This window comes from Panicum virgatum, chromosome 3K, assembly GCF_016808335.1.
Source record: "Panicum virgatum strain AP13 chromosome 3K, P.virgatum_v5, whole genome shotgun sequence".
Classification (NCBI taxonomy): Eukaryota; Viridiplantae; Streptophyta; class Magnoliopsida; order Poales; family Poaceae; genus Panicum; species Panicum virgatum.
The window spans coordinates 10,567,019-10,618,725 of NC_053138.1; the positions used below are offsets into that span (position 1 = coordinate 10,567,019).

Below are 51,707 nucleotides of genomic sequence, written 5' to 3' on the forward strand. Positions count from 1 at the left end.
AAAACATTGTGAAAGCAGAGAATAACTAATACCCGGTAGTAGATCTATGACCTGGTAGTAAGAATAAAAAACAAATTATCCCTCTCCTCTCAAGCTCTCACCTGCCACTTGCGTATGGAGAATCAAAGATATACAAGACCCACCTTATTTACTGGTTGGTAAAGATACAGTGTGAAATTTTGAACAATTGTTACCTGCTTTTATTGAGTCCCACCTTACTTACTTGTCAGTATAAATACACTGCTGGTGCCCTTAGCTCAACTCGTAGCAACTATACGATATCAAAGGCACCAAGACACAAGTTAGTCGATCTGATGTGATATTATTTATATTGTGATTGTAATATCTAAAAGAGCATACAGAAAATAGTACGAAACGGCGAATAAATTAAATAAAAAATGTCTAAGTCACATTCTTATTTAGACATTATTTAGTTGCTTTCAAAATTTTAAAACTTTACAAGATTTCCCATCACATCGAATGTTTCAACGCATGCATAAAATATTAAATATAGCTAAATAAAATAACTAATTACATAGTTTGTCTATAATTTATGAGATGAATCTTTCGAGCCTAATTAACTCATGACGGGATAATAATTACCAAATATAAACGAAAGTGCTACGTCACTTTACATCCAAAAGTTTACACATCTAAATAGGCCTTAACTTTTGATAGGCAGAGCTGTAGCAAGAATCCTATACATCTTCCATAAGATTTTTTCTTCTCTAACTTCCTGTGTTTGAGATTCGTACAAACTATCTAGGCTGTTGGATCTTCTCAACTCTAACCTTCTTCCTTTTCCTACCTCCTTCCTCACCTGCCGCCGCCTTGATCTCTCTGCCTGCTGCCCCGCCCGTCGCTGCTGTCGCGCGCCGCTGCTGCGGCGCTCTGCTGGCGCGCTTTGCTGCCGCGCGGGGGCTGCTAGGCCCTGTCTTGCTCTGCCGCCGCCGCGGGGCGGGCCGCGCCACCCCCGGTGCTCTTCCCTACGCCGGCGCCGGAGAAGACAATTGAAAAAAAAATGTTGATCTAGTTTTTGCCAAATGTTGAATCTATTCTTTTCATATGTTGAAATAGTTCATAAAAATGTTGAAGATAGTTTGTAGAAATGTTGAATCTAATTTGAGTCTAGTGGGCTTTGTAGATAAATAAATTATTCATCTTGCGGAAGATATACAGGAGCCCTTGAGCTGTAGACCGAGAACCAAGGTATGCGATGTGTCAGTGTTGCAGCTAAGGAGAACCCGCTAGAGTGGCATCCAAGTAAGGACCATCCTTCGCCGCCAAAAATATCAGGGTGCTATCTGCAAAAAAACAGTCACCACTCACCGTTGTATACTGCACTCCTTCCATCCAGCGTTAGGGGCTGATTGGTTTGCTGCATGCAGCTCAACCAGGCCCGTCAGATGCAGGCTTCACAAGATTGGTTTACTGGTTCACCTGCTCAACCAGGCTGCGCGCATGCAAAAGATGCCTCTCGGCCAGGCTCCGGTGGTGCCAGCGTGAGCGCATGGGAAAGCGTGCAGACACAGAAAATCACTTTTGCGCTAGACATGCAAGTAACCAAACAGCATCTCAACTCGACCTTTATTCCTGCATACGCAAACCAATCAAGCGGCTGTGGTACCTGACGAGCCTGGCCACAGCAGGCCTGCACGCAGCATGCGAGCCAGGTTGTGCCCATCCACAAACCAATCAGCCCCTTAAGGGCTCGTTTGGTGCAGCCGGCTTCGTCTACTGTAGCTTTACTGTAGACTATTGTAGCGCGAAGCCGGGATTATCCAGCTTCGCCGGGTTCTCTCTCCCATCTAGGTAGCTGTAGTACCTCGATTTTCGTTTTTGCTTCATGCTACAGTAGAATACAGTGCTCTTCGCTGTAGCAAGAAGCTGAAGCCGCTGCAGGTGAAGCTGGGCCGAACGAGCCCTAAAAAGGAAGGAAACCACACACATGACACACCTCCCCCGCCCCCCGCCCCCTCCTCGCGTGGTCCGGGGCGGGCCCACCCCACCCGCGACGGCGAGCGCACAAGCCACCCGTACGAGTACGAGCCGCCGCCCACCCGCAGCCGTCCGACGCGGATCGGACGGACGCCGCGCCCGCCCCCTCCTCCGAGAGTCCTCTGCACAAAAGCAAGCGGCGGCGTGGCCGCATCCCGCACCCGGTAGAGCGCAGCCGCCCACTCTGTGGCCTGCGGCCCGGGATCCTGCGGGCCCAAACCGTCAGCGGGATCGGATCGCGAGGCGCGCCCCGCAGCGGGTTGCGGGTTTGACCGGGGCAACGGAGGAGAGAGGCTGGAGTGGAGGCGGTCAGGGTCAGCGCGCGCGGCGCGTGGAAAGGGCGGGCGCGATGACGTGTGCGGCGGCCGGGTTCCTGTCGTCGCCGACGTCACGCGGCAGAAGACAGTAGCCTCACGATTAATGCGATTGCGAGACAGAGGCTTGGAGATTTCCACTACTTTTCAAGGCCCGGCCCGCCAGTGGGAGGGGCCGCACAATCGCCGGCCGCTGAGGATGAGCGGCCCGCTCAGCTTTGCGGCCGTTGGGCGTTGCGTTGGCCTGGCGAGGAGGGCGGGATCCTTTGCGACTGAGCCCCATGACACCGAGAGAGCCCTGTTGGCTTGAGACGGTCGGCGCTCGCGGTCCAGCAGTGGTGCATTTGATCTACAACATGAGTACACGTGGTCATCAGGCTTTTGGCTCATCAAACTAGTAGCTACGCCTGCTAACGGGGTTGACCCCGCCCCAAATCCGCCCCTACCCATATTTCAAGAGCCCTAACTACCACCCGCCCCGACCCACCCCGTCGGCTCAATGCCCCAACCCGCCCCAACCCGAAGTCACGACAAAAGATGATATACGACTTACGCGCCGATCTACTATCATAGCGCCCCAACCCGTCCCAACCCGTCTGTGTCGTCAACCCAACCCGCCCCAACCCGTTTTATAGTGTCACCCGTTTCCACCCATCCAATAGTACCCGTATTAAAACCCACCCAAAAAATCCGTTAAACCCCGCCCCATTAGCAGGAGTACTAGTAGCATCTATGTTTACCTCTCCATGGAAAAAGAGATCTGTCTGACATCAGTAAGTTGATAGCCAGTGTAATCAAGTAAACATCTAGATGGCCTACAAGTCAACATCTGGGGCAAACAAATGCTAAAAAAGAAATGTAATAGAGGTCTGCCGCGTAAGACATATCACTGTGCATATTGTTCATCAAATTCGTTTTTCTCTCTCCTCTCTTTCACTCTCACCGACGCAACCGGAGCATATGGAGCTAGTTTTTATAGCTTCTCCGGATCCTAATCCTGCTCCGACTCCTACGCGCTAGCGCTACAATGCACAACAGTGCCTAGAGTCGGTGGGAGGCCAACCAAAGAAGCCCTAACAATATCGATTTCCTACTTGCACTTCACCGCTCGATCCATTCATGTCTGGTGCCAATGGGTAACCATTAAGTGCCCCTCCAACCCTCGCTAGTTCAAAATTTTGTATTAATTTTTTAAAATCATATCTCAATTTAAAAAATTAATACAAAATTTTGAACTAAAGAGGATTTGAGGTGCACCTAAGAATCACCCATTTGCACCCCTGTCTCCTACACTCTATAGCTCGATTGGTGGAGTCTCCTGGTGGGGAGCTCACCCGCCCAAGTTGAACCCGAACGTGCATACGCTTTACGCCTCTTACGAGGTCGGGGGCAATAGTGAGCCTCTCTTCCTAAAAACTCGACCGGTAGGTATGACGCCCCCGCTGTTTTTCATCAAGAGGAAATGACTTCAACTTCTCGGCCGAAAACCTCTCAAACGCTGGCTTCTCTGGTCAGCGAGGGGAATTTTTTTAACTTCAGCCTAAAATTCGTTCCCATTCCCGAACTCAGGACCTGGAGAGTGCTGCCGGAGACATCTAACCAAGTCAGATAGAGGCCCTTTCGCCGAGTCTCTCTCTCAAAAAATGAATTTCACCACTACAAAAACGATTTGTAGGAACGCCCCGAGTTTTTTTCAGGGACGGACCAAAATTTTACTCGTTGCTATAAATGGAACAAGGTTACTGTAGCATCCGACCCGCCCCTAGAAAAACATTTTTAGGGGCGGGTCGCGTCATTTTCAGGGGCGGTTCATGGTGTCATCCACCCCTAAAAAGATCATTTCTAGGGGCGGGTGACGCCATAAACTGCCCCTAAAAATGGTGGCATTTGTAGGGGCGGGTCATGGCTTCATCTGTTCCTACAAATGCATTTTTAGGTGTAGCTGATGGCATGACCCTAAAAATCATTTTTGCAGTAGTGTTTGCATTGTGTTGGTATCCTACCTCTGATCACCTTCTTACTCGGAGTTCTACTAGGGAGAGAAGGATTCTCTAGCTATTTGTTACGTGCCTATTCCGTTGATTTAGGTCTGCAACAAAGCCAATCCCCATTACCATGCTCGTTGCTTAGCTTGGCCACTTATGCTGTAATTCCTTCTTCACCTCCGTAACCACCTTCTCACCTGGCGCTCTCTACGAGGAAGAAGAGAAAAGTAGAGATATTCCATTTTCTATTTTTATTATTCCAATATCATATATTTGTATTTTCATATCTACTTGAAGTTTAAGGGCATCTCCAGCAGTTTGGCAAATCGAGTTGCCATCTTTGATTTTTGGCAAAAATATTAAAAATACTCCTCCAATAGTTTGGCAAAAGACTTGGCAATTTTTGGCAACTTGGGAAAAACCAGCCTCCAGCGCGTAAATATACGCGCGCCGCGCGGTTGGCATCGTGGTTTCTAGTCAGGTGGGAGGGTGAAAAAAGAAATAAATAACAGAGAAGAGTTTCTGATTTAAGTTTTCAAGAGGTGGAAGGGCATAAATATAATTTTGTTTCTCTCTCAGGGTTTCTGATGTAAGTTAGATCTGGATTTGGCAAGTGAATTATGCCAAACTGTTGGAGATAAGCTCTTTTTTTACTTGGCATATCTTTTTAGAAGTTGGCAAAACACAAAATATGCCAAGTAAAATATGACAAACTCTTGGAGATGCTCTAACGTCCACAAGTTGCGCTTCTCAGTTGGATGTCTCCCTTTTTGCTTTTAGCGGCATAAAAGAAAAAAATAGTATTTTTGTTTATTCACACGTTTCTCTCCCTCCTCTCTATAAAAAAATGGGTGTTGTGCCCTAAAACAAATTGCCACAAAGTATATCGATCAACTCTCACGATTGCCCGCCTCACAAATATTTTTGCCTTATATTCTATATCTGAAGTTGAAATAATTCATTTTAATTGTTATTAGCCCATATAAAAAATTGTCCTAGCTTGCAACCTCACCACTTGGTGCTACGTGGTGAATAGTGATAAACACTACCCGATGCCACCGTATCACCTGTTATGATGGTAATAACCAAACCACTAATGACACTCAACATGTTGATTTAAAATAAAAAAGAAGCCGGCCATCCTCTTCCCCAAATGCGCAAAGCCACAACGAAGTCATTTTCAAACGCAAAAGTTTCCAAAATTCGAAACAAAGCAACACCTTATTCCTTCCCGGAATTCTTATCCTTTGTTTCTTTGTTTGCAAGTTGGGAAAACTTCGACAACTCCATTTTGCAGCCAACTTTTCTCACTCTTAAAGCACTTTTTCTATCACCAGCGAACCTATTTTGGAGAGCGAGAAAAAGAAATAAAAAAGTGAAACCAGCCAGCCAGGCAGGCCAAGCCACCCCAACTCTCTTCCTCCTCCTCCTCCTCCCCCAATTCCCATTCCCAATTCGCCCTCCGCAAATCCGGCGCCCGCATTCCCCAGCCCCCCGCAGATCTGGGATCCGCCGCCGCCGGATCCCCCACCGCCCGCGGCGCCTCGGGACTCGGGTGATCCCGCCACCCAGTCGCCAAGTTGGCGCCCCAGCGGAGGTCGCAGCGCCTCGCCGGCGGCGGCGCGGGCTCCGGCGCCGCCGCCGCTTCATCCGCGCAGCCGCCAGGGGCCGCGGGTCAAGCCGGGATGGGTGATTCAGGTGACGCCGTCATGGCGCGGTGGCTGCAGTCCGCGGGGCTGCAGCACCTCGCGGCGTCCTCCGCCGCCGGTGGCAGCGGCGGCGACTACCGCGGTGGCATGGCTGGACTTGGGGGCGCCGGCGCTGGAAGCATGCTGCCCAGCCTTCTCATGCAGGTGAGGTTCCCGTCTCTCTCGGGAGAAAATGCGTGATCTATCTGTTAGAATGTGAATCGCGTCTTTGGTGCGCTCTAATGCCGTGCCGTGTGGTCGGGATCAGAGTGCCGTCGAGATGACGCCTTGGAATCTCACGATTCGCTCTAGTGTTTGTTGCTTTGCTTCGAATTGATCGGGTTCAGCTTGGTTTGGTCTAGAATTTGTTTGTGTTGTCCGGCTACTTCAGCATGATTAGAATCTACTCTTTTAAGCGTTTGCTAGGACTTTTCAAGGCTGATTAATCCAGAATGGTGTTGAGCTGTAAGGCAATCACTTGCTACAGCGAGGGCCTGCACACTCACGAGATTTTTACATTAATTTATGGACAAACCCACATTCTTGAATTGGGAGCTAGCTTCAAATCTTTTATTTTATTCCATTCGATTGTAGACAAATGCTTATTTTGTTCCAGCTTTCAGTTATGCAAGTATGCATCACAGAGTCTTCTGTAGTTCTAAACGGAAGAGTGGAAAAGCCATCATTAAAATGGAATCGAGGAATTAATCTATCTTTGTTCTTTATGGTTCATTCAGGTGGCAGTTTCCATTTCTTTTGGAATGCCTTTGAGATCATACTCCTATTGGGAAATAATGTGAGAAATAATAAGAGATGATCTCTCGATTCATGTGTCTATGTTTGTTATATTAGAAATAGGATGTACCATTTTTTTTTGTCTCCGGTTCAGATAAAAGGAAGTTTGTACTGACTGAAGCAAGAAATGTTCATGGAACTATTGCAGAGAACCATGTATGCTCACATCATATAGCATAAGCTTTGTTAGAAGTTGGGAAACTCTTCTAACTTGAATGTAGTATTGTTGTTGTAATGTGAATGAGCGCCAAGTATAAACTAGAAATTAAATTCAAACTCATATACACATATCTGAAGACTGAAGTGCCTCATTTAGTCCTTGTTTTGCCACATGTGATATAACAAAACAAATTCTTTTTCTTTTTACTAATGCCGTTTGCTTCAAGTATTGTATGCCACTACATAAAAGTATTATGCTTTTCCTAGTGATAGGATAGTTACATATGTATATAGTCAATATACTCTCTTTGACATGCCATTGCATAGCTGATGGTTACAATTACTATTACTGTTTGATAGGGTTATGGGCCACAATCAATTGAAGAAAAGCAGAGACTTTATACGCTTCTGAGAAGCCTAAATTTTAATGGAGAGTCAGCACCCGGATCAATGTCTGAGCCCTACACACCAACGTCTCAGAGCTTTGGTGGTGGAAACCCTGTAGAGGGTTTGTATTCACCCGAACTTAGAGGTGACCTTGGAGCTGGCCTTCTAGACCTTCACGCTATGGATGACACTGAGCTGCTGTCTGAGGTATATGCCATGAAAATATGTGTGATTGCATGATCTATGTGCAAAAATAGCGTCTCATATTGATTCATCAGTGTGAACTCTCCTCATTCAGTCTATTCTAAGCTTATTATGTTTGGCAGGATGTAGCATCAGAACCATTCGAGCCTTCGCCCTTTATGCCAAAGGAAATTGATGATGATGAGGAGGATCTGACATCAGGGAGCCAGCAAGTCCCAGTAGATAATTATGGTTTGGTGACCAGTGAAAAAGAGAGCACAGCTAGAGAAAATAATGTAGCAAAGATTAAAGTAGTGGTACGTAATTTTACGTTCAAGTCATTCATATGTTTGTGCCAACTGGTTAATCTTGTAATGCCTGACTTAGTTCATCACATGCTCAGGTAAGGAAGAGGCCTTTGAACAGAAAGGAACTATCTCGAAAGGAAGAAGATATCATAACTGTGCATGATTCATCATTTTTGACAGTTTATGAGCCTAAGCTAAAGGTATATCTGTGGATCATCTTCAGGAAATTTTATGTGCTCATATAAAACTACAACCACTTAAATGTTTTATCCTAGCTCATGTTGTTTGCTAACATATTCTCTCTACTGAAGGTGGACTTAACAGCTTATGTAGAGAAGCATGAGTTTTGTTTTGATGCTGTCCTGGATGAACATGTTTCGAATGATGAGGTATTGCTCTTTCTCTTGTCGGTCCAAGCTGCTGTTCTTGATTATTCTGTGGCACCCGGCACCATGTAGTTACGTAAACGGACAATTTGGATTAAGACACCAAAATTTCAACGACCATCCTGTTAATTTGTCCATGGATGATAATTTGAATTTCACTGAGAAGATGACAGGAAGGGCCAATAAATTTGAAGGATGGATTCCTTTGTTCAAACTGGCAAAGTAGTAGCACCAGTTGTGTTTAACCTAACTACAGTTTCTTTTTTGTATCAGTTAGGATTGCACTAGTGTACCTTTCACTTATCCTTAATCCATGGATATAGATAAGAGAAAAATCATAATGAGCTAGTCATAAGAAATGGCCAAACCATCCTGAAGCTGAGTGATTCTTTATTCACTAATGTTGAATTAGGCAACATGCCTTCATTCCTCAGGTCTGCTTCTCTCCAAAGTGCTCTCTCCTATGCATGTTGTTGTGCCTCATAAACAACATTTTTCTTTCTTAAATCTGAAGCATTCTAGCCCCTGTAGTTCTCTGGTATGCTTCAACTTGATGCCCAAGTATGCTTCTTGATTGATGAATGGCTTATCTGGTTAAGTCACTTGCCTCACAACCAATTTGTAATACCTGTACGAATGCCTGCCCTTCCCATTATAACCACCAAATCTAATTAATTGTGAACAAATACTTGTTACTGCATTCTTCTCATCTAACTGTATAAGGGTAACGATTTGATTCTAAATTTATGGCCCTAGTTTTTGGGCTGCAGGGTTTTAGTCCATAGTATCAATTTTCTTATTGACATTTGATGTTTCTCCATTATTGTACATAGTGTATATTATCAACAATCATCATTGAATTTTTACTGTCTACCTTATGGGATGAACAGGTGTACCGTGAAACAGTGGAACCCATAATTCCAATTATATTTCAGAGAACGAAAGCAACATGTTTTGCTTATGGCCAAACAGGTTAGTTCTTACAGGCATATAGCAAGCTTATCTTATGCATTATATTTTTTACTCATAAGTGAATTGTGGTTTCTGATAGTTTCTGCTGATCATGTCAATATCATATTGCGATCTTTTTCTGTCATTAGTATACTGTAATTTTTCTTAAGTCTTGTTTACCTTAATGCTCTATATGATTTACACAAATAACTTATCATGAGCTCTAAGTTTAGTCATGAGCTCTAAGTTTAGTCACTGATCTTTAAATAATGCCCCTTTGTTGATTATTACATCTCATATTGTAAATTGAAACATCTTTAGTTGCAATTCATTTGCTTTTCAAGATCAAGATTGTTTCTACCTTCTCTTGTATGTCTTATGAACAGGCAGTGGCAAGACGTACACAATGCAGCCTTTGCCTCTCAGAGCTGCGCAAGACATGGTTCGTCTTTTACATCAACCTGTCTATCGGAATCAGAATTTTAAGTTGTGGCTTAGCTATTTCGAAATATATGGTGGGAAGCTCTTTGATCTTCTATCAGACAGAAGGTTGGTTATTGCATTTCTTTTTATATGATCACGTGATACTTAATACTGTTCTTTTATTGTTTTTATGTATCAGAGTGTCAAGATGTCACATTATATTTATTTCCCTTTCTTTTCCGGGTTGGGTATGGGTGAACTTGTGGATGTCTGTGCTTGTTGATCTTGAACTGATGATCTCTGGTGGGAGTGTTGAAGCATGTACTCTACCATATTCTTCATCAAAACATAATCTGTTGTCTCCTTCAGCCTTTTTTTGTTTGACTGTGAAGTCCATGTTTTGGATAGGTCAAAACGTTGCTTTTATGCTTTTGTTGTAAAAGGGCATTTTTGTAGGTTTACAAAGCATCATTAAAGTTCTCTTTGTTGTAACCCACATTTTTCATCAATTAATGAAAGGGATTTTTCATGTCTGAAATAACAGCACTACCTTCTGAGATTATAGAAGTTAACTTATGACCACATCTGTTTGAAATCTGGGCCTATGAATCAGTTTTGGGATGCCATACCCAAATTATTTTACTTGAACTGAAAATTCTTATCCTTTCTTTTGTAGGCACCTACTGATGAGGGAAGATGGCAAGAAACAAGTTTGCATTGTTGGCCTGCAGGAATTTGAGGTCTCTGATGTCCAGATTGTCAAGGAATATATTGAGCGAGGAAATGCAGCAAGGAGCACAGGGTCAACGGGGGCAAATGAAGAATCATCAAGGTCACATGCTATTCTGCAACTGGCTGTGAAGAAGCACACCATTGTCAAAGATACCAGGAGACAGAGAGACCGCGATGCTAATGAAGCTAAAAACACAAAGGCTGTGGGAAAAATATCGTTTATTGATCTTGCTGGTAGTGAGCGTGGTGCTGATACTACAGACAATGATAGGCAGACAAGGTGTTGCTTATGTTTCTGTAGATTTGCACCTTTTTGTTGATATATCAAGTTCCTTTGCTATCTGATTTTACTGTCACTTATTTTAACCATCAACTTGTTATCATATCAGGATTGAGGGAGCAGAGATAAATAAGAGTCTGCTAGCTCTGAAAGAATGCATTCGAGCTCTTGATAATGATCAGATACACATTCCTTTTAGAGGAAGCAAGCTTACTGAGGTTCTTCGTGACTCATTTGTTGGTAACTCTAGGACAGTGATGATTTCTTGCATCTCACCAAATGCAGGTTCATGTGAGCACACACTGAATACCTTGAGATATGCTGATAGGTACTTACTTCATTATATCCAAGTGATATGCGCCATTTGATTATTACGAAATGGTTCTTGTCTTTAATTCGGTAACTTTATAATTATAAATAACAGGGTCAAAAGTCTTTCAAAGAGTGGAAACACACGAAAAGAACAGTCTACAGGGCCAACTAATACTTCTAGTAGGGAGTCTTCTTCAGCTCCATCATATCCATTGCCTGCTGAAGCTGAAGAATTTCCTAATCAGAATCAAGAGAAGAGACCTGCTGCTACCCATAGGAAGGTCACTGAAACTTTTACATCCATCCCTTCTGTGGAGCCAGATAGAAATTCCTTTGGTATGATTCCAAGTTATTCTAATAGAGGGAGAGAAGAAAATGGTGCAGCATCTGGTTTCAATGATAGGGAGAGGTATGATTTGAAGTCCAGCCAAACTGGTTACACTAGTAAGGCACAGAATTCAGCAAACACCCAAGAGGAGGAGAAAGTTACAAAAGTCTCTCCTCCTCGAAGAAAGGCATCTAGAGAAGACAAATCTGATAAGCAGAGCAACTATGCAAAAAAGGATAATGGGTCTGAGACAGGTCGGGCTGGGTATAAAATGCAGCAGGCAAAGCAACCACAACAGCAGCAAAGGCCACCATCTGCTTCAGCTTCCTCTAGGCAGTCTGAGAAGGAAAGTTCTTGTGATGATGTGGAAATTGATGCAATTCTTGAGGTAACAAAAATTCATGAGTACTGTTGGGTTATTTGATCTTGGATCAAGCTGTGGCGCTAAACTTTCTTTTGTATGTTAGGAAGAGGAGGCTCTCATTGCAGCTCACAGGAAAGAAATCGAGAATACAATGGAGATCGTGCGTGAAGTAAGTCTAATTTCATCTACTAAATAAATAATACCAGTCTAGTTCTTAGATGCATAGCTATATTGGTCTAAAAAAAGATGCATAACTATAGGCTAAGCTGTCTTGTGATATACTGTTTAGGTCATGATATTATGATGTGGATTTATTGCTGTTGGTGTAGCCGTAGGACAAAATGTTAGCTCATTTAGTACATATAAGTTCATTGATCCCATGGAGAGAGAGAGAGAGAGAGGCCCTGTTTGGCAGGGCTCCATGAGCGGCTCCAAAGCCGGCTCCGACCGGAGCCCTGCCAAATGGGTGCTTCACCCTCGGCTTCAGCTCTGGAGCCCCGGAATTCGCGCTCTCTGGAGCACTTTGGGCGAGGCGGAGCCAACAAAACGTGGCTCCGTCCGCCTCCATGGAGTCGCTTGCCCCCCCTCCCCAATCTCGTGGCGGCGGGTGCAGGGGCCGGCGGGAGCTCGTGGGGGGGGGGGGGGCGGCGGGAGGTGGCGCGGGTGGTAGTAGGAGGAGGCGAAGGCGTCCGGTGGGAGCTTGTGCCGGCGGCCGGCGGGAGCATGGGCGGCGGCAGGGGGAGGAGCCGTGGGCGGCGACCGGCACCGGGAGCTCGCGGCGGCGGCCGCCGGTCGGAGCTCGCGGTTGGTGGGAGGAGGCGCGGGCGGAGGCCGATGGGGCCGCGGGTGCAGGGGAGGTGGGGGTGAATGGATAAGGAGGGGAGAAAAAAAAAGAAAAGGAAGAGAAAAAGGAAAGGAAAAAAAGGAAAAAGTAAAGGAAAAATATAGGAAAGGGCAATTTAGACATTTTATAGTCTCAATCCAACGGGTGAAGCTGTTTTGCCAAACGTTTTTCAAAACGGCTCCAACTACGCTAGATAAGCCGCTCCACCCGAGGAGCCGGAGCACTGCCAAACAGGCCCAGAGAGCGAGAGAGCTAGAGAGTTCTTGCAATGTTATTTTTTTTATCGATGGTCTAGTATTTTTTTTTTACACAACTCTGGGGGGGGGGTGTTCCCCACACTGTATTTTTCTTTTATATAAGAAACACAAAATGATGAGTGTTATTGAGTACATTTCAGCTTTCCAGTTTGTTCTTTTTTGTAAGGTGTCTGGTTGAAAATACAGCACTTGCAATGTTATTAGTTTTCACCACGTTGCTGAAACATGTGCATTATTTATCTCAGGAGATGAACCTTTTGGCAGAAGTTGATCAACCAGGTAGTCTTATTGACAATTATGTCACACAGCTGAGCTTTCTGCTCTCACGCAAGGCTGCGGGCCTGGTCAGCCTCCAAGCACGCTTGGCACGTTTCCAGCACCGCCTCAAAGAGCAAGAGATCCTTAGCCGCAAGAAACCTTCCAGATAATATGATCATCAATGGCTCTGGCATTTTTCCTGGTCATTCGTTTACTTGGATGTCAACTGTGGTCGACTAGTGGTTTTTCTCCCGTGGGCTCTGGTATTGCTGGATCAAAGCAAGGTGATGAAAGAAGACGGCTTAGGTTGGGCTGGGGTCGGACCATGCTCCTGGTTGATATCATCTGGACACTTTGGGTTTGTCAGGGTTGATGACCAGTTTGGCAGCAGTCCTTTTTACAGTGGGCCCTGCTTGGGCGTGTTTTTTTGGCCGGATGCATGGCTTGCCTTCTTTGCCTTTTGCTCCTTTTCCCATTTTGTATGAGAAACTGTAACTGTTGTTTGCAGATATCAGTGGGCCGGTTTTTGCCGTGTGGTGTTTGTGGAAAACAGATACACTGTTTTTGTATATTCATCACTGATATTATTTTCGTCGAGAAAGGAAAGGGTGTGTGTATGGTGAAGAACATGAAATTACTTGATCTCCATATGATACAGCTAACATGTTCTGTATCACCCGTACAGTGTTCTCCTAGACATGATCGAAAATTTTCTCAAGATCAACTCATTTCTCTCCAGCTCCAGGTAGAAATCAAGTTGACACTTGCTGTTTCCTCACAAACCTGATTCCAAGCCCCATATATACAGTTGTACACACAACCAGAGCTACACTCGGCTTGAATTAAGAGCAGGTAGCAACACATGAAAATCACCGTGTTCGGCAGGCTGGAGCTGGAGTGGTGTGAGAGAAAAATATTGTTACTTGGCTGGAGCTGGAGTGGTGTGAGAGTGAAATACTGTAGGGCTGGAGACCAGCCGAACACGGTTAATGTGTCCATTCAGACCATTTGAATCCATCTCTCTTTCATACCTGCTCAACTTCCACGGAGTCTGGATGGTTCATGCTAAAACTGCAGCTGGCTTCAAAACTACCGTGATTGAGTTGTACTACTAAGGATCTCAGTGTGCAAGAAACAATTCAATCAAGTACAGGTTATTCAAATGTATTGAAACCCTACGAAACTCGTATGTTCCAAATGTGACTGGAAATTACAAATGGTCTGATAAAAAAATAAATTTCAATTTGCAGAATATTTTTTTAGGGATTGCAAATTATGGACCACGATTTTTTATTTTGACACGGTGGACCTCGAATTGTACGAATACGACCTTCGACGTTTCATCCCACAGAAACATACACCCACAAACGGCACAATAGGAAATGACAAAACAGTTGGAGAAAGATCCGGCTCGTCGATCAGAGGCCGTCCGTCCGGGAGCCAACGGCTGATCCTCCTTCACGCGGTTTTGAACACTTCAGCTCCAACGATTTGTTCGGTTCGTCGACGACAACCTCCATTTCCACCCCCACCTTTCTCTCTCTCTCTCTCTCTCTCTCTCCTCCGCCACGCGCCGCCGCCGTCGCCGAGCAGGAAGGGGGGGCCGCGGGAAGATGATGATGACGCGGGCCCCGATGGGGCCGATGGAGGGCGCGGCGGTGGACGAGGTGGTGCGGCGGCTCGTGGAGGGCGGCCGCGGCGGGCGCCAGGTGCAGCTGTCGGAGGCGGAGATCCGGCAGCTCTGCGTCGAGGGCAAGCGGGTGCTCCTCTCCCAGCCCAACCTGCTCCGAATCCATGCCCCCGTCAAGATCTGCGGTAATCGGTCGTCGCGCGCTCTGTCTGTCTCGGCGTTTGCCGCCTAATTCCTTTCCCTTCTCGTTTGGGATGCCCGCCTGATTCCTCCGTCCCTCGGCGTCGCGGTTTCCCCGATGAATTGGATGGGGAAGGGTGATTTCGGTCGTGCTATTTTTGGTTTCAAATGGAAATGTTGAATCGTAGTGGGGAATTGGGTCCAGGATTAGCGCGGTGCTCAATCAGAGGATTAAACTGTCGTTTGGATAGCTGGTTAGTGCTGGGTTTGGGTTTGGGTTTGGCTGTCTGCATTCCATACGTGTCCCGTCTGCAAGCTTGAGGGCATGAGAATGAATGATGGAATCATCAATCATGGACAAGTTGCCAGGAGTAATGATTTGTGGTTTGGTAGGAGTGTAGGCCACGAGAAATGCAATCGAGTGGCCGTGCCCTTCTCTGTTCTATCTGGTTAGGGTGATGTTTTGTCCATATTACTCCATGAAGAACTTTCTTTGCCAAAACACAATTCTAGCAAATAACATTACCAGCCACTTATGTGCTACCTGCTTTATTACTGATCGTTTAATGATGTATCCACTGAGAGTCAGTGTGAGTTTCAGTGAGGTGAACTCACCTGTGCCGGCTGTGCGGTTGAGAATTATGTTGGCGTAGGGGTGTAGAGCTCCTTTCTAGTGCGTTTATTCTATAAACTCATTTATATCTTTATATGCAATGCTTCCGCCTATTAACTGTGGGGTTTCTGCAGGTGATATTCATGGCCAGTTTGTGGACCTTCTGAGACTGTTTGATTTGGGTGGCTATCCTCCAACTTCAACTTATGTATTCCTAGGAGATTATGTCGATAGAGGCAAACAGAGCTTGGAAACTATATGCTTGCTGCTGGCATACAAAATCAGGTACCCGGAAAAGATTTTCCTGTTGAGAGGGAACCATGAAGATGCGAAAATCAACAGAGTATATGGTTTCTACGATGAGTGCAAGAGGAGGTTCAATGTCCGGCTGTGGAAGATATTCTCGGATTGCTTCAACTGCCTGCCTATTGCAGCAGTCATTGATGACAAGATACTGTGCATGCATGGTGGTCTCTCACCTGAATTGACTAGTTTGGACCAGATAAAGGATATCGAGAGGCCAGCTGAGATTCCTGATTATGGTCTCCTCTGTGATTTGCTTTGGTCTGATCCTAGCCCAGATGGAGAAGGATGGGGGGAGAGTGACAGAGGTGTTTCATGTACGTTTGGTGCAGATAAGCTTGTAGAGTTTTTAGAGAAGAATGATCTCGATCTTATTTGCCGAGCTCATCAGGTTTGTGAAAGCTTGTCGTCTGTATGTTTTCTCACATGTTTTTGTTCTTTGTGATCTTTACCTGACACTGCTAGCATATACATAATCAATGGCCCTAGGTGGTTGAAGATGGCTATGAGTTCTTCGCACAACGGCGATTAGTGACAATCTTCTCTGCTCCGAATTATTGTGGAGAATTCGATAATGTGGGTGCTCTATTGAGCATAGATGAGAGCCTAATGTGTTCATTTCAGATCCTGAAGCCAACTGATACGGGTCCACCACATGCTAGAAAACAAATTCCCAATAAGGTAAATCAGCTGCCTTCACATAGGATTATTATTCTGCTATAAATTTATGAATTGACTCACTGGAGACAAATGTTTATTATACCGTTACCATGTTAGCTAGAGGTCTAGAACCCATGCTTCCCTTAATGACGTAATGAAAGAACATTTGAGGTTCCAGCAATTAGCTGATGTAAAAAAAATTTAAATTCCTAAGAAGGATGATGTGGGCTAGATCTTCTGTTTTTTTTTATTCTAAAAATTCTTCCATAAAGAATCAATTCACTCAGCAAAAGTTTTCATGAAAGGTTAATAGCTTAGTGTACAAAACTTATAATGGTTAATAACTACATTTGACACTATGACCCTACTGATGCTTAGTGATATTCGTAAGGAAAGCTTAGGTATGATTTCCCTTCTACCAACAATTATTAATGATGTTTTCTGCCAATACTTTGAATAAGGATGGAGATGTAATTGTTACAAGATTTCCTTTAATGAATCTTTTTATGGGATAACCAGTTTCAATTTCTTTTTCCTGAGATAGCCAATTCCATCTCTTCCACCTCATGACACATCCTTTGATGACAATGTTTGTATGTCACATACTCACATCCAATTAGCAACATTAGGGTTTCTTGTCTAGCTGTGGGCTTATGGAAAAAACTTTCTGCATAGTATCCTGGTTCACTTGTGTCTCAGCAGTTTCGTGTAGTCAGAGAACGATAGGGGTTAGTAGGTTACTGTTGAGTACCCATCAAAGACCTGATGGATCTAGGACTACAGGAGTATAGTTTACTTCGTTCTAGTTTCCTTGGGGCTATACTAACATCAGTAGAATAGTAGAGTTTGCATACATTATATCCCTTCTGAAATTTTCTATGTAGATCAGTTAACAAGTGACCATCAAATAGCTACGTGTGAACCACCCAAAGGTGGAAATAACAATTTGACTCCCCATATACTGATTAAACTATCATGGCAACAAAAGAAGCACTTTATGATACTAGTACTTGTTTATGTTGAAACCAAACTGTACTTTCTGTCTTTCGGTCAGACGCATGAGTTGAAGGCAAGCTAACTGATTACATCATTCTGTCTTCCACTTTACAGCCAGCCAGAGGTTGAAGCATTTTATCAGCAGTACTTTCGGTCCCATCATCGTCAGTCAGCTCAAAGGGGGTGATCTATTGTTTGGATAGTTGGATCCACCAGGGCATGGCATTAGACATCCATCAGCCAATCCCCTTGAACCATCCTTTATCTGTGTCTTGAGTGGCAGCTTGGCTGTAAAGGATATTATGTACAGCATTAGGTTGGATTCATCACCATATGTTCTTGTTCTTGTCCTGCCAGCACAGAACCTCATTGGCAGCATGACATCCAGTAGATGTTGGTAGTCTTTATTTTTTTTAGCTATGTCATGCATTTTTTTTTGCACCCTTTGTGACTTGATGTATGGTAATATTATCTTTACAATATGTAGTTGTTGGAGGAAAAAAGTCTGCACAATTGTTATTTCCATCTAGGCATCTGCAGAATCATTCTTTGTACCTTTCGTTCCATTGCGGACCCGGAAGCTGGAAATGCCATTTCCATGTCATGCAAGGGAAAGATTGTGGTTAGTTGGTTAGACTACGGCCTATTCGAGAAACATTTTAAAACACATATTTTGTTTGAAATGCTTGTTCGGTCTCCTGAAGAAAATTTCGGACCAAATATCAAGGTTCGTTGTGTGGTGATAGTTGCTCAAATTTGGAGCGTTCTATGCGAAGCTGTCATGTGACGGCACAAGTTGGTATATTTAGGTGACCCAAATCCAAAGGAGCATTTAATCTTTTATTTAATATAGGTGGGTGCGATTAGAAGGTTGTTTAACTAGTACTGTACTAGTTACTTATCCAAGTATAATTAACAACTATATTAGTTTTTTAGAGGATTTTAGTAATTAGTAGTCCAACATCCAACATTCCAACTTGAAGTGACAGTTTTTGTTTTTCGGTTTGGGGGGATGAAAAGTTGGCAATGCAATTCAGACCTCCGGCCCAACTCAGCACTCCCCCTAAAACGCCCACTGGGGGCCCAAATAAGATTAACCGCCACCAGAGCCCAACCCTCCTCCTCACAAAAAAAAGAGCAAAGCCCAACGCTGCAAAGAGGCGAGGTGGGAGAGAGAGAGAGAGTTCTCGAGCTCGGCGAGCGCCGCGCGAGGAGAGAGAAGTAAGATGAGCGGAGAGGCGCCGGCCGTCGGTGGCGGCGGAGGGGAAGCGAACGGCATCCCACCGAACGTCACCATCTACATCAACAATCTCAACGAGAAGATCAAGCTCGATGGTACCCTTCCTGCCCCTCCCTCCGTCCGCTAAACCCTAGGGATTTATCCCGAATTTTTCGTTAGTTTTTGCGCCTCCGTGCGGAAAATTGCATCTCTGCGGGTTGATTTTTGGCGACTGGCCCAAGGCGGCCGGCAATGGATATCGGGGTTTGCTACTATGGTGCTAAGTAGGAATAGGAGACGAGGATGGTTGGATTGCGTGGTCTTCCCTTTCCTCACTAGCATATGGGAATAGTTAAAACCTTCGAGGAGCTAGGAGTGTTGGTAACCCTTGTTTAGGCTTTCTTTATAGAGCAGCTGGGTTTGATAGCTGTGATGCGGTTTGGTGTTGGTCCATGTATATGTGAGTTTTGTGCCCAGCTAGTCTGAGCTATGGGATGGTCATGGACTGCTTCAGCATTTGTGTTGAAACTTTGAAGTGCGGATTTAGTGGTTTCCTGTTGAATTGTGTTGGGTAAGCAAGGGTGTACTTATTTTGCTGCTGAAGTTTTGGGCTTTGGTGGCTATAGCATGCACTGTTGTTATGCTCATATTCTTTTTTGATATACTTGATACTGGAATTGAAATTTCTGTTCAATTCGGAACCGAAGAAGAGCAGCAATTACATACATGTTGGTGTTTCTGTTCAACCTTAGCTTTATCCTATGTTTTGTTATAGTTGACAATTATTTCTGAAATCCTTGCAGAACTTAAAAAGTCCCTCAACGCTGTTTTTTCCCAGTTTGGGAAGATTCTTGATGTGCTTGCTTTCAAGACTCTGAAGCATAAAGGCCAAGCATGGGTTGTTTTCGAAGATGTTGCATCAGCAACTGAGGCTATAAAGAGGATGCAAGACTTTCCCTTCTACGACAAACCTATGGTGAGTTCATCACTGAAAGGTGCCTGCAAGCTTTCGTGTCCCTTAATTTGGGTTACTCTACAACTTTGCTGCTGTGTCATGCTGTGTTTGGCTTAGAGGGAATGTTTATTGGGTTTGTGAATCTCATGCTGAGAAAGAAGATATACTCGCCCTCACACTGTTTCTGCCAGTCTTAAGGTTGTAATTTTTAATTCTGTGTTTATCTGTGCAACCTCCAAGGCCTGTGACAAATAAACTAGTTTTTAAGGCATTGTTCTTTAATGGTTTTGCTCAACTGATTCTTCTTAGAAGATAATCCTAAAACCTATGCCTATGCTTGTGTTGGTTACACTTTTTAGCTCAATAATATGGTCCACAAATGTCTTTTCATCTGGTAACTTTATTGCATTTTGGATCCAAGAAACTATGTCAATTGCGTATTTTCTATTTGCTTTGCTCCTGAAATCTTGTTGTCTGAATTCAGAAAATTCAATATGCCAAGACCAAATCAGATATTGTATCAAAAGCTGATGGCACCTTTGTCCCTCGAGAAAGAAGGAAGAGGGTTGATGAAAAACGTAAGATGCTGGCCAACATGCCTTTTATATTACATATTTACATTCATTGTTTAACTGGTGTCCTGTCTGTTGGCTAACACGCCTTTTCATTTACATTAGTTGTTGTTTAACCAATGTGGTTGTGATCCATGTTTGCTTAGGTATCAATGTTTTTGCCCTTCCATGTACGTTGATGTTCACCTCTTATGTTGACCTGGAGATCAAGGATTTAAGTTTAATTGATCCGTCACATATGAAGACTTAACACTGAATAATTCAGTTGTACTTCATAAATACTAATAAAAATTATTCTGATGATGGATTTTCTTAACATATGAGTGTTTTGTAGGATAAATATGTGTCATGAGGTGTTAATATCCTTGTAACCTGTTTTCCTTAAGAATGTTGCTGTTCCTCTTTGTTGTGGGACAAATGATGTTGGCAGTTCAGTGTTAAAATTGTTAGAATAATCAAAATAATGAGGTATCAATATTTCTTGCGGTCTTTCTCCAGTGCAAAGCTTTGTCACATGATTACTGATAACAACTCTCAAGCTATTAAAAAAAATGTAAATACGAAATTTCCACCCAAATCAATGGATTACTTTTATACTAATAGGGTGATCAAATGGCTATTTGATTTCTTGTAATGAGTTGATTGAGTTCTGACAATTGCCCTTTTCTATTCCAACTTTACTCTGAACTTACAATTGCCGATGTGTATACTAGGATGTTATATACAATGCTAATACTAAATGAAATAGAAGTATTTGGGTCAATGAGGAGGCTTTCTTCCAACCTGAGAATCAGTTAAATGTTCTGTACACTAGACATTGCCTTACATACTCTTGAGATTTGAAAGACTGCTGCTGGGTGAACTTGTGCTAGATAAAGATATGGGTAATGGGTTTATGGAAACTTGGCTTGCCTTCCTCTATTCTTTTATGATAGCAAACCTCATTAGTTTTCTTATTTCTTTGCAGCTGAAAAGAAGCAGAAGCGCGAGCAGCACCATGATGCTAGTCAAATTGGCATGGGTGTACATGCCTACCCTGGTGTTTATGGGGCTCCTCAGGTGAGTACTTCAGAATAGGCTAGAGTCATATTTCTGCTTGTTGTGTTTTCTTGATTCGTGCAAGATGTTGTGCATGTGACATGTAAAAGTAGTTGCTTCTCTTTGGATGGTGAATGCTTGTGCTCAAAGCCCTGGCCCTCTATTGCACATGTTTGAGCATGGGTGCTAAGATCAACTCATCTCAGTGCCGTTTGTTCACATACAGTGTTTTACAGATTACTGCTCATAATTTAATACTATATGGCAAATAAATTTCCATGCCTGTGCATGATCCAGATTCTCATTGCATTGTGTTAGGCGAATTTGTCATGCAAAGTATTGAGTGATGATGTTATAGCTCTTTATGCATTGCATAATATTAGGGATATAAAGCCCAGCAGTTGGTGCAATTATCCTTATTCGTATGTAACTGTGTTCCTCCATTACTTGATATGATGTCCTCCGCTTACATGACTTATTTTTCTGTACCAGCTCACCCAGTTACCGGTAGCTGGAGGACAGAGAGTCATGATGCCAGAGATTATTGTACCAAACAACATCCTCTTCGTCCAAAATCTGCCACACGAGACAACCCCCATGATGCTGCAAATGCTCTTCTGCCAGTACCCTGGCTTCAAGGAGGTTCGGATGGTTGAGGCAAAGCCTGGGATCGCTTTTGTGGAGTATGGAGACGAGGCGCAGGCCACCGCTGCCATGACCCATCTTCAAGGCTTTAAGATTTCAAAAGAGAACCAGATGGTCATCACTTACGCGAAGAAGTAGCGAACTCGCAAGCTGTATTGACTTGATTGAAATGTTGTATCTGGAGTTTTGCGCAATTGGTAGATCCCCTTGGCTTGTTAGGTAGACTGCATCTTGGATATTCTGTTACTTGTATCGCTTAGTTGCGGTTATGTGCCACTTCAGCAACAGAGATGAAATGGAAACTGCCTTTTCTTGCTCATGCAATCAATGTAGCGACTGCTTCACTGAATCTGGTATTTGTTTAGAGAAGTAATATAATGCTCCCTAACATACTGCTGCCCATGGGGCACTCTAGTTCGCTTCCATGGAATTTCCAGTGACAGTATATCTGCCATAGAATGAAATGCATGTCTTCGTTACTGAATCTTGCATTCTCTTTCCTGAGCGCATCAGGATCTAATCACATTGCGGTTGAGATGTACACCTGACATCTCGACGTTTTATTAGGAAGTCTGGTATAATGAAGAGAACGAACAGTACGGCCTCATCCCTATCTGTCTGTATCTGTCTCTGTCTGTGCGTGCGTGTACAGAGTTGCATGACAACATTATTCTCGTCAAGTACAAATGCTGCCTAACCTGAAAGAATGTATTGGTGTAAATTGTGGTGAGATTGGAACAGGAGAGGTTCCAATTTCCCGGCACACTGTTCAGTTCCACGGCCTACCCAAAGCTAATCATCTGTTACTGTTAACAACGCTAGAATGCTTATAACAATCTATAATTTGTATGCAAACTCTCATGGAGGTGCAGTAGACTGCCCACAAAGTCGCAGATCTTTTCCACGATGCGCTGCTGGTCCATGGCCGATTTCCAGAGCTGGTGCTCCGGCGGGCGAGCACGCAGGTCGGAACGGATTCATGCGCGTCCAGGAAGCCGGGGATGAGCTGCAGAACTTGCACTGGTATATATCTCAAAGAAGATAAAAGAAAAATCTACAATTTTTTTGCTTCTTGGTGTTGGCTTTGTGGTAGCTTTGTCTGGCTAATCTTTTCCTGTTATTGATGGGAATAACGTGACATCTAGTCTCTTTTAACTTTGTTAGCGACTTGGTTTTTCATATACATCTTGTTTTTAGGGGGTTTCATATACATCTTTCTACTCGATCATTGCTTTGTTTGGAACTCTTGATTAAAGGCACTGTTTGTTGTCACCACGACGACTCTACTCGTGTGCTCCATTTCGCACTTCCTCCGGCTTGATTTGGCATGTCACCAGGGCTCCAAGCTGCGACAGCTTTGAAGAGTCGGGCTTTGGATCGTAATGTTGGCGTCTATGTCTAGTGCTTAATGCTAACTGTTTCGAGTGAATTACTACTTGCGCCTTGCACTTGATGGTGTTAGGAGTAGAGTCTTTTGCGTGTTTATCAGTAGAGCCTTTCTCCAATACTGTATTGACAATACACTCTCATATGCATCTCATGGGAGGGACTCTTATTCCATACAAGTGCGCTGTTATCAATAACAATAATAAGGTCGTCATACATATAATTAAGACACTGCTTGCTGCTTCTAAGTTCTAACAAACGAAAAGTTCACGACGGCTACAGCCTGTAATACACAAAAGCTGTATTTTATTATTTTTTGGAAGAAGTCCATTTTACACCCTCCAACTATCGCCGAAGTCCGAATTTTCCCCCTCAACTCCAAACCGGACATATCCAACCCCGAACTATCAAAAACCGTGCAAAATACCCCCTCGGCGGGGAGGACGGCGGTTTCGGCAGATGTGGCATGTGGGCCCTACTTGTCAGGGTCACACGTCATCCTCTCCTCCCTCCCTCCCTCCCTCCCTCCCTCTCCTCCGTGGAGCTCCCGAGACAGGGCGGCGCTCGCCGGGGAGGGGCTTCCAAGGGGCGCCGGGCACGGGGAAGGGGGGCTCCGGGGGCGCCGCTACATGGCGAGCTCGGGGCTGGGGTCGGCCGGGGCAGGGTCTCACCGGAGATGGGTGGACGGCGGTGCCTCCATGGAGCTAAAGGCCACACGAAGAGCCTCCGCATGAGCGCGTCGAGGTTCCGGCGCTACGATGGCGGGCGCGGGGCCTCCGGCAGGGACGATGCTCGCCACCCGTCGAGGATGGAGAGGAAGGGGGCGAGGCGCCGCCGGCCATCTGCGCCGCTCGCCACCAGCGCCGCTCGGCCACCCGTGCGGCCCGCCATGGCCACCCGCGCCGCCCGCCGTGGCCTCGCAGAGCTCGAGGCCGAGCCCGAGGCCGCGCGCCGGCCGAGCTCGAGGCCGTCGGAGGCCCGGGCCGCCGCGGCAGACCGGTCTGCATCGGTAGAGGCAGGGCCCCTTGCCCTTTGGCAGGAGGGGCTCGCGGCGGCGAGGTTCCCGAAGCAGAGGAGGGCTGGCGCCTGCCCAAGCCGCCGCCGCGACGCTAGAGCAGAGGAGGCATCGAGCAGGCCGCGCCGCGTGCCGGGTCACGCCGCCGGAGCCGCTGCTCTTCACCGGTGCAGATCAAGGCCGGGCTCGCGCAGATGGCGGAGATGGAGGTGCCGCCGGGGGGAAGCAGAGTGGAGAGGGAGGGAGGGTGAGAGAGAGAGAGGGCGGCGACGCGGCGCGGGTGGCGGCCGGGGCGAGGGCGGCAGCGGCCGGCGCGAGGGGGGAGAAGAGGACAGAGAGGGAAAAAGAAAAAAAGAAAAAAAATGATGTGTCACCCTGACAAGTGGGCCCCACATGCCACGTCAGCCGAAACCGCCGTCCTTCCTGCCGAGGGGGGTATTTTGCACGGTTTTTGATAGTTCGGGGTTGGATATGTCCGGTTTTGGAGTTGAGGGGGGAAATTCGGACTTCGGCGATAGTTGGAGGGTGTAAAATGGACTTCTTCCTTATTTTTTTAGGATTTTTCTCAACAAATCCGCATCACCAGTTGTAATGAATTGGCTCCCTGGTGACATTTAGAATACAACACCCGATTTCATTTATTTAGGATTTTCTCACAAATTAGATTTTTTTGGTATATTTATCTATGAGAAAATTTGTAGGCACTAAAATTCCTTGTGGCTTGAAAGACCTAAATGACGTAAGGGAGCCCACAAGAAGAGGGATTCGTACCTAAGCCCTTTGAAGTGCCGGTAGTTAACAACAATGGTAAAGTTTTCTTTGAATTCTTAGTACAAGAAATTGTTTCACACTTGTAGTCCACTGCTTTACCCCCACTCAACCAAACATTACTTTTTTCTTTGATCCCTACCTCCCATACGCGCAAGCGCAAGGTCTGTAGCACGTGCTATGGCCACAACACTTCTCATGTGAAGTTGTTGTAGCGACAACACTTCTCATGTGAAGTTGTTGTGATTCTCAATTCATGGGCCCACTTCCTTTTTCATGTGGGCCCATAGGAGAGGCGGAGTGAAGAAAGCTCTCTCTCTCATGTGTAGCCGCAAACTTTCTTTCCCCTCCCCCCTCCGCTCTCCCTCCCTCATGTTCCTCTCTTTTATGCACATATTTGAAGGGGATACCACATTAGGCTTATGAAGGATTGTGACTTAAACCAAGTAGCGCCGATGCTCTGGTGACTAGCTCTAGTTTCGCAACCATATCTCGCTCTTCCCCTCTTTTTTGTTTTCCCTCTCTCTAGATCTAGATCTAGATCCAGATCCAATCTGAGGCAGAAGAAATAAGGAAATCAAGCTAAATCAATGGCATCAGAGAATAAGGTATGGTTTTATTTATTCTCTATGTTTTGGATTTTTATCAAAGCTTTTTAAGTAGCCATGAATACGTAGCTCCGCCACTTCCATGTTGACCGTCATCACTCATCCCTACCACCACTCAACAATGGTGGCGGTGGAAGTGGTAGTGGCCAGCAATAACTTCAAGCGATGCTCGCACACGTTTCTTCCTCTTTTTCTCCCTTTCCCTCCCTTTTGTTCTTCCGGTTTCGATGTGTTGGTTTGCAAGATCTACTAGGGGCACACAAATTCATGAATGATTTGTGTATTGTGTTTGCACCGCAACTGTTGTAGGATGATGCAATAATATGATAAACTGTTAGTGCGCTTTGCATCGACATTGTGCGATACGCAGGTGAAAGAAAGCGAAGCTGTCCAATGAGATGTTGGATTTGCATGGCCTTGTAGATCCATAGAACAGAGGCGGATCCAGTAGGGGAGTAGGGGGGATGAGGGGGCTCCAGCCCCCCTACTGGGCCTACTGGCTGCAACCTCCATTAGAAGCAAGAGCGGAGCTAGGGAAGACAAAGAGGGGAGAAGAAAAAAATAGAGTTAGGAGGGGTGGAGAAGAGGAGGAAGAAGGCATCAACCCCCCTTAAATCTTTTGGTTAGATGCGCCACTGCTATAGAAGGCCTACATGTCTGGGACTTTGCTGCAGTAAGGTAGCGCGTGAAAGGCACATATGGATGTTTGCATAGCATCAATCTTCAAACCTTTGCCCACTTCAGGTCATCAGCATCAGTTGTATTTCGTTCGATGCCGAAGCAAGCGCGGGATTGGCTTGACCTCGACCTCAACCATCCTACAAGCTTGAGCACATCTGATACCAACTTGCATTGCTCTCTACCCAAGAAACAACTCCACTGCAACAAGCCATGGCAAATCAGCCACAAGAACCTCAACATCCCAACCTTCGTCAGCGCTCGGATATCTCTAACAATAACTGGTTCGTCCCTCCCTCTTCCTCTTCTCCATCCTTACCATTCCTTCTACAACCTAATTTTTAACTAGATGTCAGTGGTGTTTGTGTGCATGTAGGAGAGATTGGGCAAGTGGCTTGCCACAAGAAATGAGGGCGCTTATCGCGGAGCGCGCCATGGACACCGATGAGAAAGACCTGATCCGTTTCCGCGCTGTTTGCAGCGCATGGAGGGATAGCATTGGCGGCGAGAACAGAATCAACCGCAGCATCCACCCCCGCAGGTGGATCCTACTACTACCGGAGGACAGAGATGCTGCAACCCTCCGCAAGTTTGGCAACATCGCCACGGGTGAATGCATTCACCTCCAGGATCTCCATCAGCTCGCCGATCACAGTGTGGCCGAAGGGCCACATGCCAACCCAGAGGGCATGCTCGTCCTGCGAGACGACACCAGCTTCGTCATCAGGCTGTTCAACCCCCTCACTCGGCAGCTCACTGACCTCCCATCACTCAAGACGCTGCTGGCTGGAGGAGAAGGTGATGATGATCAGATGTCCGACGAGGAATTTGGGGAGCTTCATGAGGTGACAGCCGCGGGCTTCGTTGGTGGCTCGAATAACTCGAAGCTCGTCCTCTACTTCATGTACTGAATAGGATATCTATTAACTCAAAATTAAATAAAATATTTGAAGGAACTGATAGCCTCGCTGAATTCTCACTTCTAGAAAACTTGGTGTTCCCACTTCCCAGTGAAATTTCCAAGTACTTGTATTCACCTTCACACATGTATTTTTCATGCAATTGCTTATATAATAATGCCTTAGTACAGGCATGCCTACTCATCTTGTCGACATGTTTGGTTTTGCACTACGCAGGAGATCACTACAATGGAGGAAGAACTGAAGACCAAGTCCAAGCTTATTGCCAAGCACAAGAAGCTGATTGAAGGGTGGCGGAAAGAACTGAAGGAGCAGCTGGGGAAGCACATAACTGAGCTCGAAAGGGTGTGAGGAGTATGATGCTGCAGTTCACCTTGCAATGACCATGAATTGTGTCCATCAAGTAGACCACCCATCGTAACATGTTTTTAGGATGCTAACAATCAGTTGCCTTTTGGTTCTTTGTTGTGGAAGACAGAAACAAAGCCCCCTTATCAATGTTTGGTGATGTATTTACTTATGGACTATGAAGATGTATTGGGCATGTTTTCTTTTGTTGTCTTTGTGTGAAAGATGCATGAATAAAACTCTGTTGATTGCTTCGAAGTGTGCTAACACACACGATGAAAGTTGAAAACAATCTAATCGTGCAGTTTTTTTTTAGAAAAAAAGGAGGCTTCCAGGACTAATTGTAAGAAATTAAGAATACATGACTACAAAATATTGTTTCTATTACTTCACTTCTATCTGGACTCGCCATAATTTACATTGATATAAATTCTTTCATGCTATGCATTTTTGCAAACTATACCTGACTAATGTTAATGTGGAGAGGGCAGATGACTGCAAAAATAGTTACCAATTTATCTCACTTATTGAAACACATGGAAATCCATTTGGCCAGTACATTTAACAGGATTGCAGGCAATATGATCTCTCTCTCTAAACCACATTTTTTTTATATTGAAACCAGTCTCGAATATGCATGTTTTTCGTTTGAGACACTCTAGAACTTGTAGCCTACACTGACTCACTGAAGTTGCAGTTCATATCATGAAACCTGAAGCCTCATCAATCCAATTTTTTTTTATCGAAAAACCTCAAGCTTGCAGGACTCCAGACTTGCTACAATTTCCACTGGGTATACCAATCTCACGATCTACATATTTTAGATATGCTAAAGCTTGATTCATGAGCCACACAAACAAGGTTAATTGTATCATGTAAACACAGCACAGAAAGGGAAAATGCAAATGACAGTATGATGTACCAGATCATAGGAAACTCTTACATTGTAACTCATCACACATCACACATCACATCGCACCACTAATCAAGACAACATTATTCTTGAAATCACACAACTAATTCTAGCCGAGATCAATGAAGCTAAGCCTTAGATGTTTCCCTCCCATGGTTTTGCGAGAAAAGGGAGAGAAAAAGTCCCACTGAATAGGTCAAAGACCCAGCTAGCTCTGTCGCTGCAATCATCTCACTGGAAATGGAAACTAATGGGGGCAAGTTTCATAACCGAAATTGGTGACATAAGAGCCCAGCCATTTAGCAAAGCTTCGCGGTGGGGGTTGATAGTATTCGTATGTGTTGCTTAGGGCACACTGCTTTATGAAGTCTTTCTTGCAACCATAGCGGAAGTAGATGGTGTTAGCATCAAGTTCAGGGAAGTCCGCTGTCAATACCGATATTGCGCCTGCTGGGCCAACAACCACAGCACGGTCATTCAAGTGATAGGTAGGGATCATCAGCCCCTCACTGAAGTCAATTCGCCTCACTGCATACCAGAGGTGCCAGAAGCCCTGTGGATGGGGATGGAGTTCATTCCATATGACCAGCAGCTCCCCGCCATTGTCCACCAGCCTCATGGTGTCCAGGATGATGTTGCCCGGGCGGACTACCTGGGAGACAACCACCAGCTGTGGAGGGCTTGTTGATGCGTCCAGCCTCATCAGGTATAGTTTGCAAAAATGCATAGCATGAAAGAATTTATATCAATGTAAATTATGGCGAGTCCAGATAGAAGTGAAGTAATAGAAACAATATTTTGTAGTCATGTATTCTTAATTTCTTACAATTAGTCCTGGAAGCCTCCTTTTTTTCTAAAAAAAAACTGCACGATTAGATTGTTTTCAACTTTCATCGTGTGTGTTAGCACACTTCGAAGCAATCAACAGAGTTTTATTCATGCATCTTTCACACAAAGACAACAAAAGAAAACATGCCCAATACATCTTCATAGTCCATAAGTAAATACATCACCAAACATTGATAAGGGGGCTTTGTTTCTGTCTTCCACAACAAAGAACCAAAAGGCAACTGATTGTTAGCATCCTAAAAACATGTTACGATGGGTGGTCTACTTGATGGACACAATTCATGGTCATTGCAAGGTGAACTGCAGCATCATACTCCTCACACCCTTTCGAGCTCAGTTATGTGCTTCCCCAGCTGCTCCTTCAGTTCTTTCCGCCACCCTTCAATCAGCTTCTTGTGCTTGGCAATAAGCTTGGACTTGGTCTTCAGTTCTTCCTCCATTGTAGTGATCTCCTGCGTAGTGCAAAACCAAACATGTCGACAAGATGAGTAGGCATGCCTGTACTAAGGCATTATTATATAAGCAATTGCATGAAAAATACATGTGTGAAGGTGAATACAAGTACTTGGAAATTTCACTGGGAAGTGGGAACACCAAGTTTTCTAGAAGTGAGAATTCAGCGAGGCTATCAGTTCCTTCAAATATTTTATTTAATTTTGAGTTAATAGATATCCTATTCAGTACATAGGTTATATCAGAATACAGCAATATTATGGCATCATGAATTCGGTTCCAGATTTTCCTGGGTTACATACATATCTGACCAAAAAAAGGAAATGACGCCAGAATAGGATCAAAGATTCTTGTAATACTAATAAGTCTCACGCTGAGTGTCACAAACTACCTGTAGCAAGTAGAAATAGGTGATTTTTAAGTTATCTATTCCTAAGGATAGGCCAACTTCAAATGACTGGTTTTGAGTGTTGGCTCTCCCTCACCACACTCACTCACTCTTGCAGGTGGAGAAGAAGAAGGGGAGAGGAAGAAGAAGCTCTGGAAGAGCACACACGGCAGTGGAGCTGCTTAAAAACTAAGCTGCAGCTGCTCTCTCCTTTATACACAACCAAGTCAAGGTGAGTCATTTACAAGGTATGGCCTTACAGTGCTTTGCAGCTTCTAACACTACTTGTTACTGCTGCTGCTACTACTTGCTACTGCTGCCATGCTGCTACTAGCAGCTGCAACTATGCTCACTAGTCTTTGCCGCCCAAATTCAAGTGGCAGGCCACGGCAGGTCAAAAAGTAGAGCTACTACTACTATAATGAAAAAGAGAGCAAGCTAGAGCATGGTGATTATCTAACAAATCTTCCCCTAATCGCTTTGCTCTTGCTTGATTTCCTCAACTCCAATCTTGGTCCTCAACTCTGTGAGTCGAACGCGCCCAAGTGGCTTGGTGAGGATGTCACTGAGCTGTCGAGCAGTCTCGACATGCTTGATCTTGATCTGTCCACCATCGACGCAGTCACGGATGTAGTGGAACTTGGTGTCGATGTGCTTGCTCCGGTCGTGGTGGACGGGGTTCTTGGCAAGGGCAATGGCGGACTGGTTGTCCATCATCAGGAAGGGTGCCCGAGCGTCTTCTCCGGTGAGCTCTGCCAGCAGCCTTCCCAGCCAAACTCCCTGGCAACATGCCGTCGCCGCCGCAATGTACTCTGCCTCGCAAGTGCTTAGCGCGACGATCTTCTGCTTCGTCGATTGCCAGGAGATCGGGCACGCGCCAAGGAAGAAGAGCACGCCAGTCGTGCTCCGCCGTCCATCAACGTCGCCCGCCATGTCGCTGTCACTGAAACCGATCAGCTCCACCTCTCCCCTGCTCCTCCTTGGGTAGATGAGCCCGTAGCCGCGCGTCCCCGCCACATAGCGGAGCAGATGCTTGACCGCGGCGAGGTGATCCTCCCGCGGTTCCGCCATGAACCGGCTCACGTACCCTACGGCGAACCCAATGTCCGGCCGCGTGTGTGTGAGGTAGCGTAGCCCGCCGACGATGCTTCGGTAGCTCGTGGCGTCCACCAAGGGGGCAGTGCTGTCCTTTGACAGCTTGATCTTCTCCTCCATGGGCGTTTGGCACGCCCTGCACTCGCCCATCCCGCTCCGCTCCAGCAGCTTCTCGGCGTAGGAGCTCTGGCGGAGCGTGATGGCGTCCCTCCCCTGCTCCACCTCGATCCCAAGATAGTAGGTGAGCAGGCCGAGGTCAGACATGCGGAACATCGCCTTCATCTTCTTCTTGAACGCGTCGATGTCACGCTGCTCTGTGCCGGTGACGATGAGGTCGTCGACGTACACGCCGACGATTACCAGTCCGCCCTTCGACCGGTGCGTGTAGAGGGCGTGCTCGGTGACGCACTTGGTGTAGCCGAGCGTGGTGAGGCTGGCGTCGAGCTTGATGTTCCATGCGCGCGGCGCCTGACGCAGCCCGTACAAGGCCTTGCGCAGGCGGAGCACCCTGTGCTCCTCGCCGGTGACGACAAATCCCGGCGGCTGCTGCACGTACACTTCCTCGGCGAGTTCCCCGTTGAGGAACGCCGATTTCACGTCCAGATGATGGACCTCCCAGCTCCTTGACGCCGCCAGCGCCAGTAGTAGGCGCACAGACTCCATGCGCGCCACCGGCGCAAAGACTTCTTCGAAGTCGATGCCCTCGCGCTGCACGAATCCTTTGGCCACGAGCCGCGCCTTGTGCCGCACCACCTCGCCGCGCTCGTTCTTCTTCACCTTGAACACCCACTTCAATCCGATCGGCCGGCATCCGATCGGCGGGTCCACAAGTTCCCACGTGTGGTTCTCCTCCACCGCTGCCATCTCCTCCAGCATCGCCACCCGCCAGCAAGCCTCCTGCTCTGCTGTGGCGAAGCTCGGTGGCTCCTCTGCGCTGCCCAGGTGCAGCTCGAGATCGTCCAGCACCCGGGCCGCCTGCCCTGGTGGACTGGAATCACCGACGAGATCATCCACCGCGCGGAACCGGAGCGGCTCGCCGGAGTACTCCGCATCGACGTTCGAGGAGGCGCTCGGAGGTGGCGTGACGTAGTGGATCGGCGATGCTGAGCCTGGTGATGGTGCCGCAGGTGTGGCCGGCGACCCCGCAGGCAAATGCGGAGCCGGTTCCGCTTCCCCTGTTTCCGAAACAGGGGAGGCTGGAGCAGGGGAGCCGCCGCCTGGGCTCGTTGCCGCCGCACCTGAAGCAGGGGAGCCAACTCCTGAGCTCGTCGCTGCTTCCCCGTCAGCGTCCTCCCCGTCCTGGACCTCCACGTGCTCGATGATGAAGTCCCTCCAAGCTCCGCGCACTGCTTCCCCATCACCTTGCTCCTCCTCCCAACTCCAACACGCCGCCTCATCAAAAACCACGTCGCGGGACACCACCACGCGCCGTGCCTGCGGATCGTAGAGCCGGTACGCCTTGCTACCGCGCTCGTAACCCAGGAACACCATCGGGCTGCTCCGATCCTCCAACTTGGGGAGGTTGGGCCTCGTCTTCTTCACATGCCCGACACAGCCGAATGTCCTGAGGAAGGACACATCCGGCTTCCTCCCGTGCCATGCCTCAAACGGCGTCATGCCGTCCAAGCTCTTGGTGGGCGCGCGGTTCAGAATGAACACCGCCGTGCTCACCGCTTCGCCCCAGAACGCCGCCGGCATCCTCTTGGCCTTGAGCATGCTCCTCGCCATGCCGACGACCGTCTGGTTCCTCCTTTCCACGACGCCGTTCTGCTGCGGCGAGTACGGCGCCGTGAGATGGCGTTCCACGCCTTGTCCGGCGCAGTAGAGCCCGAATTCGATCGAAGTGAACTCGCCGCCGCGATCCGTCCGCAGCACGCGCAGCTTCTTCCCCGATTCTGTCTCCACCCGCGCCTGGAACTCCTTGATCGCCGCCGGCGCCTCATCCTTGCTTGACAGGAGGTGCAGCCACATGTAGCGGCTGCAGTCGTCCACCAGAAGCAGGAAGTAGCGCCGCCCGCCGTGCGTTGCTGGCGTGATTGGCCCGCAGAGGTCGCCGTGGACGAGCTCGAGGATGTCGCCGGCGCGGTAGCTCGCCTTCTTGGGGAAAGGCAGCCTCCTCTGCTTCCCAGCGAGGCAGCTGTCGCAGAGCTCGCCCGCGTGCTCGATCAGCGGCAGCCCTCTCACCATGCCTCGCCTCGCCATCCTGGCCAGAGCGTCAAAGCTCAGGTGGCCGTAGCGCGCGTGCCAGCGCCATGCGTCGTCGTCGCAGCGTGCCGCCAAGCACACCGGGCGCGCGATGCGCAGCGCCAGGGTGTAGAGGCGGTTCTTGCTCCGCGCGACCTTGGCGAGTAGCTTCCGCTCGCGATCTCTGATCCGGAGCACGCCTCCGTCAATCAGCACCTGGCAGCCTCGCTCGTCGAGCTGGCCAATGCTGATGATGTTGCTCCGGAGCTTGGGGATGAAGTACACGTTCGTGAGCGCCTTGTGCTCGCCGTCCTTGCACTGGAACACGACCGTGCCGCGCCCCTGGATGCCAACGCCGGAGTTGTCCCCGAACTTCACGGTGCCGACGACTCCGGTGTCGAGCTCGGAGAAGGCCGCGCGGTTGCCGGTCATGTGGTTGCTTGCGCCGGTGTCGAGGTACCACTGCTCCTCCGCCTCCTCTTCCGCCCGCCCGAGGTTGACCCGCGCGCGCGGTTCGTCGAGCTCGACGTGCCCGCCGCAGTCCTCTGCCTCGGTGTTGATGGCGCAGACCTGCGCCATGAGCAGCGCAGGCTCTTCCTCGTCATCCTGGGCGAGATGCGCCCTCTCCTGGCGCCTTGGCTCCTTGCAATTTCGGGCCCAGTGCCCGATTTTGCCGCAATTGTGGCACCGATCCTTGTCGCCGGCGCGATTGCCGCCGTCCTTGTCGGTCCCCTCAGCCTTCCGCCGCGATTTGCCGCGCCGCCTGCCGCGCGCACCGCTTCCGCCACCTCCGCGCGAAACAGAGGAGCCCTCCCCCTGCTTCCTCTCGCGCAGGCGCGCCGCCCACTGCTCCTCCGTGAGCAGTAGCTGGCCGCCGGCGGTCGTGCGGGCGGTTGCCTCCGCGCGATCTTCAACCGCCTTGAGCCGCCCGGTCACCTCCTCGATTGTGAGCGTGCTCATGTCGAGCAGCGTCTCAATCGAGAGCGCAATCTGCGCGAATCGCGGCGGCACGGCGCGGAGATACTTCGCCACCGCCTCCTCCTCGCCGATGGCGACGCCGACCTGCGCTAGCTGGCTCACCAGTGAGGTGAGCCGCAGCGCGAAGTCCTCGATGGCCTCTCCATCGCGGAACGCGATTGCCTCGTACTCCCGCCTGAGCTGCTGCGCCTTCGCCTTGCGCACGCGGTCGCCTCCCAGCCGCATCGTCTCCAAGCTCTCCCAGGCCTCCTTTGCGGAGTCCTTGGCGCCGAGCGGAACGACGTACTCTGTTGGCACCGACTTGAGGATGGCCTCCATGGCCGACTGGTCGTCTTCTTCGTCGGTGGTGCCCGCTGTCACCGCCGCCCACAGGCGCCTTGCCTTGAGCATCACCTTCATCAGCACCACCCACTCGGCGTAGTTCGTGCGGGTGAGCATGGGATACTGCGCGTTGCCGGCTTCCCGCACCGTCTTCTTCACGACGTACGTCGTCTGCCGACCACGCCGCTCCGGGGAACGCCCGCGCCCACGCTCACGATCCAGGGAAGCCATGGCCACCAAGCTCGAACACTTAAGCTCTGAATACCACTTGTTGGCTCTCCCTCACCACACTCACTCACTCTTGCAGGTGGAGAAGAAGAAGGGGAGAGGAAGAAGAAGCTCTGGAAGAGCACACACGGCAGTGGAGCTGCTTAAAAACTAAGCTGCAGCTGCTCTCTCCTTTATACACAACCAAGTCAAGGTGAGTCATTTACAAGGTATGGCCTTACAGTGCTTTGCAGCTTCTAACACTACTTGTTACTGCTGCTGCTACTACTTGCTACTGCTGCCATGCTGCTACTAGCAGCTGCAACTATGCTCACTAGTCTTTGCCGCCCAAATTCAAGTGGCAGGCCACGGCAGGTCAAAAAGTAGAGCTACTACTACTATAATGAAAAAGAGAGCAAGCTAGAGCATGGTGATTATCTAACATTGAGCTCATCAAACCATGTAAAATCTGAATACTACTACCAATGACAGTTTCCGATCAGCCTTAAATTCCCCAATCACCACGCCCAAATCTCACCCCCTTTCCAATAACCCATAGGATATGCAAGTCTTTACTCCACTCTCAATTAGACGAGGATGAAGTGAATGTACCTTCCGAAGCATCTCTTCTGCTGTTGGTTGGTCCTCGCGCTGCAGGCTGATGAAGTAAGACTGGAGCTTCTTGGCAGCCTCCATGAAGTCCCTGGCGTGCCTCTCAACATCAACTGTTGAAGACGGTACAAGCAGCAACATTCAGAAACTCCAGTTAGGTAGTATCGAATTAGAGGATGCAAATTTAACTCTTTAATAAGTTGATAACCATTCTACACTACTCAAGTTGAGAGTCCACAGAATGCAGTTATCTTGGTACTCCCCGATTGCAATGTGTTCTATACAGTTGATAGAAGCTTATAATCTCCTCGGCAATGAAAGCGACCAATCACATCACAATTGCTCGAAGGGCAAGAAGGATGCAATGTTTATCTGTAATAAAATAGCAAGAGCCGCCTATCCGTCTCGCAGGCAAAATAGCGAACACCTGGCGCGCGGCGGCGCCATGGACTAATCAAACACCACGATACTTGGCCGGCGGCGCAACCGAGCGGATCGAAGGTGAGGCGACAGCGAGGGGAGTAGGGGAAGGAAACGATGGGTCGGCGGGCCGTACTCTGGTGCGAGGACTGGAGGGAGCGGTCGACGGCCTGGAGCTCGCGCGCGGGGAGGCACGGCAGCAGCGCCGCCTCCAGCGCCGCCACGCACGCCAGCATGTCCTCGCGCCCGCCCGCCCCGGGAGTGGGCTGCGGCTGCTGATGCGGCGGCGGCGGCGTCTGCGCCGGCGACTGCGACGGCGGCGGCGGATCAGCCATGACGGAGAGGGGGAAGAGAGTAAAAACTTAACACTTGGTAGTTGATCTTTATTATTTTATTTATTTTTAATAAATCTTTGAAAAATTATATTAAATTACAGAAAAATCATAAAATAAAAAATCTAATTTTGTTGGACTCCACATGAGTACATCTACACAGGGAGCATATAATATGGTATAGTTTTGTACAAAATTTTTGATGTAGCTTTAGATCTAAATTTTTCTGTAATTAATTGGAATAATTTATATGTGCAACTTCTATGGTTCAATTGGGGTAAAATTTTTATGGTAAAAAAAATTATTGTATGCTTAACAGTAAAAATTTCATACTCATTGGATCAACTATAAATTAGTTATAGATTTAATAGATTTGGAGCATAGATTTAACGAGCATAAAACTAAATAAATCTATAACTAGATTATACATGGTCCAATGAGTATGAAATTTTTATTACAGTTCAAGCATACAATAATTTTCTTACCATAAAAATTTCACCCCAATTGGACCATAGAAGCTGCACATATAAATTATTCTAATTAATTATAGAAAAAAATATATATCTAAAGCTACATCAAAAATTTTATACAAAACTATACCATATTATATGCTCACTGTGTAGATCTACTCATGTAGAGTCCAACAAAATTAGATTTTTCATTTTTCTGTAATTTACTATGATTTTTAAAGATTTAGTGGAAATAAATAAAAAAATAAAATCGTGTTACTGTAGTAAAACCGACGTCCGAAACCGCCTGAGAGGTTATTTGACCGGTTTTAGTTGGAGAGGCGAAGCAGACTGCCACTAATAGTTTCATGAGGTTAAGTAGAGAGATGAGATCGGTTTGCGACCGATTCGTTTCGACTCCTCCTCCTCAGACAAGGAGACCACCGTTCGTTGGAGGACGGACGGCTAAGATTGATTCACAGCCAGCGAATACTGGGCCTGGGTGGCTCGAGCCAGACCAGGCTGAAGGAAGGGCCCAATTTGCTCAGGCCTTGGGGTACTGAGAGTCCGAAATGATTTTTCTTGTTTTTTTATACTATAATATAATTTTTCTTGTTGATTGCAGATAAATTTTTTGCCAACACAAACTCGACAAGTAATCAGTCACAGTTCTGGTGGTACTGGAAAAAAATGACCACGTTTTGACTTTTGAGAGACTTCTACAGTTCTACCCCACCCATTTCAAATTACAGTCGATACAGTTGCCAGAATTCAATCCGAACGGCCCAAGGCCCAAACCAACCGAATGGAACAGCAGCCCGAAATCTCCATTCCGTAGCACATGAAGGCCCACTTGTCAGCCCAAAAGCCCACGAACTCCAAAAACCCTAGCAGCTGCCCCTCCCCACTATAAAGCTCCTCCGCTGCGCCACCGCCACCCTCCTTCCCGAGCCGGAGGCGAACAAGGTAAGCGGCCGCCGCAGGAACCCTAGCGCCGCCGCAGCAGCAGCCATGGTGAGCCCCCTCTCCCTACTCCCCCCTGTCCAGAGGCTTTTACCCGCAGTGTTTCTTAGCCTGGTGTCGCGTCGTGTTGTGTCTTAGGGTATCGACCTTGTCGCCGGCGGGAGGAACAAGAAGACCAAGCGCACCGCGCCCAAGTCGGACGATGTCTACCTCAAGCTCCTCGTCAAGGTACACCACCACTCCTCTCCTCTAGCTATGTTGCCCTTGCGAGATGGCGATGTCGTGTTCGGCAGATCTGCCCGCTGTTGATTTCCGAAATGCTCCGTGACTTGTTGAGGTTAGCCTGATGTGGTGGTTAGTAAGCATATGAACTTCATTAGCTTGGGTGGTCAGACTCTAATGTATTGGCAGGGAAAGGATTCGTATTTTGTTCATTTCTGTTTGGTAGATGTACTTCGTTTTTGCCGGGTTGCGTTATGTGAAGCGTTCCATGACGTTTAGGTTTGTATGTATGCTGAGGTTTTGATTTGTGTATGTGTTATGCTGGAGTGCAGCTGTACCGTTTCTTGGTCAGGAGGACCAAGAGCAGTTTTAATGCCGTCATCCTCAAGAGGCTCTTCATGAGCAAGACCAACCGCCCTCCCATCTCCCTGCGCCGTCTAGCCAATTTCATGAAAGGGAAGGTATGCAGCTGACTGTCCCTTGAACACTGACTGTCATTCCAAAATGTAATGTAGCGCACAGTTATCTTTTTTGCACTTCCTTCTGTACTTTGTTAGGATATTTTTATGCATCTTGAATAACGGTCTATTATTCTAGCTGGGGACAATTTTAGTGTTAGCTTGGGTCATATCACGTGTATGGTGCTGAAATATTGTCTTTTATGAACAGGAGGAGAAGAACATTGCTGTGATTGTTGGTTCAGTCACAGATGACAAGAGGATCCAAGAGATTCCAGCAATGAAGGTTACCGCACTGAGGTTCACAGAGACAGCAAGGGCTAGGATTATCAATGCTGGTGGGGAGTGCCTCACATTTGACCAGCTTGCTCTCCGTGCTCCACTTGGCGAGAACACGGTATGCTTTCATAAATGTTAAGTTTTATCAATTTGGTATGCCCAACTTGGCACAAGTTCTGAACAAACGTTAGTTTCCACATTTTGGAAACCATTGTGGGACTCGTCGATCTAACAAACATGAAGTTTTTCAACAGATTTTGAGCTAGTTTCTTTGATTGTATTGATCCTTTTTTGTTCCCGGTGATGGTATAAATTAACCATGCTAATACTGATGTCCTTTGACGAGTACAATAATGTGCTGAGGGAACCATCTGTCCTTTTTTTTTTCTTTTTCTCACCTAGAGCAATAAGTTCTTGGTTCTTATTTTTGTTGCTGCTAGTTCAAATTTCGAGCAGCTGCATGTTTTCTTGAATGATGTTTGCAATGATGATAATCTTTTTACCCAGCTCATTATGAGACTTCCCTCTGTGGGTTGTCATGATATGTGCTTTTCCTTTTCATCTGAGCTCATTCAAGAATTTTTTTTTTATTCAGTTATATTTTTTTTGCATTGGCTTTTTTCTTACTAGTCATTTAGCTACCTCAGTCAAATAGGAATAGCTGGGGCTGTGATTACCTTGCTATGATGATAAAATTTCTAATCCCAGCTCGATGAGACTTCCCTTTGTGGGTTGTCTGGGATCAAAATATGACATTACTATCTGAGCAGGTTTATTGTTTTGTTTTGTTAGCGATCTTTTTAAAATTGTGATTTCTCTCTTGTACTGCAAATATTAGTTTAGCTTGATGTGTACCAGCTTGTTTCTTCAATGGTTTTTGCAATGACGATACTCTTTTACCCAGCTCATTATGAGACTACCCTCTGTGGGTTGTCATGATATGTGCTTTTCCTTTGTATCTGAGCTCATTTGACAATTTTAATTGTGAGCCCTTTGGTATCTTGTTTTTTCTTAACAAGCTTGTGCTCTTTCGCTTTACTATTTAGTTTCTGTACCACAGCTTGATTTGTCCAGCAGTGATGATAAGTATTCTAATCCCAGCTCTATGAGGCTTCCCTTTGTGGGTTGTCTGGGATCATAATGTTTCCTAGTATCTGAGCAAACATTGTGCTGTCAACTATAAGTTGTCTTGGAACTATAAAAATGTGCAATGCATCCAGTCTTGAACTGTAATATTACCGTTCACTGTAAAAAAAAAACTTCCTTCTACTAGATAAGCTGATCTTGTAAATGCTCGCCTTCTGTAGGTCCTTCTGAGGGGTCCCAAGAACGCCCGTGAGGCAGTGAGACACTTTGGCAAGGCTCCTGGTGTGCCACACAGCCACACCAAGCCGTATGTGCGCTCCAAGGGAAGGAAGTTCGAGAAGGCTCGTGGCAGAAGGAACAGCCGTGGGTTCAAGGTCTAAGCCGTTGGCCTTTGCCTGTGCATGTTGCCATTGTGCTGCGGTTCTGTTTGAGCAAGCGACAGTAATTAGTAATCACTTTCTACTGAGTAGTATCACAATTTGTTGTCCTGGTTTGAATTTTGAAACATATTTGAAGGATTCGTGGTGTTATCTGCTGGTTGAGCAAGACACAATGTTCTGTTGCATCTCTTATCAGAGCTTGAGATTCCTCTTCCATGGCCCTTTCAAGGTGCTGCTGGGCGTCTTAGTGCTGTGATTGTAAACGGTCAATGGTACTTTCATGGTCAGTTCTGTGGCATAAAGTCACAGGAGTTTACAAGCATGTGATTTCAGACGACTTGTACCGTGCATTGCTACCTATTGTGACCCCACTGGTTGAACGCTCTGTTCCGAATGTTACAATCGACGGCCTGTTTGGTAATGTGATTTTGGAATCCAGCAAGAACGAGAAATTTAAACTAACATTTGGCGCAAAATATTTGGAGAAAAAAAGAATAGGTAAATATGCGACACTTGTATCATAGTCAGGGATTTTTTTACCGACCGTTCCGTTAGAACCGCCGGTGCCCGGTTCCGGCTAACCGGTCCGGTTTGACTGGTTACCGGTAAAAACCGGTCAAACTCAAATTTGAATTCAAAACCGGTATTTATACCGGTTTCGAATGGCTAACCGGCCGGTTAGACCGGTTTACGGTCCGGTTTGATCGGTTACCGGTCGGTTTGAGTGGTAACCGGTCGGTTTGATCGGTAACTGACCAAATTCAATTTTTTTTCTTTTTTAGTTTAAATTCAAATGCCCGCAAAGTATACTAAATGAATGTTTGTATAATATGTTTTAGCCTAAATGAACCCTCCAACCCTCTTTTGTACTACTTTTACATTGTATTTGTATGCATGTTTTTTTGTTTAACTTCAAATGCTCGCAAAGTATACTAAATGAACGAATATTTGAAAAAATTTGACACCATTAGATTCGTCGCAACTTGAAGTATTTTTAAGAATTTTTTTGGGATTTTTTCATTTTTTGGAATTCAAATTTAAAATTTGAATTTGACCCGGTTTCTAACCGCCCAGAACCGGAACCGGGCCGGGCCGGTTAGACCGGTAACCGCGGTAACCGGTCCGGTTCCGAGCGGTTTTTTAACCCTGATCATAGTTTGACTGATATTTGTCTTTTGTGCTAGATTTTTCTATTGTACTATGTGTTTGGTACGGATAGAAAAGCTAGTAAGCTGGCTTCGTTTGTGGATACACCTCATTCAAGTTTCTTTCAGAGTTCAGTGTCACGCTTCTTTCAGAGTTGAGTCATTTGTCAGACCCATGTTTTTCGGCTCATGGCATGCTCATGATCCGTTAGAACTTCACTGTGGTTCACTTGTTTGCCTCATGTACAGATCAGCTTTTTTCTGCTTCTCTGTAAAAAGACTACTGCGCTACAGAACCCTTAAACCACGTGCAACAACACCCTCATTGAAACAGACGGGGTTCCCCAAAGACGAACCCGAACATCTGTATCGTCATGATAGTCCCTGGATCAGTAGCTATCACATACAGAACTCATTTCAATTGAATATCACAGACATAACTCATGTTTACAACATCACATGTGTTTATTTATTACATAATCCAAAGGATTGTAATACGAATATCAGAGTATAAGCCCCTTGGGCTAAAAGAAAACAAACAGAAAGCGGAAACGATATCTAGTCTTCTGGGCAAGCTTCATCTTCACGAATCCTCTCCACAGGCAGCTCGGAGTGTAGCTCGGGCCATCCTTCGCATCATCTTCCTTTGTCGTCCTGTCGACTCCTTTACTTGGATCCTGCATCTATCAGGCTATCCCCAAGGACGGGATAGGTTCACGTCACCATCCGTATGCAAGCTTTATGTGGATACAAACGGTATAAAGTAATGCCAAGGAATAGGCTATGTCTTCCTATGCAAGCAGTATATGTATAAGTCATCCAAAACACCTTTCAACACAGGCAGCTCCGGCAACCCGGACTCCCGGTCTCCTATCTTCCACTACAACTGTCTCAACCCTGTTTCAGTGCGGGAACTCCCTCTCCCCGCACCTCAGCTGCTATCCAAGCAGGAAAAGTGGTACTAGAGGGAGGTAGAAAAGTATATGTGGTTCTAACTACATTTGTGGGGCCAGATCCAGAGTTGTATATGACCGAGTACGCGGCTATACGTATAGTTTTCACCCTGCAGGGGTTGTACACTTGTACCCACTCGCCACGAATCCGGCCAGGAGCGACCCGACCTTCTCTGAGGCACCAGTCAACGAAACTAACGGCTACGGCACCATCCTACTCCCGGTCTGGGGCGCGTCCTCCCGCAGTAGGTCGCCCGGGGCTGTGAAGCTATCTAGAATGGAATCTCCATGGATCCTGCGATCGGGGGCTAAAGGGTCCTGCCCACTCCCCCTGACACTGAAACACTATCCTCCTGCAGTAATGGTGCCGCGCGTAGCTAGCTCGGGCTGGGTCCCCCCTCATAAAGGATAAGTGGTGTACACGTTTGACATAGGTTTGACATAGTTCCGTCACTAGAGCCACAAAGTCAAGTCCTTAATCCCGCAAGGACGAGCGTCTTCGTCCACAGTTTGCGTTCCGTAAACACGGTTCGCGATCGGCACCCATTACAGGTATCGCCACCTCAACTCCTCAACTCATGTTCCCGTGGGAATAGCCTCGCACCCGCCACAGGTGCTCGTCACCCATTACAGGTGCTCACAGGATCGTGCCCAACACACAATCCCCGGCTCTCGATCCGAAGATCAGAGAAAAGGGTCTGCTCGCCCCCGCTGCAACCTAATCACCAACTCCCATATATGTGGAGGCAACTTCCAGCAAGCAAGGACTATCATATCATATATTCACATACCCCAGATCTCACTCATAGTAGCAATAGCATGTAACAATCAAAGCTAAGTACGGGAAACAAGGAATACGGATAGTAAATGGTCATGCAAGCTCATCTCATCACTCAATTTGGGAGCGTAGCGTATCTAGCAAGCAATGCCTAATAGGTATTCAATCGCGAATGGGCGTGAACCTGATAGGTCTTCGTAGTCTTCCTGATCCTCCGGGCTTCTGGTCTCCGAGTACGTCCTTCGGGATCTCCTGGTCGTCTGGGGCGTCGATCAGCTCCTTCTCGTCCGGACCTAATCGTAATTACATATAAATACAGGGGCCAAAGTGCAAGAATGCACAAAACAGGCTCAAATAAGATCCAACTCACAACAAAACCTATTCTAACGCGTAGATCATGATTTTAGAAGATTTATGAAACTGGTTTTATATTTTTCGGAGCTCCGGTTGAATTACTACGATTTTTCTAAGATCAAAGCATTTTCTGGAATTAATAAATGATTATCAGAAAAGGAAAAACACAAAGGTGACACGTGGCAGCACCAGAGCGTGCCACGTGGCATGATGATGTCAGCACGACGTCACCATGACGTCACCTGGGGGTCAGCTCTGCTGACGGCAGCAGTGGGCCCTACTGACGTCAGCGTTGACCAAGTCAACATTGACCGTTGACTGGTCAACCGGGTCAGTGGGGTCCGCATGTCAGTGGGTCCCAAAGGTCAGCATCACACTAGAGACAGGCTAAACCAGAAAAAGAAAAAGGTTAGAGAGCTACTGGGCTCTAAACACAATTGGGCCGGCTCGGTGGCCCAACTCGACTCGGCTCAAGGAGGTGGGCCGGCTCAGGAAACGGCTCACAGGCCGGCTCGGTGCGGCTCAGAACAGAAGGGCCGGCTCGGGTATTCGGCTCAGCGGGCTGGGCCGACAGGGCACAAGCGGCCCATCGCCACTTCTCCTCCTCTTCTCTTCGCGGGCGGTTCTTGGGCCGACGGGGCACAGGCAGCCCATTTCTCCTCCCCTTTCTTCTTCTTTTCACTGGCGAGCCAGGCCCACATGGCAGTGCGTCCTTCTCCTCTTCTTGCTTCTCTCGCCTCCTCCGACGGGCTTGACAGGGGTGCGCGGTCAAGGACGGGGACTGTGCGGCGGCGAGGTGAAGGCGAGGCGCGGCCATGGCGGGGCTAGGGTCGCGGCGGCGGCCACGACGGCGCGTGCGCGGGGTTATGTGGCACGGCTCGCCGGCGAAGTCAAGGGGGTCAAGGTGGATGGCATGCTTGGCAGCGAGGCGGAGTAGGACAGGGCAAGGCTCGTCGGCACAGCGGCTTGGGCGACGCGAGGCAGGGCAAGGATGGTGGCGAGGAACACGGACAGTAAGGGTGAAGCTACGAGGTTCAGGCGGTGGCCAAAAGGGGCCTGGCGTGCACGCGCGCACCCAGTGCGGCGCGGCCACGGCAAGTCGTGGTGCGGGGCCAGGGCCAGCAGGGCGGCGGCCAGGCGGGGCTGTGAGGCTAGGCGAAGGATTCGGCCTTGCAACCGGTTTGGGCGCGCGCGCGCGGCGGCTAGCACTCCAGATCCGCGGCGGCGCTGGGTTGTAGGGCAGGGTAAGGTCACGGCGACGACGGGCTGCCGGGGTTCCAGAGGCGGTGCGTTGTGGATAGGGCACTCCGGAGGCAGCGGCGGCAGAGCGGAGAGGCTTCGACAGCGGCAGTGAGCAGCTGTGGCGGCTGTGATGTGGTCCAGCATCTTCTTCTCCCTGACTTGGTGGTGGTGCTCCTCCGGCGGCGTGTCGGTGGCGGCTCGTCGGTGAGGTACGGCGTGAGCAAGCAGGGGCCTAGGGTGGTTCGGTCAAGGCGGCCAAGGGCAAGGCCTAGGCCGGGTAACGGCGCGGCCTTGAGGGCAGCGCGTGCGAAGTAGGCCAGGCTGAGGTGTGCGTGTGCGTGCTCAGGGGTGTGTCGTGGCCGCGACGTCGTGGGCGCGGCGCAGCGTGTGACGCGGCCACGGCGTGATGGCGGCGGCGACGAGCATGAGCCAAGGCTTGGCCGGTGAGGTCTCGTGGCGTTGAGGGCCCCTGTGGGGCGCGTGGGTGGCGCGTGCGCGTGCACACACGGACCTCGGGTTCAGGCCCGTGGGACGACAGCACGACGTATAGGCACGCCGGCGGCCAAGGCTCGACAGCGGCGACGAGCACCGGGTGTTCGTGGTTCACAGGCAAAACAGGGCAGAGCAAGCACAGAAGGGTGAGGCGCGTCGGGAACGGCGGCGGCCTACCGGTGGGCTCGAGGGCGATGGGTGGCGATGCAGTGGCGAGTCGGAGCAGCGAGGTAGCGAGGCCGTGCAGGGAGAACCGCAACGGCGATGTGGTCGAACAGGCGCAGGCTTGGCGAAGGTCCTCTGCGGCGGTGCGTCCTCCTCCTCCTTGGCGACGTCGGCTCCGGACGCAGCGGCGGGTGCTCGGCGCGCTCCTTCTCCCCCTCTTCCTGGGGCTTGGCTCTTTCTTCTTCTCCTCTCCCTCTCTCCTCTGTTCTTGGCTCCTCTCCGCTTTCTTGCTGTGCCGGCGGCGGAAAGGAAAAGCACCCGAGGGCTCTAGGGTTCGGCTGCGGCTCGATTGGGGATTTATAGAGGGGCTCAAGGGTTGCGCGGGCTTGGGCGAGGCCGGACGGCCGGTGATTTTCGGCGTCCACGCCAGGACGCGTGGCTCGCATCCGGGGGTGCGGCGCTGGGGTTTGCGGGGCGGCCAAGGCAAGGGCGCGGCGCTGGTGGTCAAGGGTGACGCGAGCAGGGCAGCGCGGCTCGCGGCTGGCGGTTTCGCTCTGTTGTCGTGGAGTGGAGACGGCGTCCGCGCGTTGCACCAAAAAGCAGAGCAACACAGAGACGGGCGGCGTCTGCGTGGGGGAGAAAGGGGAACAGCGCCGACCGACAGGGCGGCCCCATGCGTCAGCGGCAGCAAGAGAGAAGGGCGCGGGTGGAGTTGGGCCGGCGCGTGCGAGCTGGGCCGGGCGAGGCTGGCGAGGCAGGCCGGGCGAGCGGGTTGGGTCGCGTGCGGCGCGTCTGCACGGGCAGGCCGGTGCGGGCTGGCAAGCTGGGCCGCGCGCGCGTGTTGGCGGGCCGGGGCGCTGGCAGGCCGACTCAGCCTTGGGCTGGTTGTGCCGCTGGGCTGGTTTGGTGGATCGGGCTGCTGTTTTGGTTTGGGCTGCCATCCTTTAAAGGGTCAGGTGGGTTTTGGGTTCAGGCCGGACTGGACTAGGGTTTGGACCGCGGTCTGGATCGGGTAGGGTTTGCCCGGGTTGGATCGGGGCTAGAACTTGTTAGAGGTTAGGGTTAGAGATGGTTAGCGGTTTGGATTTAATTTGAACGGTATAATTCAAATTAAATCCCACTCAAGGGTCAGGAGATGAAATTAAATTGAGGGGCACACCCCAATTTAATTTCTACACAAATTCACACAATAAGATAAATCCAATTCGAATTTGAATTAAACAAGGCAGAGCCAAATAAATCCAGTAACTCCAAATATTCCCACTCTAGCAATTAATATCCTTAATTCTATACAAAAATTTTAATTGCTAGGATTTTGGGGAGGCAGAAATCCTACTTAAGTTGGTAACTACAGCATTGCCACGAATTTTTTTTGAAATTCACATTTTTTTGACTTTATAACATTCCGGAAAAATCCGGGATGTTACACTCATGTCACAACTTACATAACACTGCGCTCCTTGCCCAAAATTTCGGACTCGCATGATCGCGCCTGCAGCTGTGGTAGTGCAGAAGCAGCAGCCTTGGCAAGAGCAGGATAGCTACGCAAAAGGGCGAACAATGTCTACCATGCCATCCGTACACCGACACTGCAAATGCAACTATGAATCATGATCACAAAATCGGGCTTCTGGCCTGCCTCCCGTTGGATGAGGTTTCCTCCATAGATTCGTGTCATACCATTGACTGGTAACAAAGCGGAAGAGTTGCCATGTCGTTGTTGGCTACCGATGATGTATCTGGACTTGCAGTTACTTGTCTTGGCTAGACAGGAGGTGCAATTCTTCGGAGATTTGCATTTGGTTTATCAGATAGGCCTAGCTTCACAAAGAAAGTTGTGGTACAGCCCTTTCCTGCACCTTCACTTTCAAGCCAGATGTTCCCTTGCATAAGAGCGACAAATCTGAAGGCACCAGAGAAAGCAATATATAATATATTAGCATCGGGAATCAAATGTTTTCGAGGCTAGAGAGCCCAAAACTATAATATATTAGCATTGGAGGTAAAATGTTCTCAAGCAGAAATGCATGACAAAAATCTAAGTGTACCTTCTGGAAAGGGCCAGCCCCAATCCATTGCCACCGTGTGATTTGATTGTAGCATTTTGTGGGTGTGCAAATTTTGTGAAGGTGTGAGGCATATCTTGTGGGCTAATTCCACATCCGGTGTCTTTTACCTGCAGCATTACATAGATCAGATTTTCTGTAGAAACTGCACAAAGTAAGAATAAAATTAGTGTTGTCGCATGCTTGATCATTGGTTTTCCTGCAGATAATAACCTAAACTCCTGTGAAAAATCTCTGATAATTAGGTCTTCCTTTTGAAATAGAACTGTTGTTCATCTATACGAAAGGCCAGTTTCTCCTCAAATATGATATTTATGGTATCATTGCATAAACATACTTAGACCTAAAATATAATGTCAAGGGCTACCAAGTGACTCCCATTACCCTCCTTTTTAATTCAGGCTAGCATGTTGCACAGTGAAAAGTAGAATCCCTACAGTGGCTAATTTATATGCAAGGGAACACAACTAAAAATGTGGTAGCCGGTAAGTAAAGGCCTACTACCACTGCAGTATTGCACTAGACACTAGTTAGCTGGGCATGAGAAATAGAAGATGTTCATACGGATTAAACCAACATTATTAACTGTTCATCAGCTAACCTGCACAGCCAAGTAAAAGGACCCATCGGATAGAACTGGATGGAAGTCGGGAGCATATGGGTCCCTCAAAGAATCTGGCCTTGCGATAGAAGCTGTAATTGAAATGTGACCCTCCTTTGTAAACTTAACAGAGTTCCCAGCAACATTTAGTATTGTTTGCATCAACCTCTTTTGGTCACCAACTGCGTAGGTAGGCAACTCCGGAGCCAAGTGAACCATTACCGATAATCTTTTGAAGGCTGCTACTGGCTTAATTAAATCAACCACCTACAACATTAATAAACAAGTTAACTGATTCCCCTGACCCCTTATGCATAACATAATAGTGAATTGTAAAGCATAGAACTGCAGAAAGGGCGCTTACATCTGTAAAGGTGGCATGCAGATTGAAAGGTGCAATTTCCAGCTCAAGACTTCCATCCCCAAGCTTGGAGATATCCAACACATCATTTGAAAGAGTTTCTAGAAGATTGCTACTTTTTAGTATAGTCTCAATCATCAGGCGCTGTTCTGCAGTAAGTTTTGTTTCTAAGAGGAGGGATGACAAAGAAATTATTGCTCGCATAGGAGTCCGCATTTCATGATTCATGACTGCAAGAAAATCATTCCGAGCACAAATAGCCATTTCTGCCTCTCGACGTGCTGCATTCAGAGCAATATTCTGCTCCATTAGCAGATCACGGGCTCGCATGGACTCTTCCAAAATGGCAGCATGGGATAGTGCAACCGCCACCTAAATGAGCAAATGATCTTACTGAGCTATGATATTTATAATGACAGAAGACATCACAAACAGTGCAAAATACTTCATAGAAAGGCTTGTCTGTATGCTAAGTGATAACAGATATGCTCTCATCAGCAAAACTTTCATATAGTAAGTGAAGTGAAAAAAGAAGAACTCATCAATGTCAATCAAGGGCACTCCGCACAAACAAAACAAAAGCAAGCAGGACGAAACATTCATTTCCAGAAGATTAAGCAACGTAACTACTAAAACCTTATAGGAGACGTATCACATCATCAGGAGTTAATCAACTCTAGAATAACACGGTTTCTGTTACAGCACTTGGTTGAATATGCCAGAAATATTTCTTTAGTAACAATGGAAAATGCCATTTAAAGCAAGTTAGCAACCAAAGTCCTAAACAATTCAGACCATAAACTGGAAAGTGCTGAAAAGCCATTAAAAGAGCATCAGTATTCTCAAATAGCATCTTATTGAGAAAGAAAAATATATAACTTCCAAGAAAATTTATTTTGGCTCCAAACTAAATTATTCAAGAGGTCAGCTTAATCACAAATCGTTCGACTAATGTTCTCTTCCTCTGTGGTTTTTTGTACAAAATGCAAGACTTTAATGGACAACCATACCAGATAAAAATGACATGTATACACAAATGCACAACAAAGATATAATTGATAACTACCTGGTCAGCAACGACTTCAACCAGCTCCAGTTCCTGTGGACGCCATTTTCGTGCACTGTCTGGAGGAAGCATCAATACCATCACTGCAAAGGCTTTTGTAGATAGCTCAGGCCAATCATTTATTTGGAAATTTGTAAGCTGCAGCAGTGGAACACGGACACCAACGACCTCTGGTGGCACATACCTGCTTGACCGAGTCTTTATTGAAGCCAATGGGGAATTATGTGAAATTCTCTCGGCGCGATTACTATTAAAAATTTTGGTAACAATAGGAAGATTAATAGGAACAACTGATCCAAGCGGAGCATTGTTATGGAGCGTATGTGAGAGCTGAAGACTTGTTCCAGAGCGGGATGGCATCCACAAGGCACATTCTGCTAAACCAAGAGTTCTTCCCATTTCAACAAGTGTAGTTCTCAGAATAGTGTGCCTGTCAAGTGTACTTCTTATCTCGTGTGTGAGCATGTGCACATGTCTTCCCATCTCCTCTTTTGTTTTTATTTTCCCCATCTCCCTATCAAGCTCCTCAGCTTTAGCCTTTAGGAACCGCTCCCTCAATTTGACACTCAACAAATCAGGAATGATATGAACTAGCATCAAAGCTGTTATGCATGATACAATTGCTGTCGCTACTTTTGCCACGGTTAATACCACAGCTATAGTCTTGGTATACGTGGTGAAAGTCCACATGTTTATCAAGTGGGTTGCCCCACAGAGAACGATGAAAGCACCAAACTGTATGAGCACCCATCGGTACGGGAAGAAAGCAGACTTCTGAACAAAGTATATGAGCTCCAAAGGGATTGAGAAGTACGCAAGTGCGATGAAGAAGTCAGATATGTACTGATACTTCATTAGGAGATCATCAGCCTGCCAAAGTGGCTCAATGCAATCACAACCATCCATCTGCAATGAACTAGAACAGTAATCAAGAAGCTTTAGTTCTTGAAACAAGAAACCACCAAAAGCCAACCTGTGAGAACCACCATAAAGTCAGATTTGAATATAATGCCCATGAAACCATGAAAAATTAGTTACAGCATCAGGATGCAACTCGAATAAGTTTCAATACGGCACACTGGTGCAAACAAAAAATTGCACATACATTCCTCAAAGTGATGTTAGACAACTAGGCAAACCTAGGAAAATACAGTTAAAACCAACGAGAGGTGCAAATAAAAAAGAAAGTAGGACCAGTCATCTATCAGATAGAAACCGATACAGTTTTTTTTCCTATGAAACCTGAAATGCATACGATTTTATGAACTTCCCATGAGCACAATTATCATCTAATTGGCCATTTGCAATAACTTAAACCAGAGTACGAAGGTTGAAATCCAACATACACAGCAATTGCTAAACTCTACATCACACAACCATTTCGTAAAGAATCACTAGCAGCAAATCTACAACTTATCCTACCCTGGACACATGAACTAGTTCGATGCAATCACGGAGATTTCTCTGAAATTGGGGAGGACGTGAACTGAAATTAGCGAATACCAAAAAGCTTAACCTGTAATGCCCGAGGACGACGCGTTGCAACAGCCCAAGCTGAGCTCGAGCAGGACAGGCAGGAATCGCTCCAAGAACAGCGCAAAATGCAAGAAAGGCGGCAGCTTTAGTCCACCAATCGTGAGACAAGTGCACCAAAACCAGCAGCGGAATCAAGAACCTCGCGGCTCCAAAACTAAACCAAAGAAAAAAAAACGCGGGCTTTCGCCGCAAATCGAGGGAAGACTCAGGGTGTTGACTAGCAGCAGTTGCGCTTAGGAGGGAGGATGGGAACTGGGGGTTGGATCGGCGTCGAACAGCGGAGGACGAAGAAGATGCGAACGCGTCGCGGCTACGAGCCTACAAGTGAGCACAAAGAAAGGGAAAGGCGTCTTTTGGTGATGGTTGGATGTGAAAAGCCCAGACGAAACCCCGCCGCTAATTGGAAGAACGGGGAGTGCTAATTGCGCTGCTCTCCTTTGTTTATGATGAAGAATAAGATACCGTAGCTGAGAGATGCAAGCAAGAGGGAACAACGAGCAGACATAACATTTTCTGCTAGATTTATGTGTACTACTGGCAATTATTATAAGCTTTAAAATGTTAACACGTAAGCACCCTAGTAGATGAACATTATTACGTAGTGCCCCATTAGCTAAGTTTTTTTTTGCTTTATATATTTATATGCTAGGAAAATGCATTTGTATTGCAATTTATGTTATTCCAACAATTCCACACTTTTAACTTACTTTCTACAGTCTAATTCTTCTCTTAGTATATCGAAAACTCAAGCACAAACCTTGGTAAACACTAATTTGCTAATAAGGTTCTCCTTCAAAATCGAGATTGTTTTTTTCACAAATCATATGGAAATTGAATTGAACTTTGTTGAATTTCTGCATTTCAAAGGATGCC

General features: G+C 47.3%; 6 protein-coding genes, 1 long non-coding RNA gene and 2 other non-coding genes across 14 annotated transcripts; 7 read left to right on the plus strand and 2 right to left on the minus strand.

The window, feature by feature from the left end:
• Positions 1-5,674: 5,674 nt before the first annotated feature.
• LOC120697478 (kinesin-like protein KIN-13A) lies at positions 5,675-13,586 on the plus strand. The gene is made up of 12 exons (XM_039980729.1): positions 5,675-6,150; positions 7,300-7,533; positions 7,653-7,826; positions 7,913-8,017; positions 8,129-8,206; positions 9,094-9,175; positions 9,541-9,703; positions 10,254-10,589; positions 10,699-10,917; positions 11,014-11,617; positions 11,697-11,762; positions 12,940-13,586. The coding sequence occupies exons 1-12, from the start codon at positions 5,983-5,985 to the stop codon at positions 13,120-13,122; spliced, it is 2,412 nt and encodes an 803-aa protein (XP_039836663.1). The 5' UTR covers positions 5,675-5,982; the 3' UTR covers positions 13,123-13,586.
• An 873-nt stretch (positions 13,587-14,459) lies between these two features.
• Positions 14,460-17,968, plus strand: LOC120697479 (serine/threonine-protein phosphatase PP1-like). Its single transcript, XM_039980730.1, has 4 exons — positions 14,460-14,767; positions 15,510-16,069; positions 16,168-16,359; positions 17,449-17,968. Exons 1-4 carry the CDS (start codon positions 14,566-14,568, stop codon positions 17,461-17,463), a joined length of 969 nt encoding a protein of 322 aa, XP_039836664.1. The 5' UTR covers positions 14,460-14,565; the 3' UTR covers positions 17,464-17,968.
• A 514-nt stretch (positions 17,969-18,482) lies between these two features.
• On the plus strand, positions 18,483-22,112 carry LOC120697480 (U1 small nuclear ribonucleoprotein A-like). Its single transcript, XM_039980731.1, has 5 exons — positions 18,483-18,669; positions 19,357-19,529; positions 19,993-20,086; positions 21,048-21,139; positions 21,611-22,112. The coding sequence occupies exons 1-5, from the start codon at positions 18,561-18,563 to the stop codon at positions 21,899-21,901; spliced, it is 759 nt and encodes a 252-aa protein (XP_039836665.1). The 5' UTR covers positions 18,483-18,560; the 3' UTR covers positions 21,902-22,112.
• A 7,198-nt stretch (positions 22,113-29,310) lies between these two features.
• On the minus strand, positions 29,311-36,303 carry LOC120697481 (mediator of RNA polymerase II transcription subunit 28-like). Its single transcript, XM_039980732.1, has 3 exons — positions 36,043-36,303; positions 35,487-35,599; positions 29,311-29,700 (listed from the first exon to the last, which is right to left on the minus strand). The coding sequence occupies exons 1-3, from the start codon at positions 36,239-36,241 to the stop codon at positions 29,566-29,568; spliced, it is 447 nt and encodes a 148-aa protein (XP_039836666.1). The 5' UTR covers positions 36,242-36,303; the 3' UTR covers positions 29,311-29,565.
• On the plus strand, positions 29,990-35,285 carry LOC120697482. Of its 2 annotated transcripts, none has more exons than XR_005684504.1 (2): positions 29,990-30,337; positions 34,975-35,285. It is a non-coding gene; the product is annotated as an uncharacterized LOC120697482 (long non-coding RNA). The 2 variants fall into 2 exon arrangements; XR_005684505.1 differs by having other exon boundaries at positions 29,993-30,321.
• Positions 36,304-37,567: 1,264 nt separating the features above from the next.
• LOC120697483 (60S ribosomal protein L18-2-like) lies at positions 37,568-40,412 on the plus strand. Of its 2 annotated transcripts, none has more exons than XM_039980733.1 (5): positions 37,568-37,701; positions 37,789-37,878; positions 38,205-38,333; positions 38,542-38,727; positions 39,917-40,412. In XM_039980733.1, the coding sequence occupies exons 1-5, from the start codon at positions 37,699-37,701 to the stop codon at positions 40,073-40,075; spliced, it is 567 nt and encodes a 188-aa protein (XP_039836667.1). In that variant the 5' UTR covers positions 37,568-37,698; the 3' UTR covers positions 40,076-40,412. The 2 variants fall into 2 exon arrangements, with proteins under 2 accessions (XP_039836667.1, XP_039836669.1); XM_039980735.1 differs by having other exon boundaries at positions 38,545-38,727.
• Positions 38,903-38,978, plus strand: LOC120701681. The gene has a single exon (XR_005686241.1). It is a non-coding gene; the product is annotated as a small nucleolar RNA snoR53Y (small nucleolar RNA).
• On the plus strand, positions 39,283-39,383 carry LOC120701672. Its single transcript, XR_005686234.1, has one exon. It is a non-coding gene; the product is annotated as a small nucleolar RNA snoR69Y (small nucleolar RNA).
• Positions 40,413-46,401: 5,989 nt separating the features above from the next.
• Positions 46,402-51,329, minus strand: LOC120697484 (probable ethylene response sensor 2). 4 transcript variants are annotated; one of them, XM_039980736.1, is made up of 6 exons: positions 50,815-51,329; positions 49,299-50,271; positions 48,236-48,604; positions 47,872-48,138; positions 47,253-47,380; positions 46,402-47,107 (listed from the first exon to the last, which is right to left on the minus strand). In XM_039980736.1, exons 2-6 carry the CDS (start codon positions 50,202-50,204, stop codon positions 46,969-46,971), a joined length of 1,809 nt encoding a protein of 602 aa, XP_039836670.1. In that variant the 5' UTR covers positions 50,205-50,271; positions 50,815-51,329; the 3' UTR covers positions 46,402-46,968. The 4 variants fall into 4 exon arrangements, with proteins under 4 accessions (XP_039836670.1, XP_039836671.1, XP_039836672.1 ...); XM_039980737.1 differs by having other exon boundaries at positions 49,299-50,204; positions 50,815-51,314; XM_039980738.1 differs by lacking the exon at positions 50,815-51,329 and having other exon boundaries at positions 49,299-49,381; positions 49,483-49,630.
• Between the last annotated feature and the right edge of the window lie 378 nt (positions 51,330-51,707).

Excerpts from the sequence above, each read along its gene's own strand:
- LOC120697478 (XM_039980729.1), top strand. The coding sequence starts at position 5,983 with ATGGGTGATTCAGGTGACGCCGTCATGGCGCGGTGGCTGCAGTCCGCG. Across the intron at positions 6,151-7,299 it reads TGCCCAGCCTTCTCATGCAG|GGTTATGGGCCACAATCAAT; the intron begins GTGAGGTTCCCG and ends ACTGTTTGATAG. Across the intron at positions 9,176-9,540 it reads TTTTGCTTATGGCCAAACAG|GCAGTGGCAAGACGTACACA; the intron begins GTTAGTTCTTAC and ends TCTTATGAACAG.
- LOC120697479 (XM_039980730.1), top strand. The coding sequence starts at position 14,566 with ATGATGATGACGCGGGCCCCGATGGGGCCGATGGAGGGCGCGGCGGTG. Across the intron at positions 14,768-15,509 it reads TGCCCCCGTCAAGATCTGCG|GTGATATTCATGGCCAGTTT; the intron begins GTAATCGGTCGT and ends GGGTTTCTGCAG. Across the intron at positions 16,070-16,167 it reads TTATTTGCCGAGCTCATCAG|GTGGTTGAAGATGGCTATGA; the intron begins GTTTGTGAAAGC and ends CAATGGCCCTAG.
- LOC120697480 (XM_039980731.1), top strand. The coding sequence starts at position 18,561 with ATGAGCGGAGAGGCGCCGGCCGTCGGTGGCGGCGGAGGGGAAGCGAAC. Across the intron at positions 18,670-19,356 it reads CGAGAAGATCAAGCTCGATG|AACTTAAAAAGTCCCTCAAC; the intron begins GTACCCTTCCTG and ends AAATCCTTGCAG. Across the intron at positions 21,140-21,610 it reads GTGTTTATGGGGCTCCTCAG|CTCACCCAGTTACCGGTAGC; the intron begins GTGAGTACTTCA and ends TTTCTGTACCAG.
- LOC120697481 (XM_039980732.1), bottom strand. The coding sequence starts at position 36,241 with ATGGCTGATCCGCCGCCGCCGTCGCAGTCGCCGGCGCAGACGCCGCCG. Across the intron at positions 35,600-36,042 it reads CCTCCAGTCCTCGCACCAGA|TTGATGTTGAGAGGCACGCC; the intron begins GTACGGCCCGCC and ends CGTCTTCAACAG. Across the intron at positions 29,701-35,486 it reads CAGAAGAGATGCTTCGGAAG|GAGATCACTACAATGGAGGA; the intron begins GTACATTCACTT and ends TGCACTACGCAG.
- LOC120697483 (XM_039980733.1), top strand. Across the intron at positions 37,879-38,204 it reads ACCTCAAGCTCCTCGTCAAG|CTGTACCGTTTCTTGGTCAG; the intron begins GTACACCACCAC and ends GCTGGAGTGCAG. Across the intron at positions 38,334-38,541 it reads CCAATTTCATGAAAGGGAAG|GAGGAGAAGAACATTGCTGT; the intron begins GTATGCAGCTGA and ends TTTTATGAACAG.
- LOC120697484 (XM_039980736.1), bottom strand. The coding sequence starts at position 50,204 with ATGGATGGTTGTGATTGCATTGAGCCACTTTGGCAGGCTGATGATCTC. Across the intron at positions 48,139-48,235 it reads TGCATGCCACCTTTACAGAT|GTGGTTGATTTAATTAAGCC; the intron begins GTAAGCGCCCTT and ends TTAATGTTGTAG. Across the intron at positions 47,108-47,252 it reads GGGCTGGCCCTTTCCAGAAG|ATTTGTCGCTCTTATGCAAG; the intron begins GTACACTTAGAT and ends TGGTGCCTTCAG.